Genomic DNA, 72,089 nt, shown 5'->3' on the forward strand with positions numbered 1-72,089 from the left:
ACATTTAGTACAACAGCACTGCAGTCACAGTTTAATATTAAGGACACAGAAGACTGTTGAAAATATCCTCAGAATTAGAGTGTTTTATATAAGAGATTAGAAAGCAGGGTCTGTGTGGTTTCTTCGGAACGATGAGTCAGAACATCCATTACTTCAGTAAACACTTTTGTCTTTTCTGCATCTCTCCATCTCTTATTTTCTCATTGAACGCTGAAGATGCGGTACCTGCTATAAAATGCGATGTGTGGGTGGTTCGGTTTCTACAGTTCAGGATTTAGACAATTTTGCAGAATGGGATTTTTGTTAATACCCATGTAAAGTGCAGGCTGTTCCCTTAATTGACTATGACATGATTTAAAAAATGAAAACAATACGGACGGCATGGCAACAGCTCATCATGAAAGACACAAGGGCTTTAATAAAAAGCTACTCATGTTGTTTATCCAATAATAAATTGATTCAGGTTACTTTTGCATTATTTGGATATGAACTGGATACTGCTGCTGATAAAAAATATTGAAAATATAAAAAAATATAAAAAATTTAATGGACTTTATGTTACACAAAATCTACTGAACACTATCTGTTTTAAAAGCAGGTTTAAATTGCTTTAAATTAAATTCAAATTGTTTGTTGCTTTGGAGAAAAGCATCTACTAAAATGACTAAATGTAAATGTAAACATAAATAATTATCAGACTACTTTGATTGCTATGGGAAAGTGTGTGTCACTGAGAAACCATAATAACGTTATACAAAGATGAGAAAGATTGATGGTTTGGATAGTGACTCTAATGTCACATTTTCAAAAGCCATCTCCAATTTAAGGTAGCAATAACTCGACAAATAGAGACAAGAAATCAAATGCAGCAAAAGTGTGACAGGCTGTTTTGATAATGCTACTCAATTCAGCCCCAAAGCCATTTTACATTTTAATGTGTTTAGATTGAAATGAGGGAGAGCGAGCCAGCATAGATAAACACAGATGTGGGGAATGAATCTCTAATTTAAGGAGCGGATTTAAGGAGGCAGCATTCAATAATACATTATAAAAGCAATACAAAAACACAGCTGTCCGCATACCACCTAGCTTCATCGTCATCATCACTGCGATCATCCTAATCATTATTGTGTGCTTGCTGTTGGTCAAAAAGTGAAGTATTTAGGCGGTGTTTAGTGTTTGTGAGGTTCTTGTGTGGGCGACAACGCTGATTGAGGCTGAATGCTCCTTCACTGCTGTTTGTAACAGTGCGGTGGGAGGCGAAATGTCTCAAAATGTCAACTTCAAAATTCCCAGGGAATCTGACACCCACTGCGGTCTGTAATCCAGGTTATTACCAGCCTTCACTCCCTCATATGTGAATCATTTTCTCTTTTGGCGTCAGTACAAACAGGTGGATTTGAATACAAAGCTAAATAAAATATTGCAGTGCAGAAGGCCAGAGAGGACGGTCAAATCGTAAATATGACGCATCACCACTGTGTGCATTGTAAATTCTGCTGTAATAAGCTCATTTACCTGTAGCATTTCAGATCAAGTTGGTTTTAAAACTGCAGGTAAGTTTTCAGTGTTAAATGATATAGTCGTGATGACATGTATTAATGGTGATTTCAAAATAACATCTGCCTACTTAACACTTGATGTATTTTGTTTGCATACACATGCAAGATTAGATAAAATGGATTTTCTTTCTTGTCACATCAAGGCACAAAAGGCAGTGTGACTGATTTACCAGTCAGTGCTTCACTTTTTTTTTCCCCCTTGGATAAAGCTTCACCCACTTTACTACCTGTTCTCGGGTTGCATCAAATAAATGAAAAACTTTTCTTCTGTAGCTGCACAGGGACCCACGGACACCCACTGTTTGTTTCCTGACTGTATGATGCAAACAAATCTGGCAAGCCATACCCAAAGATCAGCAGCTTCAATCAAATTGGCTGGAAATTGGAGAGTACCCGTCTGGAAGGGAAGTTATGTTTACAAAGCACTGAACTGATGCAATAAGCTCTTTTGAGAGAAAACTAATCACTGAATAATAAAGCATGCCAAGCATGTTATATATCGCAAATATTTCAGCCCCTGGTGGCAGATGCTAGAAGCACATCATTTGAAACCAAACAGCATCTTTCTCTATTGATGGCCGTTCAAAATAATTTGAATTCTGACTTCACATTTTTACCGAATTAACATTTGATGGTCTCACCGTGTTTGAGATTTGTGTGTTGAGTTACATCTCATTGCGACTCAAAAATGTTTGCCTCCAATCTTAAAAGGGGATTATGCCATGTAATAAAGTGGGCACATAGTGATGAAAGAAAAAGTTTTGTAGCTCCTTGCATTGCTAAAAATTATTAATAAAAAAATAATAAAAATAAAGCGTTTTTTCGGAATTTTCACCCAGAATTTGCATGTAAATTTCACAGACAATTACAAAGGAACAAAGTAGCGTGTGTGGATATACAGTTTACCTAATGAACATTTTTCCCTATAGTTTTTATAGACCTGAATAAGCTAAATTAACTATTAATACAGTGTGCTCTGATTTGGAATATATCTTAAACAACTAAAACAGTAGCAGATTTTACACCCAGTCCTGGATTTGGTGGCTTAGATGGTTTGACTAGCATCCATCAATTAACCTGTTAACGGAAACCAGAAGCACATCAACACCACAACGCTCTCGGGGGTAAACATATCGGCCACACTTTCTGAAATCACGCTTGTTCAGGAAAACGCATGCAGAGTCGCATCAGACAGCTTCAAGGACAAATCGAGGTGAAGCCGAACAAACGGAGGCTTAATCTTTCAATCATAACGTGCGGTAACATTAAAAGCATTGCATCGCATATACATAATCTTCCATGCATATCCCATTTGTATGCGACAAGTCATTTGCATCAAGGCAAGGTGCTTTAAATAAGCTCATCCCCCAGCGTTGGCATTAAAGAAGCATATAACCGGAATATGTAGCAGGACACCTGCCCACGACAGCCACAGTCATTAAAAATTGATTGCTCAGAACATGGGACGCTTCAGATGGGAGCTTTCCATGTGATTCAGTGAGTGCCTTTATCAGCGGCAGCTGCAGTTCCCCTCACAGACACTCACACTGCCTCTCTGAGCACGAGAAACAAGGACGTCCTTCTTTTGCCTGGAAACCAGAGATGTTAGTAACGAGCAGTTAAAGCCTCGCTGTATCAGTACTGCTCAACTTTCATTTCTGAGGAGTTAATCAGCTTCTAGAGACATTTGAAATCGCCGTGCAGGTAATTATAACCTGTATGTGTGTGTGTGTGTGTGTGTGTGTGGAATGCGAGCGTTTGGCTTTTGCTCTATGTGGGATGGAGCGGGAGCTGTCCGCCAGCAATGGTGCTGAAATCAGCCCCATGGAACGAGGAAGTGATTTTGTCTTCGACACGCATCGGAAATACAAAGCGGGTCGTTTTAACGCATTTATAAGCGTAAGAAGACACTAGGAGTACAGTAGAGTACGAGATTCACCCGGACTCATTCATCAGCCAACGTGTCGGTGAATTCGGACTATAAGCTTGAGGGTTTGATTCGGATGAGGGAAAGTTTACGCACAGATTAAGGGATCCAGTCTTGCGTTGTATTGTAGTATAATTAATTCTAAGATTTACATTCTGAAACTCTTTCACAATAATCATAATAAGTATTGTTCTCAAATGTTATTTGATATTTAGGTTGCAATGTAATGTTGCCATTCCCCAAGAGAAGAACGAACGCTCCCTGCAGATTTACTTCAAATGTACACGATGCATGCTTATCCCAGAGCTTGTTATTAGCGCTATTTTTTCCTTGTGAAGGTTAAGTTACATGCAGGCACCGATAAGTCACTAACGGGAGCCCGTCTTAATTTTACAACTCTGCACTTTGTGTGAACTGTATGCGAGGTATATTGACCTCTACTGTCCTTCACATGTCGCATCTTGTGAAATGATCGGCTGGATAGTATTGTGTATGCCATACAGTCATTATTGTTAGCCTATAGTCTTTAGTAATGTTTTATCATATTACCTAAAATGCCTTCGTCTGTGACACAGTAAATGGTTTTGATCCAGTCAAACACATGATTTAATATGACAAAATCACACACATACTCAAATGAAAATTTTAAGTGTCAATTAAGTTAGAAATAGCCCCTTAGAAAAAAAAAACTGCCCACATCCACATTTTTTTTTTTTTAAGGTGAATAGCTGTTTATACAAAGTAAGCTTTTGCTATTAAGTAATTGTCTGTTTCACATTGTAGATCTGGCGACAAGGGACTACTTGAAAAGCTCAACCTGAATGTAATATTTGGTTGAAGAAGGCAGGAATAAAAAGCCATCATCATGAATTTTGTTATGAAGCAAGCTCTGGGAGGTAAGTTTCAGATTGTCCCGTTTCTCCAAACATGACATAAACACAGAATAATCTCAGAGCAGAAACTATACAGTCATGCAGTAAGCTTGCACAGAAACACCATCATGCTCAATCTGCTTATATATTACTGTTCTCTTGGCTTGTAAGTCATTTACTGCCCTTTATTTGCATGCACATGAAAAATGAACCAAGTGTTGCTTTTTTTGTCTTTGGAGTAGTGTTTTTTTTCTGTTTTAGTCCTGCATAGCTTATCTTTTAAGTCAAACAATGAGGTTTAAGATAATATTGTGATGGATTAGAAAGCACTTGATCTGTTGGACTGGTAGATAGAGGTCGAGAGTCTTTGCGCATTTCAAAATCTGCCGCAGTTCCCTGTTGCTTTCATGACATAAGTGTTTGTTTTCTAGCTGGAAGACAATTCAGATGTGTTTCTCTATTGTATTTACTATAACTTTTAAAGGACCTTTTTGTTCATTATTATTTTTTCAATTTTAATTATTTTTGCAAGGCACATTTTATATCTAGACACACCAGAATGACTGACTACTGATAATGTGCTCTGCCGAGTTTAATCAAAATAATAATAATTCCATAAATATTGGCATAAATAAATATGTCCAAACAGAACTGCATCTTAATGTGGTTCATTAATCTCCTTTGCATTTGTAATGATGATTTTATCCGTCTCACTCTGTGCAAACCTCTGCTCGTCAGAGCACTTAGCCCCATCAAGACTGAGATTGACAGTCCAGTCCCGAGGGATGTCACAGGAGCAGGACTGTGGTGGTTGATTAGCGGGGATGTGCTATAAAAAGGTGGCGAACGACCTGTTTCATTAACCAGCTGCCGGGTAAAGCAGCCCATGAGGGTCCTGCCCTAGTCCACTTGCTCCATCGATAAAGAAAATGAGTGAAATCCACTGAGCTGTACAGAAAAGGATTTCACCCTTGAGAAGAGAGAGTGGTCCCCAGCTTCATCTTTACTCCTAAGTTTTCTCTCTCATGTCCTTTTCTAAAAGTAGCAGCGCATATCTAAGATAAATTGAGCTTGGCTTCAGATGTTTTTGGGTTATTATGTTTTAAAGATTTCAAGTCGCCTATAACTAGATTTGCATTTCCTGCATGAATTACCAGTGCTTGCAAGGCAGCATGAGAATAAGTTTTAGGTAAGCTTAGTTTCAGGCTTCGGTTCTGTGCAAATGATGATGACTCTCATGGTGTGTCTTGTTTTCAGTTAGCTGCACACAAGAATCAGCTATAAATGGTTAAAGTGTCCATATTATGCAAGTTTATAAATTTACTTTTGGGGTCTGCTAGAATACATTTACATGATTTGAAAGTTCAAAAACACATTGTTTTTCTCATACCTTACACCCTCTGTCTGCCCGAAAAATACCTTTAAAACCCATCTTTCTAAAAAGCCCAGTCTGTTGTGATCGGTCAGACACTTAGAGTGTATGTCGGAAATGTAACGCCCCTTACCATATTTGGGTATCAGCTCCCGAGGCTTCATGAGCAGCTGTAAATGATTTATTTCATAATTTATGAATTTTGCAATATTGAATCAACTGTTAACCGACTTGAGCTGAATAATGATATAACTGTTTATAGCTGAATTTAGCTTGTTTCATTAACTAATTTCATACAGTTATTGAACTGAACTGAATCAACACTGAACTGAGCTGAGCTGAATATTGACACTGTACTCTCTTCAGGGCATCATTTGAATTTCTCTTATATTTCATGAGGTCTGTTTAATTTACTCTGTTATTTAACTGCTTTGAAACAGTCTGTATTGTATAAAACTTATATAAATAAAGGTGAATTGACTTGGCTTAAATATTATATCTTTGGTAACTTTGGTGTCAATATTAGAATATATATATATATATATATATATATATATATATATATATATATATATATATATATATATATATATATATAAATGTTTAGCCCACCCTGAGAAAAAGTTAAACAAGTGTTTCCTCAGTATGGCAAAATCACTGCTTTTAAGGGCGGGGCTTAAGCAGCCAGTGGGCAGGCATTATGCAAATATATAACACTGTGTAAGCTAAGTCACAGAAAAATAGCAAGAATACAAATGATGAGTGTTCTGTGTTGGAGAGATGAACTCGATTTAATGTGAACTTTTGTGATTTGTAACTCGGCAGATGCTAAATTACACATTCATGGAAGAAAAGTTCAAGCAAATAAGCATTTAAAATTATGCAACGAAGACCAGGCCAATTATAATTCTGTATGCATATTCCATATGCAAAAAAGAAAACCAATCACGTGATACCAAATAAATGGAAGAGGTTGTATGTATTTCCTCTAAAGCTTTTACTGCATCTTTCAGATGCAACCATAAATGCTTTACTATATCGGCCCATTTCAAACTGCTGCTCTGGGCTTTTTTTCTTTTTCTTTTTGGTATGCTTGCAGTCTCCACCGTTGATTGATCCTGTAAATCATGGAACAGGCAATCTCCATTTGCCAGCAGCCGTTTTGACAGGCCCCCACACATGGTTCTGACCGACTTTAGATAATAAAGCTCAGGCTGAAGTGAAATAATGGGCCTGTCTGGCTCAGTAAGAGATTTAGAGGCAGCAGGTCAGCATGTGGCGAGAGAGTTCGGCACTAAAGCTCACGGATGTAAGACTAATCATGGTTATGTGAGAGAAATCTCTTGGGCATCCCTGCAGCATCAGCCAGAGTGCAATCAGAATGGGAGGCCACCCCTATGCACACATGCACTCTCACACTTACTCATCTCACTTTCTTGCTGAATTACACACACGTTTGCTCTGTTTTCTTATCTTTTGCCCAGTACTGCGTTTTAGCGTGCTTAGTTGGGATTTAAAAGAAACTAATTAGTAATTAATATCAATTGACTGCACTGACACTGTTGGTTGAGAACAAAACTTGAAATTGAATTGAGATGAACAATGATACTGTTGTCTTCAGTAGAGGTTCTTTCTTCTACCTGAACTGAACTTGTTACATAATTTATGAACTTTTATAAAAGACAGTTGTTGAACTGAATTGAACCAACACTGAATTTAATAATGACACAACTGTCTTTTTTAGAGCTACAGAGCTGCTTTGTCTCATATATTTGGTGAAGTTTGTGAGATGTTTTAATATACATATTTTTATGCATATTTGGAATATTTCATTGAAATTATTATTTTAATAAAATGCACATAAAAAAACATATGCTCTCCAACTGAGGCAGATAAGTTTTTGATCTGTTATTGATTGTGTTGGTTTCTTCTTCATTACTATTGAGCTGTTTTGAAACAAACTGTATTGTATACAGTGCTATATAAATAAACGTGACTTGACTTGACATACACATACATTTTTGCAGTATTTCTTTCCAAATATAACCATGACTTTCTTGACCACTTTCTTTTAAACTTCCTTTTACCCCTCTCCATGCGTCTCTCTGGATAAAGCAACTCAATAGAGTGGAAAGAGAGTTTTGCATAAAGTTGGTCGGCGTTGTTAATAAGCTCGACATGCCTGAGTGTGTTTTCATTTTTTTTTAAAGATTGTTAATGTGCTCTCAGGCCCCACTGTATATAATTTTCATTTTTAATTGGGATGCTCACATTTGTGGTAAATTAACACCTGTTGTCATTAATAAGCAGAGGGTGCTCAGATGAATCCAATTTTAATCCAACTGCACTTAGGTTTTCGGATCTGAATCAGATCACGTTCACATTAGTGTCAATGCTCTCGCAGTTCCTGCGGGGTTCTGGCAGGCCACTCTGACAAAGGGTCATACATTAGCGTGGGTCATGGAAATGCATAAGCTAATCAAACGCCCCTAATCAGAAGCACAACGCAACCTCATGTCAATTGAAATTAACTTAACTGAGTTCTATTGAAGTGATGGCTGTGCAAAACTGTGCTGTAATACCACATCCCGGCTGTCACAGGGGTTAATTTGAGTTACTTTAATGACGGAAAAAAATTCAATCATGCGAAAACAAGCTATTACTTGTCACGTTTTCTCATTTTAAGATTCTACCCTATGTTGGCTGGGCATATCTAAAAGTTTGCCCCTTATTCTTATTCTTAAATTCCCAATAATCTCAGTTGTTGGTTGCAGGGGGGGGGGGGGGGGGGTCCATGACTCTTTCTGCGGGTTACCTTGTTTCAGCAGTAGGTGGTGATGTTATTATGAGTGAGACTTTGACTTATTTATTCTATCCAACCATTCAAAACACTAAATCATTCAGGAATGAAACATACCAATGTTTTTATGAGTGAGTCTTTAAATCATTCAAAAAAATCCAAATCCAAATAAAAAAGTCTTTATGAGTGAACCATGGAATCATTCAGTATACTGAATCATTCAAAAACATAGAATCATTCAGGAAAGAAATTAGTGTTAATGCAGATGTCATTGAATCATACATTCATACAATAAATTCTTTCAGAAACGCTGATTCATTTACTGACAATACAAGTCAAAGAAAGTATTTATGAGAGTCATTTTAGTCAATTGACTGGATGACTCTGGACTGTACACTGTGTGTTTCAACAGTTCTAAATCTGCAGAGAGTGATTCTACACACAAGAGGTTCTTTGGAACAATTGGTTTCCTTACACTTTTATATTTATATAAAATAAAATACAAATTAAAAATATTTTTTTTTTGTCATTGATCACTTACCCCCATGTCGTTCCAAACCTGTATAAGCTTTTTTCATCTTCGAAACACAATTTAAGATATTTTGGATCAAAACCAGGAGGCTTGAGACTGTACCATAGACTACCAAGTTGGTTACACTGTCAAGGTCCAGAAAAGTATGACAGACGTTGTCAGAATAGTCCATCTGCCATCAGCGGTTCAACCATAATGTTATGAAGCAACAAGAATGCTCACACTAGACAATATTAACAGTGCCAGAGCACATCTGACCTCCAAAGCCTAGTTCGTTTGACTTGTGTGATCATTTCGTTTAGCAGTCCCTGAGTTAGTTGAAAAAGGTGAGCAAAAGTGTGAGCGCTAACCGCACTGGAGAGCAGATCATTTGATACATGCTGCATAATTGTGTGAATATTTATGAGTGGCCAAAGCGATGGATGTGTACAGCAATATATTGTGAGAAGGCCATGTGTTACCGCGTCCTATACGACTCAAAATAATAAACCACAAAGTTAACAAAACAATGGACTCCACTGTGCTGAGCATACATTTCTCTGCTGTCTTCACATATAGATGGCGTAAAAGCAAACAGATCTTTAGATTACTACAGTAACAACAATATACATCAGTATATCATGTGTAACTTACAAGGGGAAATCAAAGCCTGTGACGTCAGGAAGCCCAGCTCTGTGCAGGCCTATTGATTTATGTGTTGACCTATAAACGACTGATTACTTACTTTCAGCCTGCATGATTTTTAACCATGTAATGAGAAGAACGGTAAATGCAATGTGCTGAAATCAATACAACAGCTGAGATAGGGCAAGGTGCCGATCCCTCCGCTGCAGGGTAGGAGGTTAAATGCTAGATCCGGCATTTCGGCTGGAATCAGACGGACATTAAATTGATTATAGGGCTTTTAGGAGCTCTTAGAGCCAAACTAATCTGACAGTCATCAAGTTTTAATTGTAATGTGAGCCTCTAAGGTGAGTGAAGGGAGCGAAATCAGGCTGAGAAGTGGTAATAAAGTATAGAATGACCAATAAACTCTATTACGTAGCGTCCTTAAAGGGATGTTGTGCTATATTTATCTAACTTCTGAGGATGATTTTGTCCTCAAAGTTGCATGGGTTATCAGACGGGTCATCGGAAAATTGGAGATGAAAAATGTTTACTGAACAATTTACTGAATTCTACATTACATAATATCTAAATGACATTTATATAGTGTTTTATTCTGTAAAAAAAAGCATGAAGATTAATTATTATCTATTTACAGTCATATAATTGACAGTCATCTGACAGAAAGCACTGTGCATGTAAAGTTAAAAATAAAATCAGCGAAAAATATAAAAATTTATTTATTAACATTTTTAATAAATAAAATTTTATACATCAAATAAATAATATATTTTAATATTTAAAATATTTAATATGGACAATTTATATACACATTATAATATATACAGTGCAAGGGTATTATCATATCTGGGGGTCATTAGATTACAATTTTTTGAAAACCACTGGTCTATATAGTTTAGTAAACCTACACACACTTTCCTTTCTTCATGCACACCTTGACACCTGTTTAAATTGCTCTCCAGGACAGGATGCAATATGTTTTCCTGTCCATCCTGTAGATAGTGTCGTGCCTGACCTTAAACCTGTGAGCGGAACACAACGCTCTCTCTGTTTCTTTCTCTCTCACTATCTCAATCCATCTCTCTTTCGGGCCAGCAGATGACCACATGGTAGGACACATGGGCAGGTTCTTCGGCTGTAGGTTTCTGGCTCTGAGCTGCAGGGACTACAAGTGTGCAATCGCCCTTTCAGTTCCACACAGAGAAAACACCTGTCATCATGACACACACACACATATACATACCCACAATGCACTAATGCATGTATCAAATTGACAATGTGATCCATTCTTGTGCAAATGATGCCTTGTGGATATCTTGTCAACACATCAATTCACGATCAATGCCCTTTAATTGCCAAGTCACATGCCGTGACACATTTGCACACACACTCGTATAAACACATACACATACAGACACAGCACAGATGGGCTATGTCCCCAGAATGACCGCGGGTTAGATATCTGGTCAAGCTACAGCCATTCATGTGTGTTATAAATGGATGAGTCATGACTTTGGACCGGCCGATGGTCCTACACGGTGCCATGGGGCTCCATAAGGTCTTTGCCAGTTTGACACAGCAAGCACACTTTACAGGAGAAAAAAAGGAAGTGAAATGATCTTCATTAGCAAGCAATTTAAAGCACAGAATCATTCACGAACGAAACGAACGTCATTAAATCATTCATTCAGTCGATTCTTTAAGAAATGCTGATTCATTTAATAACAAAACAGGTAACAGTCCTTATGAGTGAGTCACTGAATCATTTCAGTCAAATGATTTAACATTTAAAATCATTTGAGAGTATCTGATACTGACCAAAAGGGCACTATAGGGTCATGCAGAGAAGACAAATCATTGATTAAAGTTGTTATTTTTGTTTTCTTGGCACATAAAAAAAGCATTCTTCTAGCTTCATAAAATTTCTTAGTTAAACCACTGATGTCACACAAATTATTTTAACGATGTCCTTGCAATATTACTGAGCCTTGATTGTGTAAGCATCCTTGCTGTCTATGGGAGGGTTAGAGAGCTCTCGGCATGCATCAACAATTCTTAATTTGTGTTCTGAAGATGAACAAAGGTCTTACAGGATCGGAATGACATAAGGCTGAGTAATTAATTACAGAACTATCATTTTTGGGTCCCTTTAAGCTATAGGTGCGTTTTTAACATTTGAGTTTGAGATTTTACTTATAAGATATTACAGAGCATTTTGCCGCCAAATCTATGCCTGTGTTTAAAAAAGATCTTGGCTGGTTAGTATTAGCATTAACATTTCAAATGGTACATTCTGCAACGACAACATACATTAAGAAAAAAAAGTATACATATATATATATATATATATATATAATAGCAGCATGTAGTTAAAATGAAAACTAAATGCAACATTTTAATTATAAATTTTTATATACAATGACTCATCATCCAACTCCTGCTGGTGAATGTTGTAACTACACAATTCACTGGGCAAAAAGTATCTTGCAACATATAAATTATGTAAGGGAAACAGGTCAATTTAGCTCAAAGGGAATCATTTAAGATTTTAAAGGGAATTTGAACAGAATCACTGTTTCACGGCTGTTCACGGAGACGCGCCTGCGGTTCAGTGAACGAGCCGTTTAACATCAAATCTGCGCTGGATACTAATATCCAAACTATAGTGAAAACACTATCAATTAGCACAGTAACAAGATCGGCAGTTTAAGACATTAACTTGTAAGCACAAAACACAAGATACTTCTCTTTTCAACATGAATAAGGCTTTATTAGATAAATCTAAGACATATAAACTAATCTAACACATAAACACACGCACACACACATTCACACAAGTTGCAGGAAGATCGAAAGTTAGGGAAAGATGAGTTTAAGAGAATGGAAATATGGAATCCCAAGTTTACAGCAATACGTTAAATTGCATAGACATGAACAACCATCAATCACTTAATTAGCGCTCGCATTGAGTTCCTCAATGGGGTTAAAATTATATTAGATACACCAGCACAACAAATATCTGGGAATACGTTGCCTTCGTTTGCTGTGAAAGGGACTCCCGTTGAAAGGGGTATCCCGGTGTCGCTGATTGGCTGGAAGTTCAGTTGGCTGAAGTGACGTCTTGGGGAGCCCGTGCTTGGGCGTTGGCTGAAGCTGGAGTTGTGTGGCTGGTCGGAGTTCAAACGCGCAGACGAGGTCGACGTTACAAAACTTAACTCAGAACACGAAAATCTCAAACGGAAAAGAAAAGAAATAAAGTTTGACGAGACTAGGTTGTGTTCCTTCTCATTGTGGCATAAGTAGCAGCAGGCAGGCACGCTGGAACCGCGCTCAAAGAACCATGATGACTAACCACATGGCTAGATGCTACAAGCTAAAGCTAGGTAGCAAAGCTACAAGCTAAGAGCAGGCATGACTGATAGCACGAGCAAGGCTGGAGCTAAAAGCAGACTAAAAGCCGACATGGCTAATAGCAGCAGGCAGACTAGAACTAAAAGCAAAAATTTAATCGTATCCAAAGTATTTAAACTTTCCTGTTGGCCACCCCTCAAATGTTGCCTTGACCAATCAGATATGTTCTTGGGGTGGGTATCATAAATCATTTGTTTATCTTACCAAGCATGTGGTTCTTGCCTCACAGGGTCTAATTTTGGACATGATTCCTATAACATGATTATGATATATTTTATAAATAAATGATTGTCAGGACAATATCAAGCAAGAAAATGCGATTATTTCAATACTAGACATGACTAGGTATCCTATAGTTATCAAAAGACATACACAATAAGTGATTATACTTGATAGTCAAATGTGTGGGTTACACGTAAATGAATATGGATTTAACCAATGGAATGATTCATTCATAAGACTTTTTTGAGTTCATTCTGGTCCATATATAATGTATAAAAAGGGTTTCTTTGCCATTCTCTGGCAAAGGACTTTTCTGTGAAGACAAAGGTTTAAAGCACTTCCCCCTTAGGAATTTCAGTCTGGTTTCACTGGCTGGGGGGGGGAAGTCAATGCAAGTATTTAACTTGATCTCCTGGGTTTACATGTGATGTCCAGCGTTGCATTCCAATCACGAACAATAAATTTGACAATCTCTTCTTCGAATTAAAATTGTCAATAATTGTTCTATTGGTGTTAATGTTGAAAGCTGTTGTGTGAACAAGTTGGTTGGTTGGTTATCTTGCTTGGTTCTTGTGGCACTAGAACTGATTTATGACTTCCTGAGGAATTCAGCTCATGTTTCAATGCACACAGCTCTGATAGACTCTTTGATTTGTCTGATTTGACTCATTTCTGCTACAATTACATATAAATTCAAATAACGATTTCATTATATATAGTAGATGTTTTACCAGTAACTGTTAACAGTTAGTAACTGTAAAAATTAAAGATTTGATTTTTCTTTTTTAATGACATAATTTTCTGTAAAGTTGCTTTGTAATGATTTGTTTTGTAAAAAGCGCTATACAAATAAACTTGAATTGAATTGAATTGAATTGAATGAAAGATCAAAAAGATAAAGAAAGCAGATTAATTTTCATAGTCGTCTTTGATCATATTTATCAAGGTTATCAACAGTTTTGGCCACGACCAGTTAGTAATACCCTTCATCTTAAAATGTAAGACAATTCTACATGCAGTGCTCATCAGTGTGATCACTCCCACTTTGTACTCTGCAGTTATTGATTCAGGCAGGTGTCAGTAGATCATTAGAAAGGTCTTTTTAATCAGTAATCATTATCACCATCATAACCTACTATCATCCTTCACCTCATCATCACCATTGGCATGGCATTGTTATCAAACATTTCCCCATCTCAACTTTTAAACTGAAATTTCACTAAATGAATATTTTATAAGAACCCATGTAAAAAAAAAACTTGGTAATGCTCTCTTCCCGATGCACACACAGTCATTACTGCCCCCCTGAAAAAAAAAAAAAGTTAAAATACAGAAAAAAGTGATTTAGTACCTACTAGACGTTGTCCAAATGGCCCCATTAAAACCTGTTTGACATTTCATTTCTTTGATTCATTACAGGCAACTCTCAAAGCTCTCTCTTCAACTGCAGTGGGCCTAATATTAATCCAGTGTCGTGAAACCATTGTGAGGTTAATCTTAACCATAAAACAACTTGGCCCAGGGAACAATTATCATACTCCGTATCCCAGAGGTCCTCAGTGAAGATCATTATATGTCTGCCGGCATGACAAAAACTTTAAAACGTCCTTGTTTTAAGACTTTTTCAGCCACAAGACGTCTGACCTAAATGAGGAATATTCAAGTGTAGAAATAGATCCAGACGCAATAAACTCAGGATGTCTCTTGAGGATTGAACACACTCTAAATAAAATCTCAAACTAATGAGTGAAAGTCAACACCCATAATGTTCTCATGCAAATTACATAAAGGAACCTCGGCAAGCAAAAAATAGGTTGCCGACGTCAGCTGTTAGATAACCTTGACATGCCACTCTCTGACTGTTGGGTCTCCGAGGTGCTATCCGGTATCCCTGCGAGAGAACTCCATCACTCGCTGGCACAGGGCAGAGGTCTTTTGGCCGATACGCTGCTTGCCCTTGACTGCTGTCCAAAATGACGGTCGCGACCCAGCATGAAACTCTGGCAACCTTTCTGTCCCTAGCAGAGGTAATCTTACAGCAGGCCTGGAAAGGTTGCGAGCTGTTCCCTTTTCGTGACTGCAGTCGCAGACGCTACTTTCTGTCTACTTTTTCTCCAGCGTTCATCAGCTATGACCCACAGGTTGGTGTGAAGGTCTATTAAGGAGTCTGGTGCTTTTGTGATGAACTACTAGACCATTTGTCAGTGTATGTGTGCGTGTGTGTGTTTGATATTAAGTGTACATGTGATCGTTGGTGGACGTTTGGCCTGTGCCAACAATAACACCAGGTTATGCGATCACACTCTTTAATGGAATGACTATTTCAGCCTCATTACCAAATAGATGGAGTCAGTCCTTTTATCAACAATACAGAAACATGCTACAAGAGTGAATGCTCATTAATGTGAATTTTTTGCTTGAGTCTTCTGTATTCTGTAACTCTGAACATTTCTAAATCTTGCTCTATCTGGTTTAGTTGCTTTTGGTTCTTTTTGGGTTCTCTTTGTTCAAGCTGATACAACAGCAATACAGTGCACATATTGTTATAAATACAGTGGTATATTTGCTTATACTACTATCAGTCAGGTCAGATTGAAGGAGTCATATCCCCCTCTTGTGAAGGTTGTAATACATTTTCTAGGCTTTAAGTGGCTAATGGAAAAAGGGCTGAACAGAACAAGGTTGAGTGTTTACAGTATGTTTTGAACATTGCTATTTAGTTTTGGCTTCATGTTTGATGACAGAAGGAGACCAAACTAAACATTGTCCCTGAAATATCAAAGCAACAGTAATCCCAAAGACTATACATTGCCAAAAAAAAAAAAAACCCTGCATTTATATATATATATTAATGTATGAATATTTGCATGTCACGTCTTCAACATACAACTCGTTTTTTAAATGCTTTCCAACTATGGACCCTTACAGGTGACTTATATGTTTTTTGTGACACAAGCCAAACTTAAATGGTAAGGTAATGATTGTCTTCAAACAGGTTTCCCAAATACTCTTACATTCTCTTGGCTGAGCCAGAAGCTGAGATGTCAGAAACCCATGTTTTGACAGCACCACAGGGTTGAAGTGTTTGCACACTTCAGGAAGTCAACCTACAAAAAGGTTTACTTATAGTTGTCACTGCACATTAATCTAAGAAAAAGGCGCTTTCACATCAGAATAATCACACACTTCACCTTTACGGTCAACTAGAGTATATAAAACGTCACCAGCACATCAAGAAACAAGTGTGTGATTCTGTCAGTGGTTTCAGACAGAACCGGATCCCAGCATTACCCCAGCTTCCGCTGATGCAGGCAGCAGGATATGCCATTCACCATCTGTCACAGGGAAATTCCTTCACCCTCTTGTGAAAGTTGTAATAAATTTTCAGTGCCTTAAGTGGCTAAAAGGAGAAGGGCAGAACAGAACAAAGGCGAGTGTCTACAGTACGTTTTGATCACTGCAAGCTATTTTTGGCTTCACATTTGCTGGCAGATGTTCAAACGACTTCAATAACATTCTTGTCCATGAAGCACTAAAGCAGTTGAAAATCAAAAGATGATTCATTGTTTACATTGCAAAAAAAAAAAAAAAAAAATAAGAAAAAAAAAAGAAAAAAGAAAATCCATAATTTGCTTCAGCAAACCTGCAGAAAAATTAAAGACTTTTTAAACCATATACCTTTAATTATTGTATTGTTCTTACCTCATTGACATTTCTTTAATATCAAACTTAATATTATAGTATTATACACCTTTAAATGAGTCTCAACAGTTTATGTAATTTGCTTCTGAAGTTAATTTATCTTAAGAATGTTCAAATATTTCATAACTGGAAAAGTCAAATGCTAAATTACGTTAACAATTTTTTTTCTCTTCTTTTTTTTTTTTTACATTCATGGTTCAAAGCCTTGAATTCCAAAGTGCAAAGAGAAATACAAATGTTCTATTCAGCATCTCTCACCACTTCCTCACCTGGTGCTACACACCCACTAAAATCTATTCCAGGAGAGAGAAAGAGAGCGGCCTTGCTTTTAACAAATGGTGTATATGAAATTATGCAGCATACTCAGTCACTGTGGTCCCTGTGACACTGGTGGAGAGTTATGGCCTACAGTGACGCCATTGCAAAACCATTCATCAAGTTGAGCTTTGCACTGTGTGCAGCCTTTGGAATATAAAAAGGGAGTCCATGGCCTCCAAACGGTGTTGTGTTCACACGGGGTTGTAATACCACGGCTCCAATACGTTGCACGCTTCTTAAATCATGTGCTTTTAACATATTTTAAAACTTTCATAAACAAATGCAGATACACATCAAACATTTCTATTCGGTGATAGGTCAAAAAATTATTAAAACCAGAATTATATGATCTTTAAAATGTACTTTAACAGAAAAAGCATCTTTTGTAAAGGAAGTTTCTTTCTCTATTTTTGAGTTGAAGGTCTCAGAACGAATCTTGTGTTTCGGTATGCCTTCAGAGCGGTACCCAAATGGTGAAGGTAGGCGTCAGAGAGTAGTGGGCGTCTGGAGAGGCCTCTGCTGACCCACCAACACTTTACAGAGTCCCAGCAGAGCTCCGCTAGAAAGCACCACCTCCATCTAAACAAATACTTCCAGCCAGTACTGAAAGCCAGGAAGAGCAAAAGATGCCAAACACACTTCTTTACTTACAGTTGACTTTTGCTTAATACCTGTCTTCTGAAAGCTGCAATGATTTATAGCCTTATTTGTAATTTTTATGTGCAACCCCAGATTTGATAAAAATATAGAAAAAACACACATACATTTATGGCATTAAGTCTTGTTGCGTGTGATGTTCATTTACAAATAAACTATGGGAAATTAAAAGCAGAGAGCTACTACAGCTTTGAAAGTGTTCAATATGAAACTGTAACTGTAAAATTCAAATTCACAAGGGTTGAGCTGTGAAGGTTTAGCACTGCGCCCTTGTGCCTGTAATAAGTGTACTGTATATTGCTCTGGATAAAATGACAAATAGGTAACTAAGATAGGAAACACACTCAAGAATCTCCAGTTGTGGGTACAGCTGGTGTTTTGATGAGGCTGCAGGTTTGCTCAGATTCATGGACTTGTCAGTTCTGTGTTGTTCTAATATGTCAAGGTCAAGGTCGACTTCATTTTCCTCCAGAGGGCAATTTGTTTCACAGCCGGCAGTAAAACATAAAAAAATCAACAACACCACAACACACAGGCAAAAAAAACCCCCAAAACAAAACAAAAAAACAATGACTTCCATTAATAATATACATTAAAAAAAGAATAATATAAAAAAAATTATGGCAGCTCGTATAAAATAATTTTTTAATCCTACATAAAGGCAAATAATATATACGAGTAGAAGTAAGCAACTTAAAAACATTCTGCAGGGGATGGCTGAGATCATTCGTAATTAATTCAGCTTTCTTCAGAGTCCTAAACTTATACAAGTCTTTCAAATCATTTAAAGTGGTGTCAACAATCTTACCACACACTTTAACAATTCCCTGCACTCTATTTCTGCTTTTTACATTAAGTGACCCATACCAACACACAAATGAGAAAATAATGACAGATTCAATACAAGAGTTAAACATCTTCATGAAAATACTGTCCACATTAAAACTACAAAGCTTCCGCCAATAAGACATACGCTGGTGGGCTTTCTTACACATACTGTAGCATTCACATGAGCCTCAAAGGTCAACTTTTCGTCTATTACAGTATCAAGGTAATTAAACTGACATACAACTTCAACAACATGATCATTAATAACCACAGGAGAGATGACTGTAGGATTCTTCCTAAAATCTATAATCATCTGTTTAGTTTTAAATACATAAATGTCGAGAAAGGACAAATTACACAAATCAATACAATCTACCGGTACAGGAACATGACCAAGATCCTCACTATTTAAAACGGAAACAATCAATGAATCATCTGCAAACTTAATGATATGACGCCTCTGTAGTTGCTTTTGACACTCATTAGCATACAGCACAAATAAAAGAGGTGCAAGAATGCATCCTTGTGGTGACCCAGTCGAAGAAAAATGTATATCAGATAAAACCCTGTTTACTTTCAGACAGTGAGACCTATCAGTTAAATAATCCATCAGCCAACATATCAGCCCAGAATTAATGTTTTATAAACCCTATTTATCCATTCTGCTAAGATATGAAGCTGGATACAGTTAAATGCAGATGAAAAATCACACAAAAGTCTTAAAATCGGATATCACTAAACTGCAGTGAACGCGCTCACAACAGACTCGGAGGAGAAGACAATGCTGAATAAAGTAGTAGTTTTTGCTATTTTTGGACCAAAATGTATTTTCGATGCTTCAAAAAAAAATCTAACTGACCCTCTGATGTCACATGGACTACTTTGATGATGTTTTTCTTACCTTTCTGGACATGGACAGTATACTGTACACACAGCTTCAATGGATGGACTTAGAGACTGAGAGAATGACATAATTTTGATTTTTGGGTGAACTAACCCATTAACTGCTTGTTTGATACCTTTGAAGTGGTATTTATTCATCATTCATCCTCTATATCAAGTAACTTTATTTTATTGAATATAATTAAATGGATAACAGTTCAGTTTTTATCTTTTTGTTGTCATTCAGGTTTTGAACAACATGAGAGGTAGAAAAAGATGATAGAATTAAAATTTTTGGATGAACTATTCTATTACATGGACTCATCTGAGAGAGAAATAAAAAAAATCCAGAGCATGGTGAATCACTTTAAAGTGATTGTATTCTTTGACAAGCTGAATTAAAGACAGCACATTTCACTATTGATAAGAGATGCCTCAAAAATGTCAGCCCACTTAGCATGACAAACAGACAGCCCTGCTTCTAGGAAAAAGAAAAAGAGGGTTCAGAGGGCAAACGAAAGAGAGAATCAGTCTTGTGTCTACTCTTCCTTCAATGCTCATGCCATTTTAACACATAATAAGATCATCTCGAAGAGGGGTCAACACAGCATATGCAGTCTTGCTTAGATCAACATGATTTCAGGACTGTAGTGTTTGTTTTGGAGAAGAATGCCTTTTTTTTTTTTTTTGGAAATGCTGAGCTCATCTGGATGGCTGGCAGACAGACATGTGGACAACTGAGACTGTGGGTGTACAGACATCAAAGGACGGAATTGTCCTTGAAACAACAGCTAGTCATATCAGTCTCATCCATACACTCCAACACACAAATACATCTGACTACAGGCCAAACGCACTGGACCAGACTGACCCGTCCTGGGAAAAGAAGATAACATGGGATCCAAAAGACACAGTCCACATACAACATCTAATTTAAACCTGTAAACAAAGGAAGTTTTGAAAACACTTAAGTTTATTTGATGCACCTGGATTATCTTGCCAGGAAGACAGAAGGGGCGGACGGAGACAGACAGATAATGTGACTCCCATAAAATAATAAATGGAAGCAAAATCAATTGCTATCAACCAATGCTTCAGTTGAACAATTCCAGAGTCATGCATGGCTGCACATGGAAAGGTCAGAGACATGAATGGAATTGCACAAGCCACATCTCAGAAAGAGCACAACTGAGTACTCTATGGAAGAAAACATCAGAGGAGGGCTGTGCACCAGTGTCATTTGCTGTTATTGTAAGTCAGAGCAGACAGTGGATGAGCAAAGCTATAATGTAGGAATGTAATTAGCGACCCATTTGTGGCTAATGCACAGAGATAGCAGTGTAATAGCTCAAAATGGGGGCCAGCATAGAGACCATCAGTTCCATAATAACAGACAATTCAAATGGGGAGGTTGAAAGTGCCTCTCTTCCTTTACATTAACAGGTCAGAGGGCACTGGGCTTGATTTTTCTCTGATGATCTACTTAGAAAATAATGCAATTTTTTCCATACTTGAATTTTGAACAATTTGAACACTACAGTTGCATCTCAATAAATTAAAATGCAATGGAAAATGTCATTTATTTCAGTAATTCAAGTAATTCAACTCAAATGTGTTGAGATTGAATTGGTGGGTTTTTGGTAAATGTGAGCCAAAATCATCACAATTAAAAGAACCAAAGACTTAAACTATTTCAGTGTGCACTGAATTAATTTAATACACAAGTTTCACAATTTGAGTTGAATTACTGAAATGAACTTTTCCCACAACATTCTAATTTATTGACACCTTTTAATGCACCTGTATATTTTAGATTGAAACAATGTTTGACAACATTGCTGTTATTTTTGATCAAGTACATGCACACTTGGTTAGAAAGAAGAAGGTAAACATTTAAAATGGTAGTGTTTACATTGAAATAAAAGTTGTTCTAAGACATTGCAAATATAGTCATTGTGGATGGTTCAGCCTAAATTATTCCCTTAATACTATTCAACATAATCTAGATATAAATTTTGATTTGACTAAATATACCAGTATTTTCTGGAGAATCTGTGATGGCACTGTAAGATTTCTGAAGAATGACAATTTTTCTTGTTTTCCTCTGTGAGCTGTCATCATGTTTGTGCCGCATTCGTAATGATTTATGTCACTATTACACCTCTGCCAGGCATGATTAATTATTTAAACATTTTGGCTCATTTTTAACATGAAGAAAAATCACTAACTTGGATCAACATGTCAGAATCTATGAGCGACGAGACACAGAGGTAGTTCTGGAAGTGCATTCATAAAAGCAAACAGCCCAGTGTTCATACTACAGAGGCTGTTCCAGCACAGGACATGATGTCACCATGGGCCATGTTCTGAGTTGAGTTGGTTTCATGGTGAGCTTTGTTAATGAGGGGGAAACCAAAATGATATGCTAGGCTTCAGGGGTGAGAGAGACAGGGACAATGGTGGTATATGCTTAAAGCGGTTAATTACTGATGATTTCGATTAGGGAAGAAGGATGCTGGAATGCAATGAGGGTGAAGCTGATTAATTAGAATCTGCTCATTACACGATAAGATCTTAAAAAAGGGTATTTAACCAGGAATGGGGGTGTAAACCCAAAATCAAAGCCACTTGCTTGTAGTTTCCACAGTGCTAAAGTCTCTCGTAATTCAAAAATTCCCATTTTAGCTCTTCTTCACGCTGCAAAAATTACTTAATGAGGAAGTCGTGGCCTAATGGTTAGAGGGTTGGACTCCCAATCGAAGGGTTGTGAGTTCTAGTCTCGGGCCGGATGGAATTGTGGGTGGGGGGAGTGCATGAACAGCTCTCTCTCCACCTTCAATACCACGACTTAGGTGCCCTTGAGCAAGGCATCGAACCCCCAACTGCTCCCCGGGCGCCGCAGCATAAATGGCTGCCCACTGCTCCGGGTGTGTGCTCACAGTGTGTGTGTTTGTGTTCACTGCTCTGTGTGTGTGCATTTCGGATGGGTTAAATGCAGAGCACAAATTCTGAGTATGGGTCACCATACTTGGCTGAATGTCACTTCACTTCACTTTAATTGACTGTTTTTCCAGTAAATATATCTAAAAATAAATCCAAGTAGACACATTTACTGCTTAAGCCACATTGCTTAACATATTAACACTTGTTTCTCATGAGTATAATGTGTACTGACAGATTTTTGGACTTGTTCACACTTCAAACAAGGGGGAAAAAATTAGTCAGTGCAGTAAGACAATGAACATTTCTATTAAAGATTCTGTCGTGCCACCAGTTTCCTTTAATGCATTGTTGCTGGGAGGTCTGAACAGGTTTGGGTCCATTTTGTGAAACTGGTTTGGGGTTTTGAGGGTATGTTCTTAGTAATCGTTCAGAATTGTGTGTGGTTACAATTGTTGGACTATAGCACCAGATGTGCCATTGGGTTGCCAGAGATACAGTATACATTAGTGGATCTTCTTGGTACAGTATTGCTCTTGCTATGTGGAGCTCCCGGATACAAATCTTGATGAAAGAGTTCAAAGATGTGAAAAAGCTATGGCATGATTGCTCACGCAAATTTGCTGTTGTTGCATGTTTGCTTTTACAATATTGGTAAGATTTAAGGTTGGCGGAATATATATTTAAACACAACAGAGCATTAACATTTTAGCACCAATCACCTGAGATTTCATTTTTGAACAGTGCAACGAATACACAACAACCAACATTATAGAATAGTGTCAGATTCACAATAAACTGTTTCAGATAAAACTGAACACACTTTAAATTACACACGTTGGAACTTCCACTTTTAAATGGTCGCAAACATGCAAGAAGTAACATAATAAATCTTTGAAGAAATGTTTTTCAACAAACTCAGGTTGATCTTTTGTATATTGCTTAATGGTGGCACCAGTATATATATAAAAAAACACATTAGTAATTATTGCTACAACATGGTGTCTGATTATACATTTTAATATGTTATGTAGTGATGTTTCTAAAGCCAATACATCTTATTGTAATTTTAAAATACTAAAAAAGGGCCTTTTTAACCTTTTTACAGTTAAAATATTGATATAAATATTGATTCTACATGTCTAAATTCTTATGAAATGAATAAAAATTAAATGCAAAAAAGGATTTGAATCACTGTTGGACATTTCAGTTCAACCACTGAAACTAAGCACAACACATGAACATCTTGGTGACTAAAAAGTGCATAAATATTTAATGACACAAGCACTGAGGCATTTCATAATTGGTTGTCTTTTGCTAAACAACACGCTTTGACATTCTAGCACTGCATTGTTTCTGAATTCTCTTGGCACAGCAATTTGTGGTTGGTGCTGTGACCAAAAAAATAATTAAATAAAAAAAAATTACATTTTCTGAAAAGCTTTCTTGACAGATATATTCGGACAAATAACAGATGTACAATATGCTAGTTTCATCACCAGTTGTCCTGCTGGTGCTCTAGCTGTTGTGGGCCATTGTTTGCGTTGCTTTGAGCCTACTTGTCATTGTATCGTTTGGCCTTAGGATTTTAAACACAAGTGTGTGAACAATCCAAGTGGTTCTGACATCAAATAAATCAATGTTCATGTTCATTCTTTTTTTTTTTTTGCATCTTGCACAGAAAGCCTACCATGCCCACTCCATTTGCCAGTCTCCCCTCAAGGATAAAAAGGTTAATCTTCCAAGTGAGCAGGTCCTGTCAGGTGCATTACAGTAATGACGAATGTAATAGATCCAGACAATGGCATTGTGTACACCAACTGCATCTCTGCAACAACTGTGTGAGTCTTTGAGCAACGGCCAGAGGGTCAACACACTCACCGTATGGCTCACTGAGTGTTAAGCCAGATAACTCGAGAAGAGACTGAGCTTTCTGGGTTTATCATGATACAAATGCCATGTATAAGGCTTCCAACACTTAATGTGCCTGCAAGACTGAATGAAAAGTGAGGATCTGTGGTTAAACGAATCGCAAGAGGTTCATCTATGATCCTACCATAGGAAATGTCATCTTTTATCCATATATTAATTCTTCAATACTATCTTAAGTACATTTCCTGGAAGACAGTGTCAGGCGGGTAATTCCTCAACTCTTGCTTCAGAAACAGACTTTAACATCCACGGAAGCTTTATACTGCACAAAAGGTTATTTAAGAACTGTTTCATTACTGAAAAAAAATAATAATAAAAAACAAAAAAAATAAATATATATATTTTTAACATGTTAAACCCCAGCACTGCTCTTCAAACCCTGACAGCCTTGAGAACAAAGTTAAAGTCTGGATACAAAAGGGGAGAGCTGTTAAAATAAGACCTCCCTCTTGTGCCTTTTGGGTATTCATGTACCATTGCTTCTGTCCTTGTCTAAAACATTTTCTGTGAAAGATGAGCCAAACGAGGCAATAGCAAACGGAAGCTTGGAACACTGGGAGTAATAAACAGCCTGGTTCTGCAAGATATAGCTATTGATATTCCTGGGCAAGCCAGAAGAAGGTCCTCATGGTGAATGAGTCAGCATAAATCAAAACCTACAACATATTGCTTGGCTCTCTTTGTTTCAATGTCCTTGTCCAGTCATTAACATTGGGGAATTCTTGATATTTAAAAAACTGATGCCTTAGAGGCTTGGCAAGCAGTTATAGAATCTTCCCTTTCAGTAATAAGACATTTGAAATAACTCTGAATATTTGTCAGGTCACCAACTGTCCTTGAAACATTTGAACATTTTGTACACTGTACATCTTGCAGCACAGCTTGACACACAGAGAACTGAGATAACACTAGTGCATGATGTGGAGAGAGTTCCTTATATCATCTGTTATATATTCCACTGCAATATTTTATTGTTCTGCCCCAATTTCTAATTGTAAATTTCAACTTCTGTGTGTGATATTCATTGGGTTTTGAAGACAGGGTTGCACATTTGGAACTTTGAAGTTGATAGAAAACAGGCCTTAGAGACAGAGAGTGATCCCTATTTAATATATGTTCACTTTCATACATACACATTTATGAAACATGATAAAATGTGAAATTAATAATAGATAAACTTGTGCATAACCTGTGTTCTCAATTAAGAAGTGTGTGTATGTTTGTGTATGAAGTTGAAAAAGAAAATAAATTACACATGCAAAAAAAAAAAACTATGTTTTTAGTAAAAACAAAGTTAGAGTATTTAATTTGACACCAAATAGATGCTGGCAAACAAAAGTTGTATTGGCTAGATGGAGTAACCAAATTGTAACGGAGCTGATGAGATGTGAGATGTGCAGAGCTTTATTCATAAACATTGTCAAAACAGGCAAGTGTCAAACAATGGCACACAGGTATATCTCGGGGAAGACAAGAGTAATCCAAAGCGGCATGGTCAATCGATGGCTAACAAAATCGAGAGGGCTTGGCAAAAGGGGTAATCCGAAAACACAAGCAATAGTCCAGGGGTGCGCTTCTCAAAACCATAGTTGCTAACCTGTTAGCAACTTGGTTGGCAATGGGAAATTACATTGCAACCAACAAAGTTGCTAACTAAGTTAGCAACTATGGTTTTGGGAAATGCACCCCAGGCTGGGGCAAACAGTATCCAAAACAGGGCTAAGAACACGGGATATTCAAAACACACAGGCAAGAATCAAAAACACGAAACAAGGCAAAACTATGACTTTGACTAGACTAGAGAGTAGGCTACTTGAACACATTCTGTTCAAATCACTATGTGAAAGTACACTGACAAAAACAAACTGTCATACTTCATTATACCTTTATTTATCACAAAAACACTTGAGTTTAGACAAAAAGTCATCAAGATGTATTTTCATCATGTTAACTGTGCTTGGTAAAAGCCCAATCAACACATCAACAATAAACTCTATAAATGTGCTTCACCATTGTGTAATTTCCACTAAGATTCATACTATTGATTTAATGCAGAGTCAATACACTCACTTGTTCTTTTCAGTGGCTTTCTTAATTTGACAAGGTGCTAAAAAGAACTCATCATCAATAAAACATTAGAAATTCAGTACTGTCTTGAAAGTACACTCTATCCTTCTCACCACTGTAATGGAGAACATGGGGATTTTTGGATCAAATGCTTGTGAGTTGTTTGTGCACTGCTGTGGTTTCAGTGGCCTCAATGGTTTAGAGGACAAACCCTAAACACTATAACTGCCATATTAACACTGGATTTATGGACTCAGAGGAGAACGGCTGCAGAATCACACCCTCATTGAGACTCTGCATAACTCTGAATCAGATTGTAAGCTAATAATCAGGTCAAGGTCCGGTCCCTCTGCAATTAGCAAACACCTCAGATTGATGAATACCTGGATGCCTTGAACAGAATAGATAAATGCTATTCTTCTGGATCAGATAAGAAACACAGAAAAGGGCCTCTATTCAGACTGTCAAAGGATTCTGGATTGATAATTTGGTCCCACTGGATATTAGGTGGCCTTAACTACTATGTACTGTATATTCGGGAAAACAGCACTCTTGTTCATATGATATTACTAAACTATATGATATAAATATAAGACAAAAACCCATATGGGGCATTTTAATAAAATAAATTATTTAGTTAAATCAACAGCCCTAATATAGCTACATATTAAGTTAAATTAAGCATAAATATAAATACTTTTTGTGCTGGACTAGCTGGTTGACCAACAAACCATGCAATCCAACTGGTAATACTTCACATTCATTTCTGGTTAAACTAGATAAGAAGCCTTGAGGTGACCAGCTACCCTGTTCTTTTCAGCAGGCCAAACAGCACAGCTTCACCTTAATGGTGTCGGCAAGATAAAGTGAGTCTAATCCTGTGAATCGACAAATTACGTGACCTGCATGGAGCGCAATTGTCCTTGACCTTGGCTTATTGGCTCAATGCATGCTTCAATATGTCTCGCCAAATGGCTTTTTTTTCAAAGCTGTTGGGAGAAAAAGATGAAAGAGGAGGGCAAATACCAAGCTGCTTAACCAACACTGTGCATTTGAATAATGTATTCTGATGAGACTCACTCGAGGGCTTTTCGAGTGTCGCTTTGACCCATCCATAGCGTTCTCATGAGCGTCATGCTGGGAATGGGATTGTCCTCGAATGAGTTTTCATAGATCTCATGATTAACTGAATGCAAACAAATTCCGTCACACACAGGCAGAGGCTGGGAGGGACGTAGGCGAGCCCAAATTTGAATAATGGTGTTAGTTATCTTGGGAATCAGAACAGAACTGCGAGATCGATGGCTGATTTCTGGGAGTCACAGTGGAGGATATGTTTGCACACAATAAGAAAAGGCGGTCACACTTTATTTTAAGGTCCAATTGTCTCTATTAACTAACCATTAATTATGACTTTTGGCTCAATTAACTCCTAATTTAATGCTTATTATTAATTGATAAGGTAGTTGTTAAGTTTAGGGTATTGGGTAGGATTATGGATTTCATGCATTATATGTACTTTATAAGCACTAATAAACAGCCAATATCTTAATAATAGACATGCTAAAAAGAAACTAGTTATCAGTGAGAATTGGACCCTATACTAAAGTGATACCGAAAAGGCAAATTTAGATGGCTAATACTTTACAATACCAAGTCAAGTGACAGAGAACAACAGAGGAGAATTTGAGGGGTTTCGATTTTTCTCATTTATAGCTCATGAAACATACCTATTACTCGGTCCAAGTATCAAGAACTGTTTCCAGTGCTTCTCCTGAAACCTCTTACAGGAAATTAAAAAGAATTGTTGGCATACAAAAGAAGAAAAGAGCTTTAAAAACAATGGGAAAAACTAAGCTCAGGTTATTTGGTCTTTGATAGATATAATGGGAGCATATTGTGAGACTTTATTAAGACCTTCTTCCTACCTATTAGCAAATCAGGACTACTTGGTGAACATTGTCACCTAATTAATATTCATGAGCCATACTGATAAAGTTTATAATGCTTTGTTTCCCAAACCCCAAAGATTACTTATTTTTGACTTGATTTACAATGCAAAAATATAAAGACTTTTGTTCAGACAGATTCAATTACTCAAGGTATTTAGTCTTGTTTTCTGGAAAAATGATCAGAATTGAGAGTGTTTATACTTAAAACAAGGGGGGAAAAAGTCTGCTATAGGAATAATTAACTCAATTTAAAGGAAAAATGTTTTTGACCTCATTGTTAGCGATTTCATTTGCTCCATATGTAATACCATTGCTGAAAAATGTAATGTTTTTATGTGTTTGTGTTTCTTCTTGGATTCACAGAGAGTAGAAGCAAGAAACTAGTCTTTTTCCTTTAATATTAGCACCCTGCTGTTGGTTTCTTGAGTGCTCAAATAATTCTGTCCTAATGGCAAATCATTGATTCTGACCTTTCTCTGTGACCTTTATCTGTGTCAGTCAGTGGACCTTAAGCCTGACCTTATTTAACCTATTTTGACATTTACCAGGCCCAGTAATGAGCTATCAGTCACTCTTACATAATGCTGACATGTTATAAGCAGAGCTAGTGTAGTTAACCTAACCGAAACTCCTACTATGATAAAAAAGCTATTCCACCTCTACAAATTTTCATTATTTAAAAACCACAGGTTAACAATACATACTATTATGAGCTACAGTAAAAAATAAAAAGAAACTTCAAAAACCAGAAATGAGAAAGGAAAGAGCTCAGCAGTGAAACCAACAGCATGGCCTCCAGTCATGAAAATAATATGATCTTAGCAACACCAATCAGATGCAGAGAATAGTAATGGCACTACTGCTGCTACAGCATACAAACCTGCATAAAGTTACACTTAAAAGTAAACATTTAAACCCATCAAAAGATCATAAAAGAGACCTCTTTGATTTCTGAGATAAATAATAGCTGTTTCCCAATTCAGAGTCTGCATCCTTTGAGAGCTGCATTCAAAGATTAAATGTGCCACAGCTGCATGATGAAGGCTGTTCCATTTTGAAAGCTCCTTCAAATGTGGCCTCAAAAGTCATCCTTTGTTTCCCAGGCCATGAAGGATACAATAAATGGATCCTTAGACTATCTGAATATTCACTGCTCATCAGTGAAAGCGGTGGATTTCAAGGAATTTTTTAACTAAGAAACAACAACAACAAATGTTTTACTTATCTTACTAAGATGCTATTTTATAGATAATTTTTATGATGTACATAAATGGACCATAAATGGTAAACTAAGCTGTAAACTTTGAAGTCTGTATTCTTGATGCAGCAGCTGAATTGAGACACAGCTAATATCCCAAATACTGTATTAGCACTGAAATAAACATATTTTTTCTCAAACTGTTCTAAGATCATATTATCGGCGTTACTATTCCGTTTCATTTAGAGTATATTATAAAATTTTATGCAGCAAAAGTATAATTTTATACTTTTTATTTACTGCTTTAATTTCTTCAATTTGGTTCCCTTAAAAATAACTAAGAGCTCAAGCAATTCTAATAAGCTGTGAAAAGGCAGCGCAAATAAAACTATCCTTTTGATGGCATTATGATATACATGCTATTTTGTTTTTACTTAAATGTATTGAATTCATGAGAAATGAACACACCATTTGTTTTATTTGAACATAGTTGAAGTACAGATTGAAATAAAACGTGTTGCTGTGCTTTTAACACCATCCTGTAGGTTGCCCCTGTTGCCTTTTAGTAAAAAACAACCTAATTAAAAGCTACTCTAAAATATAATGGAGGTGTATTTTACAGCGTATATGTGCAAGCACAAAAGATGTACTGCAGATGAAGTGCAGGCACATAGTGCATTGCACAGGTATGTGTTAATTTGCACATCTGAATCTATTCTCACAGTGTGTTAGCGCACCACACTAGAAGACAAATCACACATGAACACTCTACCCTATTAACACTTTACCAGCAGCGGAAATAAGAAGCATGAAAAGAAAGTTAAAAAAACTATTTAAACATTCCTGACTTAAAAGTCTTAATACCAATTAGCCGCCCAAAGAAAAGTCCTAACGGTCTTGGACAAAGACAATTAAGAGAGCACAATGCAAACATGCAACATATAATTTGTAAGTGAGTCCGGACCAGTTGCTGGTTAGTTGAATGCTAATGTGTAAATGTGTTAGAGTAGGTGTTAACAACCAGCTCCATCTCTGTGACCCTGCCAGAGAAGCATTTTTAATTGGCTGCCGAATCCACAATTAGGGGTATGTGTAGCTGCACCTGATATGCAAATGAAATGAGACTTATCTAATTATAGTTCATTTGCATTGGTTTCTTTAAATTATAGAGTAAATAGGTGAGTTAGATACCTTAATTATACAGAGTAGGCTGGCTTATTATATGTTTTTTTTTCCTTAAAATTCTTGTTCTGTTCACAGGTGTGGAGAAACATCAAAATGCTCTCAGAAGATGCTTTGAAACGTGTTACTTGCTACAAAATTATCAAAGCTCTTTTAATCATATATATATATACTTTAATTTCATCTTATGCTTTTGCAATTTTCTTCAGATAAACTCTTAAAGCAGTGCTTTGTTTGACTGCCATATACATTTTCATACAAGAGCACAGATTGCCTGAAAAAAAAATAGTCTCATGAAAATGTTCAAGGTCACAAATGACAGAAACATGAAAGAAAACAGCATAATTAAACAGCTCCACAAGCATTTGGTGAATCCAAGGCAACATATTGACATCCTACGTGCTTTAGTAAATAAGAATGTGGGTGCCATATCATAATTTAATTTTTTTTTTTTTTTAATCTTTTCCTTTGGCATTTGCAAAGTCGGCCAAGATGCTTTTAGGTGACAAATTACTTTAGTTCTTAAACATCAACATGTAGGATCCATTCTTACAACCTCCTTGTGAAGGAAGTAATTTTTCTCCCCATTAATCTTGTTCTGCACTCTTTTCAGGGCTTATATCCTCCATCATTTATCTGAGCAGACCAGCAAAAAAGTATTGAATTTAAAAATAATCACCTATGAAATATTCCCTCTTGCCTTTATACACCAGAACAGAGGACACTAGGCAGGAGGTGTCATTTAGATCCTTGGTAATTGGTATGCAAGGTAACCACACTAGATTCGATTATACAAGTTCGTCATAGACCCTTAAAAGAATTTTCAAAGTTACAAGAACATAAGCTCTTCTGATCAGGCTTCCATTACAGAGACAAAGTAGCGTTCCTGAATCCTTCAGCTGAAGATTAAATATCCCATGGACTCCAGTCCCCAAAAGCAATCATCTTTCCACTTTCTTCCTTTTCATTTCCCTGTGCTGAGCCTTTACATATGACACGGCATCTGTGGTGAAGGGCAATCAATGGGCTACGTTGGCAGCACTTTGAATTTCATTCGAATAATTCTTTCGCCCCAGGTTAAGATTTTGCGGATTGGGTTCTGTCTGTTTCTCAGTACTGAGGGACGAGGTGCTCTTGCCTTCCTGCCATAACGCTGTACCCAGCGAGATGAAAGTAATAGAGTGTGAGAGAGGCAGCTGCAGTCGTACACGATTTCTGGCAGCCCACCAAGATCAGCATGCTGAGCTGCCCGGGACTGCAGTACTTCCAGCACGCACGACTAAAGGTGGAGGATCTACACGAGAAAAGAGAGGCTGCAAATATGATTTTGAAGAAGAGAAAGGGAGTGATACCTTGAAGTGAATTCAGATGGTATAAGAGAACAATAGATAGATAGATAGATTAACAGCCACAATTGCTGCTTCTGCAGACAGACAGTGACCTGTAAAATGTCCCAGACCAGTGATGGATCAGTCCATCCCTGCACAATCAGTCCTATTTCCTGGGACTTCACACGCTGGTTAGGGAAGATAATGGCAGAGAATGGGTGATAAAAGCCTTTCGTGATAGTACTCCTGACACCTTTGCCTATCTATTCTTGGGAGATTTAGGAGATAGACCTCACTTCCTTTAACCTTGTCCCAAAGAAGAAAAAAAATCCACCTCTCATTAGAGCATGGAATACTGGCACCATCCTTCCATTTTGGCTCCAGGCTTTTGCACAGTTCTTAGTTTACTTGACCTCTCTCGAAAGACACATATATCACACCGCTGAAGCTGATTGCTCTCTGCTCTTCTCTTTTTGGTTTCCTCAACACTTGGAATTGGGAGGATATATATAGTAAGTAAAAAAATCAAATAAAATAAGGGAAGAGAAACTGTCCAGAATCTTTTAGAATTCAGGAGCACATGAAACTTTTTATGATCGAAGCCATCATTATTTTGGAGTTACGGATACAATTGAGGAGAGGATGCTAAGTTAAAAAAAAATATCTGTTTTCAAAGCCTCATAAAGTTAATTGGATTTTTTTCAAGGTTGAAGCACCTTCACCATAAATCATCATTTAATTGGGATGGATTGAATACGTCACAGAAGACACATGATTGCCGGTAACATATGGAGAGTAGTGGAGAGGTCGCGCTCTTTCTGCTGTGTGGCATTGTGGAAGAGACAGTGTTTGTGGGTGTCCTGTGTGGTATCTGATCTGTCGGTGGACATTAATGTCTTCAAAGGGAGCAGGGTGTGCCGCTGGGCTCTCGCTGTTTAGCAGGTGCAAGATAAAGACAGATGGAGCAAGAAAGGAACACAGAGTCCTTGAGTTTGCGCTCTCTCCATGTGCCCGGGCTCCATGGGGGACTTGATCACCCCACTCACAGTCCTTCAGTGTGAGGATGACCTTCACACACCCAGGCACAGATACTCACATGCACAGAGAGTGTAGTGGGATACATTTATGCACAACATTTACAATATTAAAATATTAAAATATCATTTGGTCAGTATAAAAGTAATAGAAGTCTATGGAAAGTCCCCACAAATCACAGAAACAAACGTGTGTATGTGTGTGAGTGTCTGTGTGTGCCTGAGTACATAAGATAATAAGATAGATGGATGGATGAATGGATGGATAGGTTGGTTCGTTGGTTGATGGATGGAGGGAGGAATGGATCAGTAGACTGATTGGAACACAGAAAAACCAGTAAGCTAGAAAGATGTATAAAGTGATGGATAGAATAACAAATATAAGCACACATTCCAGTTGTCATCTGCCACTTGAGATATCTATTTTTTAAGTTAACTGCGACATTTTCTCACAATTTTCAAATTTTCAAAATTGTGAAATGTAAACTCAGAATTGCATGAAAAAAAAATGAATTCTGTCTTTATATCTCTTAATTTGGAGAGAGAAAAAAACATGTCAGAATCATGAGACATACACTCAGGATAGATAGATAGATAGTGGCCATAAAAAGACTGGTATAAATGGTTTAGCATATTCTCCATCAGCTGACACATTTCAACTATCACACGACACATACCGCACGGCCCTACGGCTAGGTTTTCCTTTTCTGCACAGGCACTCCGGTAAAGAGTGCACATTTTGTTCTCATCTACCTACACTTCCTCTCACAGTAAGGACACAAAGACACACACTGACAACCACACAAAGGTATGAGGATATGCCACCTGTCAAGTATGCCATCTCCATCACTTTTTCCGCTACAACAGACACATACTTATGCAAACACACTCTTTTTATGTAACACAGTCCATTTCCAACCCATGTGACTGTTCCATTTTTCAAATTCAAGCATCACTTAGGCATCTTTCAATGCCTCCCGGCCGACAGATGTACAATGACACATAGAGGAGACCCTTGAACAATGTAGCTTTAGCGTGGTTAGCAGCTTGTTATGAAGAGATTTACTTAAGGGACTCTGATCTGGTCTGCATGAGCGCCTGAGCAGTAGATAGCGCTATGTTGCACAGAGACTCCGTAAAGAGTTTGTGTGTCACGCGGCGACTTTGTCACGATCAGATGAGCTAATTAGCCTCAGGAGCGCAGATTAACAGTGTAGAGACAAGAGCCAGTGCCAAGCCAGTGAAAACAGCACTAATTAAAAACAGATAATGGAAAACACTTAAGTTACAGGAGAACAGAGCGACAGCTTTCACCTGTGATGATCTTCAAAAACTTTGGGGAAAATGGTTAATATTAATTGGACTGGAAGTTGAGTGGATGTTGTCATGTATCTTTGAAACAAGTTTTTCCTTTAAAATTATTTAGTTAGAGCATATAGTCCAACCAAGGTTAATATTTGTTTTGAGTTTATTATGAGTATTTTACATTTTCATTTAGATTCAGTTCAGTCTTCCCAATAGATATAATCAAGTCTTAAAGGCCCATCTCACCAAAACTGATGACTATAAAGATAATCATATCAATAACTACTGTATATTAGCGTCCACTCCAACATCCGAGGATGGATTCTGTGGAAGGCCATGTCTGCCATGGGAATGAATGAATTAATGTACGTAACGGCAACATTTAATCTCACATTTTGCACTTTTTTTCTTGAAAATCTGAGGAAAAGGTGAGATATAAACTAACAATTCGGAGAAAAAAGGTCAGAAAGAAAAAAAATCTGTATAGATTTACATCTAAAGATATTTACATCTCAAAGGTCTGAGTTTGAAAATGTTCTAACTTTTTTAATAGAATTCTGACATTGCATTTCTGTGTGTAACTTGTTTTTTCACCATGGAATTAGGAATTAATAAGGTAATTGATTTAAAAATGTCTTCTTAGAATTGTAAAAAAAAAGTCTGAATTGTGAGCTAAAATGTCGCAATTACCTTTTTATCCCATGGTGGAGACAAGCTTCCATAAAGTTCTGAATTGGTGTTAATGATTTATTGTTCATTAGCTGAAAGAAAATCTTTGTGAGATTGACCCACCAATATCGTATCTGTTTCATTAGTTTTATTGTATAGTCATGATGTGGACTTAACTATTATCACAGAATGCAAATGATTATACAAACTTTATAGTTATTTTTATCCATGTTGTGAATGGGCTATTACTCTTGAGTTTTACCTGTTGAAAATCCTCTTGTACTTAGAAGTCTTTCACATTATACAAAAGTAAAGTACATAAAACGGGTTACACATGCTGATTTAAATGCCAAACTCTCTTAAAAAGATAAAATATTTATAACATAAACACAGAATTGATAAAAATTACTTTGGTTTGACCCATTTAAGTGAGTGCCCTGCAAAATTCAAGCCACACATACCATGTGTTACTCTGTTCTCTCCTACACTGAAATGATACCAATACAGAGCATTCTGAGCAATTCAAAAGAGCAATCTGGAAGCAAAATATACTTTGCAGTGAAGCACTATTTGTACTTTCAAGACATTCACCTACTGCAGCCAAAAATATTCTCTGTGAATACATACCAGCTATTCTCATTTCAAAACTCGCGTTTGCTAAAGCTGTTTCACACAGGGATATACTCTGCACTTGACTGGTAATTCAGGGTGACAGCTCTCTACAGAATCTCTCATTTCAGCAAGTTTTCAGTTATGTCAGCTTATCCTTTCCATGGATGCACTGGTGGGTAGTTTCAGTTCAGTCACCACCGTCTCAGTTTTCATAGGTTGCTCCAACCCTAAAATTAAAACCCCAAATCAACTGTTCTGAAATCAATGGATTTAAAAAAGAGGGAGACAAATGTTTCCCCTCATTTTTCCCGTTTTGCACAAACTCATTCAGTCTTCTCAGAAGTCAATTTGAGAGCAGTAGTAAGCCTAAAGTCCTTATGGGCATGCTTTGTTCAAGTTTATAAAGTTGTACAATTCTGCCTCTTACTAACCTATTGATTGTGCTGAAGCAGAATGGCTGGCTCCAGTGTGATATGAGTGTGGATAATTGTTTCATTTCGTTGGAATTACAGAAAGACTGAAGTGAGTCATACAGAAATGTCAATCAGTTTGTGATAGAAATTTGTGCTCTGACCTCACATCATGCAGCTAAATGTAAAATCAACCAATGTAATTTACAGTACATTTTACTTTCAAAAACAGGATTATTCTCAGAACAAAACATAGGGCTGAACTTTGATTTATCCAAAATTAATTGAATCAAAAAAGTGGAGCTTACTATAATAGATGGAATCAGATGAAAATGACTTTGCAAGTTGATTGTGGAGTCTTTTGAACGAAAAAAACATTACAAAAAGGTTTAGCATGTGCTATTAGCCTGTTTTGGCCTTGGTAAAAAGAAATAAAATATATGAATAAATAAATACAAACAACAAATTAATTGGTTACCAGCAAGTTCCCTTACTATACAAAGTATAGTTCTTATAATTTACAGAGAAAAACCATAAACTGACATTCCCACAATTTTACATTTGATGGTATTCGGTTTAAATAATTATGTTTCTCGATAGTTTTTGTTTTGAATTATGTGCATTTACTTTTTTTATGTTACACGTCTTGCTGTTAAATTAATGCTTACTGCATAACTAATCATGTGTCTCTTTTATTATGTACTGTATTATTTTATCAGTACATCATTATATATATATAGATATAGATAGAATATAAAAAAATACACCTTATATTGTAAATTGTAAACTGTAGCTATACAGTATTTTTACGTACATTTTATGGGTTTATTTTTATTTTTTACATTAAAACATCAAAAACAAATTATTATGAATTATAGAATATCAATGTTTTTGTGACTTAAATTGTATTACTATCTAGTTATCAGCAACTTTCGCTATGACTCTTGCGTACACTAACCGTAAACTGGGTCTCTCATGAACACCTGACAAAAAGCAGATGACTATGCTCAGCAACCCAGAGTACCAGAGTAAATATAAGCTTGCTCCTCCAAACTCTCAAGTATATTTGAAGTTAAGGAACAGCCAGGGTTGATGAAAGAGAAGGCTGAAGTCTTTACACATCTTTGCTGTCAGAGAGACCAAGCACTCATTAAAATCAATTGCTAGAGAGCAGTAAATGCGAGACCATGTGTCACGCAGGTTGAATGCAGACCTCATGGACCAGTGGAATGGCAGTGTGCCGCCCTCAACTGCTGATCGAGGGAGAACAAAACTCCTGGACTGAAAACAGAACCCTTCATGCATTTACATGCCGTTCTGTCTCAGCACAAACTGACATGACATAAATACATATTGCATGAACTTGGATAACTTCTGTTCTGCTATGTCAGCCTACAGTAACTCGTCACGAAGCTGGCAGTGGGACAAAAACTATAGCTTTGAATGTGGCTATTTGTACTATTATTTGAGTATTATTGACAAGATAATAAAAATAATATTAATCGGATAACTAAAGTGTGTTTAAAGCCTTGTCCAACTGCATTTTTCTCTATGCTACTTCAATAGAATGTTAACTACAGTATATATATATATATATATATATATATATATATATATATATATATATATATATATATATATATACTGTAGTTAACACACACACACATATATATATATATATACATATATTAGTACCTTTTCTGTTTCTTCTATGGATTTTTTTTCTTACACTGTAGAGGATGGCATTAGCAATGACACAGTAATGGAATTTCAGTTGCTTCAGATAAATGTAGTGGTAAAACCTGTTTTACAGTCAAACCTCTTACAGTGTCATCAGATCTTATTACATTTGCCAGACACTTTTTATCCAGTTTGAATCCGATGAATTCATTTTGGAAGTGATGACTAGTGTATTTATTTTTAGTCCAGTGCCTGTATATAAGTATTGATTATGATATAATATAATTAGTATTGACCAAGTTCAGAGGCTATCATATGTGGATCAATTTACTATGTTGTGTATTTTCAAAGTTCCAATATGAAAAATAACTTTCATACTGATTCGATGGATGTATTGAATTTTGAGAAATAAACAGTATCTTGAATTTATTGCATTTTGGGGAAAAAATATACAATTTTATAATAAATCTTTGAAAATCAAAACCTGGATTTTGATTTTTAATGTTATTATAAACTAAAGATGCTATGTGAAAGTTTGAAACAGAAAATAGTGGTTTTCATCTTGATAAAGAAAACAAAATTTTACTCAAATTAATCAAAATGAATTTATTGTGTTTTGGAACCAAACTCTTCATATATTTACTTTGTATCTCAAGTATCTTGTATCTTGATGTAAGTATAATGTATCTTGACTCTTGACTTACTAAAAATACAGAGTAAGATGCTTTTTGAATTTTTTTTTTTTTTTTTTGCAGTGTATGCCACACTTGATGCCATGAATTGTAGACTTTCTACCCTGAATTAATATGATTGTATCATGTCACAAATATTATTTAGATCTGAAAGCTCATTGTTACTGAATTGCCATATTTCTCCTTTACTTTTTTATGAATTCATCAAATTAATTAACGATAACAAAAGCAATTCAGTCAAAAAAGACAGTAACATGGATCTTTTTGCACTTGTTTAAATCCTGTTTGTGCACTAATTCTATAAATATTTTACATTATACTTTACATTTATTAGTTTTTTAGGGGAAAAAAACATTTGGTAAATGAATATGTACAGAAAGCGGCGCAATGCAAAGTTATTAATTAACACTGAAACATATTACAATTCATGTAAATGCAGATTCGTTTTTCTGAGCTTACAATATCATGATAATGAATGTTCATCTTATGCTAAATCAATGCATTGTTTCCACTATTTGCCCTGATTTAAGGTTTTATTTAGTGTCAGTGTCTGTATTTTAGGACTGTGTTAGCTGGCTGCTCTTGAAGGGATACTGTACGTGTGATTTTAAAAATTAAATTAAAATTAAATTTATGCATTTAGCAGACGCTTTTATCCAAAGCGACTTACAGTGCATTCAGGCTATCAATTTTTACATATCATGTATTTTAAGCACTTGTCTTTTGCTAACTTCTAATTACTCACTTATAACAAAAGTAATTGTGTCGCAATGATAAGGTTTGACCAACCAGTGGAGAGATACACAAGGTCTCACATAGTCACACTGTAGATCTGATAACTGATGAATGTGAGTTGCGGACGCAATCAGAACTTATTATCTGCTTTTTCAAATTCCTGTATTCTCCTGGTCCTAATGGAGTCCTTTTGTTATAACGATCTGACCCATTGTCCTTTTCTTGGCGGCTGCCCTACTTGCATGTCTTAACGACAAAGAGAACAATCGTCATTGAGAGTATTTATAAAAGAAACTGGATGACAGTGAGAACTAATTTATCAGCTTTTCAGTTCACCTTGTATTAGAGGTTATCCTCCAATTGTCTTTGGAAGTCCCTTTTAGTGACCTGAATGCAGTCCGGGATTTTCTGTTCCTTATTCTCTCCTTCTTTTGTTCTCAAAGGGGCGACCAAAGACATGGGGAAAATGCTGGGGGGCGAGGAGGAGAAGGACCCTGATGCCGAGAGAAAGGAGGAAGAAAGACAGGAAGCCCTGAGGCAACAGGAAGAGGAGAGGAAGGCAAAGTATGCAAAAATGGAAGCGGAGAGGGAATCACTTCGACAGGGCATCAGGGATAAGGTAAATGTACCGTGAAATAATTGTCCACTGTTATGAGTTGTCAAAATGTTTATATGATCATAAGGTAATTATCATAAACATTCACTTAAATAACATAAAAAGAAAACTGAAACTTATTTTAATTCAGCTATATAGTGGCCTAGCAGCCTTTCTCATTTTTATTTAGTTTAAGTTACCCAATAATTAAAACTAAAAAGTTGTGGTTGAATGACATTATAGAATTATACATTACATAAGTACATGAAGTGAAAGTTATTTATGGGGGTTTCTTTGTTAGTTTCACTCTTGAGGAGGCTGAATGCTGCTTTGTAGCACTTGAGTGGTACGCTGTGTATGGGGATGGACGGGCCCTGAGGCGCACGCTGTGAACCAGAGGGACTGGAAAAATAACAGTCTAGCTCTGGCAAGCATTCCATTACTATAGAGGCTGTGGAGATTGACTAAGCTTCAGTCCCTGTGCTCATACCACCATATGGCTGCTTTTCTGTGTGACAATGTGAAGAAGAAGAAGAAAAAAAAGAAGAGGTGTCATGGAAGGAAAGACCCAGGGATTATGAAAATAGAAATATTATTCTAATAATAGATTGTTGTATTTAAAATCTTAATTACATTATGTGCATTACAATAAACATTATTACAATATGAAATGCTATATAAGTTGATGTTTATTAATATAGAATATAGATTAATTAATTTCCACTTATAATCAAATAGAAATGTTAATTTATTGGTTATCTGTTTTTAATTATTTTTAATAAAATAATCATAATTTTATAAATATAGATGTTATATATGTTTATTTTTGATATAATTAACATATTTGTTTGTTAATAATTTTTATAACAGTTATTGCCAGAAATTGGCCTAATGTTTTAATGTATTAACATATAATAATAATATTTATTAATAAGTAAACAGACACATAATATCAGAATCAGAATCAGAATGAGCTTTATTGCCAGGTATGTTTACACATACGAGGAATTTGTTTTCGTGACAGAAGCTCCGCAGTACAACACAATGACAGCAACAGAACATAAAACACATAATAAAAGAAAAAAAAAATAAATACAAATAAGTAGATAATATCTAGTATTTATAACAATGAAAACAAATATATAACTTAAAATATTATATATATATATATATATATATATATAATATATGTGGGCATGTTTTAGTGACATATCAGGACACAAGTCTGTATAATGACATGGGTATGACACAGGTATTACAAGGAGAGGGTGACTTATGAGGACATAACCCATGTCCCCATTTTTCAAAACACTTATAAATCATACAGAATTAGTTTTTTTTTGAGAAAGTAAAAATGCACAAAGTTTCCTGTGAGGGTTAGGGTTAGGGGTAGGGTTGGTGAAGGGCGATAGAATATACAGTTTCTACATTATAAAAACCATTACGCCTATGGGATGTTCACAAAAACAAAAGCATGTGTGTGTGTGTGTGTGTGTTTAATGTTAATGTTTAAAGAAGTCTCTTCTGCTGCACCAAGCCTGCACTTATTTGATCCAAATTACAACAAAAACAATATTATTGTAAAGTATTTTTACAATTATTATTTTTTTGTTATTATTATTATTATTATTATTATTATTAATACTACTACTACTACTAATACTACTACTACTACTACTACTACTAATAATAATAAAATAACAATAAATGTTAGATAGATAGATAGAAAAATTTGTGATTGTTTAAATGGCATCAAGGACATTTGCTTCATCTAATGTATTAAAGTCAGAGCCACAAATTATTATTAATAGACTTGCCACTTATGAATTTGTCATGATAATTTACCTTGGGCCGCTGAGTCTCAGAGATTGTATGCATGGGTGCACAAAATGGAGGATGATCTCCTCTTGTGAGCAAACAGAGCCGGAATGAGACAGATACATTTTTATGCAAAGCCATGTTGAGAGGATGGGAGGCCAAAAAGCCTGACTTTTTTCCACTAAGCCATCACCCCATGGGTCTAATTTACCACAAGGATTAAGGCAACATCTCCACATTCTGTACAAAACGTGACTGCAATACTGAGGGTAGTCCTTATGTCTTATCCACGATGACTGAACTTCAGGGTATGCCAAGCACTCTCTTCAAGTAACCCATAAGTATTTCTCAGATTAAGCTGCATTAATAAGATTTCATGCGCACATAAGTGATGAAATTATTGCAAGTAGACGGTTTGAGAAAAGCACAAAAAAAAAAAAAAAACATTGTTTAGAAGGTCAGCTGCTGATTGCATGAGCTAGCTTGTGAGCTCAGTAGACAGCGCCAGAAATCATCCATTGTTTAATCAATTTATTGACAAAACGTCACAATTATATATGTCTTAGAGCAGCAGAGAGTCCTAAAAGGGATATATGCCTTGCCCTAAACATCATGCCTTCATATAAATCTCCTTCCAACCCATTACTACACATCCGCATTCCTCAGGATATTAGAATGATTTCTGAAAAAGCATGTGACACTAAAGACTGGAGTAATAATGCAGAAAATTTAGCTTTGCCAACACAGGGACAAATTACATTTGAAAATATTTTAAATTGTAATAATAATGCATAACTGTTGTTTTACTGTATTTTTTAAGCAGCTAAATAAAGCCTTCATGAGCAAAAGAAACCGGTTTCAAAAACATAACAAAAATGCAAAAAACTTATAAAGCAAAAAAATATATATAAAGCATAAACACAATATAAAATTACTTAACAAATTTGTGGTCTTTCTAATGTAGCCAAAATGATAAAACTGAATAGGCAAGAATTAATGAGCCTCAGAAGTAAAAAAAAAAAAAAAAAATGGACCATTTGTTATCTAAGCGCTCTAATGAAGTGGATTTCCTTGCCAATATTTGGCTCACCATTTAAAATTAGGACATTAGTTTATAAATGAGAAAGTGTCTCAGATCTAAATGAAGCTTCTGTGAATTACTCAGTTTACTGTCTGGTCCAAATTATTACACTGACTTGCCATTTGGCAGCACGCCAAAGTTTTATGGACATAGTCAACACCATTCCAATTTAAATGTCTCTAAATTAACATCCAGGTCATGAGGCAATCTAGAAATGAGTGTAGCCAAAAGTCTCCAATGCTCAAACATTTGTATGCTAATTATGAGAAAATAGTCCTGCAAGTCATTCATTTAGCAAATTGCCTGTCCTTTCCAGACACCAAAGTGCTCATATATTTTCAGTTTTATGACATTATGACACATTGGGTCTACGCTGTAAAAAAATAAATAAAATAATAATAATAATAAAAATTATATAAAAAACATTTTCTGCTAGCAAAATTCACAAACAATTGCAAGGAAACAGCAAGTAACATCATATTAAGCAATGCCATAATAATCTCTTATTTCGACTACATTATCCTATACCCTAAAATGCAGACAATTTTTATTTTTAAATGTTTTATCTATATATAAAAAAGAAAAAAATATATATATATTTATTTATTTGTGTTTGTTTGTTTGTTTGAACAAGTTCACATGCAAGCAGACTTATTAAAATATCATGGATATAGTTTTATAAGTTTTATGAATTATTATCTGTTTTCATTGTAATTTTATTTAAAATGTTAGTCATTTTGCTGTGTTCTTCTTTTATTTATTATTTATTTAGTTAATTTCATTTAACAAAAAAACTATTCTAAGGATTTTGTTTTAGTAAACTGCATGCAAATCTTTGTAGAGTAAAAAAACAACAATGGATATTGGCTCCAAAGGTCACATGTGGAAACACCTAACACACTGTTGTGTATTTTTCAGTATGGTATAAAGAAGAAGGAAGAGAAGGAGGCAGAAGCCCAGGCAGCCATGGAGCAGGCATCAGAAGGCAGTCTGACCCGTCCCAAGAAAGCAATCCCTGCCGGCTGCGGCAATGAAGAAGAGGAGGAGGAAAGCATCGTGGACACCGTCATGAAATTCCTCCCAGGCCCATTTCAAGATATGTTCAATAAAAAGTAACAACGTTCCACAACATGTTGTAATAAAACAGGAATCATTAATGTCATGAAATCCACCTTCTCTTTCCCCTTCCCCTCTCTCGCATATGTTCAAAGATCTCTGGACTCAAAATTTGTGCCACATCATGTCTTTAACAAAAAAAATAGACATTTTCTGATTAAAACAATGAGGAAAATACAATGTGTGCACTAGAAATGTTACATTGCATACATCAGACTCTGTTTAAAGACAAATTAAATGCCCCATGAGTCTGGATCTTAGAGCAAGAATATTCCCTGTGTTCATTAATTCTGTTTGTACATAGCAAATGAAAAAAAAAATGTATATGACCACAGATATACACACATACAGTATATATATATATATATATATATATATATATATATATATATATATATATATATATATATATATATATATATATATATATATATATATATATATATATATATATATATATATATAACAATGACTATGAGTAAAAGCCATAAATTGATCGTGGAGAGATTTCTCCAATCATATCATATTTTTGATTGTTGCTCTGTTATAGATATTACAGATGAATCCATGTGGTATACTTATAGATAAATACTGTATGGATATTCATTTATTATCCAAACCAGTATACAGTTCCTGCTGCCATCATGAATTGTCATATCATATCTGATTAATAAGACTGAAAACTTTAATATGGAAGGGAACGTACGATATCACATATGATTTGGTTGTTTTGCTGTCTGTTTTCCTCTAAGCATGCTAACAATTTTTCTTTGTTTATCAGTATGCCGTATCCCATTTCATTTTAAATTTTTAGCTGAATTACACTGGTTTTGGGTTTTGTTGTCCGACAGACACCAGTGTTAAATAGCTTGTTGTTCACATCTGTGGTTTAGGTAACTAAACTTTAAAACAAGTCCCTCATTACATTGTGCCACACATTCACATTACACTCTAGTAAACTGGATTTGATCTATTAAAAAGGAATCACATGTGTTTGCAAGCCGCCGTGATTGAAACCTTAGCGCTTATCTTAGCGCTCATCTTGAATTGACTTCTTTGTGCTTTTTACAGTACTTCAGAATGTGAGGGGTGACATCGATCACATACAACTACAATTGGATCAATAGGGCTATATAAATACAAATATATATTCTCTTCATCTTCACTACTGTACAGTAGAATCTAGTTCTTTGTGTCTACATTTATTTACGTTAGCTCTCACAACGTGGTTGTGAGCACACATTACGTAAACAGACAGTGACAATGGTGCAATATTTGTTTCTGAATGAAGATGTCCTGTGTCCGTTGGTTGTTTATGGGAGTCTGATCCCAGATCAGCAATAACAGACAATCTTCATGGCTATTTATTCAGCTTATTTGCTAGAAAATGTTTGTGTGCAAATGCCGTGTCGTCTTCCTAGTATCAGTCAAACGAGCTTAGCAAATAACTCTAAAGAAGAAAGTTGTGAGATTCCTATTTTTAGGGTCTCTAAACGAAGCCTGGCTCTTATTTTATGAGCTACGAAAGAATCTGGCTTGTGTTTTTATGCTCGCTTGTTGCTTGTTTATGTATGACGTTATTTCTCATTGCTGTAACTGCACTGAAAAGAGGGAAAACAGCGGGACTGAATTACTCAATAATGAGAAAATCAGATTTGAAAAACTTGGAGTCAGATTGTATTATCCATCCTCTCTTATTTTTATTAAGAAAAAATAAGCTACAGTATGCCGTGGTTTGATAGAGCATACTTGTATTCTCATTATATTATGTCCGCAATTATTGTAAATAACGCGTTCAGGAAAACCTGTTAGTCGCAGATCATTGTGTATGTCTAAACACAGGCAAATTTTCAGATTCAGAAAAATACTAGGATTCAGGCAGCCATTCCGTTGTTTTGAACATTCCGAATATTCCAGACATTCCATCCAATCCACATTGGCTTGTGTGCATATTAATAAAAAAAAATATTCAGTGTCTCTATAAAGCATATAAGCCATGGCTTTAAAAATAAAACTTAGTTTAGTTAATAAAACAGTTTTGATTTATAGCACACGTTCACAGTGATGTCATAGCGTTCTGTCCTGCCATAACACAAGAACATGGAGTTGATTAAATATATATATATATATATATATATACAGTATATATATATATATTAATGCTTATGATATGAATGTGCTTGCTGATTAGGACAGTGTCCTTCAACAGCTAAACAAACTAGCCAGTTGCTAAGATGCTAAATTTCATATTAGTGGTGAATCATCCTGAATATTGTCTGATTTTACTGCCATTGTGTTTAAGGCCTTTACTCACCAGAAGTGACGATTAGCTGTAATACTTTCCGAGATATGAGATTCAGCTAAAAACATTCAATTGTTAGTGAAATACATGCCAACTTCGACGCAAATGACTTAAGATCTCAAGTTTCCGCCACTTAGTGTACTTTACAATCAACAGAGGCCATATCTGAGCACAAATTCTGCCATTTTGGTGATTTTTCTACATGACTATCAACTGCCCTTGATTCTGCCGCTCTCATAGTGTGATCTGTGTGACGTGATGAGTTTCCATCAGCTGCACTGATGAATAAATACTGCCCGAAACCCATAACCCATCCTATCATCACCTGTTTTATTAAACCAAAGAGTGTTCCTGTTTGTGAGAATGTCTACCATTATTTCTTATTTTTAATATTGTTCTTTTACATTATTGTTTAAGGTAGTGTGATATGCGATTACTGTACCATCTCAGCTCTCTTGGCTTTGGGTTTTGTGATTGTCCATAACAGATTCCTAAAATGAACAAAGAAATTATCACACAATTAAATTTAAAATCTGAAAACAATCAACTACAAAATGTTCACCCATTCCCTCAAAATATTTTGTATTCAGTAAAGGAAAAAATATTGCATAGTCATCATCTCGTTCTCTAAATGTAAATCATACATTCATTCACTCGAAGTCATTCCGTGTCTCTCAGATGCTAATGAATATACTGCCTAACACAGTTACATTATGAAATATTCCATTGTTGTTAACTGAATGTACGTGTCTACTGTTCTACTGCATCGTCCTGCGCAGTTTCCTCTATGTTAAAAACGATAAATTATCTCGGTGTGATTTTCCGTCTATAATCTGTTAAAGTTCCTGTCTCTTGATGGTTGTATTTTGGAAGAATTATGTTTCTTATTTGGTGCATTTTTTGAGTCATTGTAGATTCTTCTCCCTCTATCTTTGTTGATGAATTGTATGCATGCATCTGATGTGCACTGTAGGTGAGGTTGTAAATGATATTTCTGTGTGTCCTCTGTGTTTTCTGAGCGCTCCACCTGTAGGCCTCACTGCATGCCCGTTATAGACAGATTTTAGACTGTAACATTCCTGCCAAATGGAATCACCAACACACAAATAATAAAGTGATTTCATATAATTATTTTGTGTTCCTGCTTTCTGGTGGGCTGCTTACTGAGGTTGAAAGAAAACAGAAACAGAAATGGTAATATGTGCAAGACAAAAAGATATCTTACAAATATGATTCCTATAGATTACAGTGTGTTCTGCAAAAGTCTTTTTAATGAGTATGTTGTATTATTTTTCAGTTAATATATCTAGTATCTTTAAAAGCAACTCTTGATACTAAGACTTGTTTTCAGAGTATATATCATTAATATGACTTTTTTAGATTTTAGATTTCTTTTTCACCTGTTTTAGTATAAACTATTTTAAAACATCTACCAGTGCAAAAAGACTAAATATATTTGAGACACAATCTATGAAAACCAGGCTTAAGATCTTATGCTGTCTTGCTTCTCAAGCAATTATATCTTGGCTTATCTTTTAGATGTTTTACTGGAAAACATTGAATTCTTTATATATAAAAAACCTTAATCAGTTATTTTTATTTATATTTTTTAATACACAGTATCTTAATTTTATTTATGTATATATATATATATATATATATATATATATATATATATATATATATATATACATATATACATATACATATATACATATACATATACATATACATATACATATACATATACATATACATATATATATACATATATATATATATATATATATATATACATATATATATACATATATATATATATATATATATATATATATATATATATATATATATATATATATATATATATACATAAATAAAATTAAGATACTGTGTATTAAAAAATATAAATAAAAATAACTGATTAAGGTTTTTTTGGGGGCATGTGACAATTTGTTTTATTTTTATTTTTTTATTTTTTTATTTTTTTATTGACAGTTCATACAGATTTTCTGACATATTTAAAATCAGTTTTTAAAAATAATTAAACGGCTTTAAACAGAATAATCGGTTTAATTTATATGATTATTGGAACCTCTTTTCCAAAATATAAAACAGAAAAATCTCACTGAATCAATCAATTAATCAATCAATCAATCAATCAATCTCATTAATTAATTAATAACATTAGGGCTGCTGAATGAATCAATTCATATACTTAATTTTAGTTCATAATAATCAGTTATTTCAAGCATATTTACATGCAGGAATGAGTCTGAAATTGTCCTGTTTTTAAAACAACTTACATCAGCAGCACATATCCTGGAAAGAAAACCTTGAACATCACCTAAAAAAGTCACTGTAGGCACTCAAAAAAAAAAAAAAAAAAAAAAAAAAAAAAGAAGAAGGAAATAAACAAGAAGAAGTAAGTAATTCACTTTGGGTGTTCTGATAAAGAGCCAGCTGGCTTGAAAGGTCACCATTGTGGGAATGTCTTAATAAATTAGGGAAATATTTTTTGCAGTTGTAGTGTGCTGACTTGTGCCATGATTTAATTTATATCCTTACTAAAAGTCAAAGAATGCATGCAACCATAGTGAAAGTAAAGTAAACATTAAGGGTGATGACTTCCATCAGAACGAGATGTCACAATTATTATTTTATGAAAGATTCACGCTAAATTGCAATGTGCAAATATTAATCTTAACCCACCTTTTTGAACTCCACTGTGCATTAGTGTTTGACTCTATAGTGGAAAGACAGCGAATGCATGTAAAACATTACCATAGTGTTACCATAGTTACTAGAACCCAACACAAGTGTTTGGACAGAAAAGAAACTTTGATACTGTAGCATCATACTCTACCAGCTACAAGCTATCAGAACATAGGGAACAAAATACCTTTATCAGTACCCTGAATTTTACGTGGATGAGAATGAGGCTGTAAAATTTGAGAACATTTTAAAAACTGCTTTTTCTTTCTATTGAAAGACATTTGGAAAGTTTTTGACAGTTGAACAACTCATTGAAAGCCCTGTAATAATTGAAAACAAGTCTTGACAAAGGTCTATTAGAACTTTTTAAAAGATGCAATCAAAAATTCCTTACTATAATGCAAAGTCACATAATTTATGCCATCGATTGCAAGTTAAGAAAACCTATTAGACATGAATATTAAGATGGCAGTCCCTACCCATTCAAGAGCTCAGTAATTTATCTTAATGAAAGAGTTCAGAATGACAGTTCTGGAAGAGCCAGAAGCCAAAGACGACAGAGAACTGGTATAAACAGGTACTTACTACACTTCTTCAACATCTGCCATCTATCTCAACACAACTCTAGTAGTTCTAGTAGCCTGTAGTTCCATAATTATTCAGAATCAGTCTCAAAGTCCCTCTGTTGGAGTTCAAATCTTATTCATTTTAATAGAATGCAAGATTTTAAGATGCAATATGAAAACACCTAAATGCTAGATATTCTCACTTATTTGTTTCCAAAATTCCCATTGGTCTAAAAGCTAATGAAAGTAAACTGCTTTAGACACCTTGTGGCTCCTATGTTGCTTTTAACGGTGCAAGTGGGAAATCAAGAAACTAGAGCTCTAATTGCATATAGTGTAGCATATTCCTGCATATCCATTTACTACCATGCCTGTGCTTTTGCACCAATAAACACACTTCACTTCCTGTTGCACAAAAACATGAGGCTGCTGGAGAAAAAAATCAATTCCATTATCATTTATGCTCAAGGGTAGCCTTTTCATACTCAGCTGCTTTCTTCATCTCAGAACAGCACTCAGCTGGTAGGAGAGCCAGGCTTCAATTGGCATCCTGCGGTCATGAAAAGTCTATGTCAATTAAATGGTCTCCATTGGGTCCTACATAAGGCTAGTGAGGAGAGCCCCATCACATCTTACACAAGAAACATTTCCGAGGTAATCTCTTGATGTGGATCTCTTTGCAACCTGAATTCAGAGTCGCATGTTATCTAAAACAATAGCAGCAGTATGGGATGAAGACTGTTAAATACACTATTCAAACTTTTTTTTAAAAAGAGAGAAAGAAAGAAAGAACAAAAAAGAAAGTTTTATTCAGCAAGGGTGTATTAAATTGGTCAAAAGTGACAGTAAAGATTTTAATTACAAATAAATGCTGTTATTCCCATTCATCAAATAACCCAAATAAATAAATAAATCACAGTTTCCATATATATATATATATATTAAAAAAAAAAAAAAAAATTGTTAAGCAGAACAACTGATGTTTATATATATCTGATTGCTATGGTTCTAAAATTCAATAATACTGATTAAATGATCTGATTGCCACAGTTTACAGCTCACTGGACTGTAATGGTCCAGAAATGTGGTCACATAGACTAGTCACATGGTCACATGGACTATTTGATGCTATTTTTAGTATATCTTTTGTATCCCTTTTGAAGCTTGAACACTCCATTCCCTATCATAATCATAATCATAATTGCACTGAAAATATCAATCATCAATCAAAATATATCTTCTGTTTTCCACAAAAGAAAGTAAGACATACAGGTTTTGAACAGCAGGAGAGTTAGTATGATAACAAAATTGTTTTGTAAAACCAAGATCACCTGCATCATAATGTTTTTAAAAGGAATAGTTGACTTTATTCATATCAGTTCACATTATTTACTCACTCATGACATTCCAAATCTGTGCTTTTCATTCCGCTGTGATGAACAATATAAGATATTTTAAAGGACGTTGGGAACTAAAAAGCACTGGAGACCATGGCTTTCTATTATAAGGCCCACATGAAGGTGAAAGTTCATTTTTGGGCAAACTTACCCTTTAAAGAAGACACAAATTAAAAGAAATGGCTATCGGGAGGCCCTGGGTCCTCAGACTGCTAGGGGCCTCAAATCCCTTAAGCATCATTAAACCTAAGCTAACAATTTAGAGCAAACTGACCACTAGGGCCTCCTGTCAGATCAGACATTTTCAGCTTTCATCATTTGTATTAAAAATGTTCCTGGCATACCAAACAAATACAAGTCTAAGAGATCCGGCCTCTTTCCATTACTTTGCATTTGCATTTTTTGAAGCCCTAAATCACAAATGTTGCTTTCAAAAGTCCATAAGTTCCATTATTTAAAAACAATTACATTTAAAATAATGAATACTGAATTGTATGATGCACTTGCCTTTTGATATTGCTATATTCGTTAATCATGTACTATTAGACCAGAAATACACCCCAAAAACACTTAGCACAATGACTGTATGTTTTTCACACAAGTATGAATGGCTTCATGAATCACAATTTCTGCAACATTTTGCATTAGCAATACATTATCTTGACTAAATGCACTGTAAATTGTAGTTCATGCAAATCATGACGAATGACTACCAAGAAATCTCTGAATTCTGCTTATGTCTAATGTGTAATGCAAATGAATATATCACTCCAAGAATATAAGCATTCAATCACCCATCCAGCCTATCTCCCATTAATCTGCATGTCTGTCAGTCAGGAGATATCTATTTGCATTCAGCAGATTCTGAGATTAGATGTGTAAATGAGGCTGAAGAGGAAAGATTGGAAGGAGAGTTGTATCATAAAATCTCCATCGGATCAGCATCACATTGAGAGACAGATTTTTTGGCCCTGGAATTGAGATTCATCTTCTGAAATATGATAGATATATTTTTTATGGCCAAGGGACACCTTGATTGACATCTCCATTGACATGCAAATGGAAAAAGAGGCTGTGCTCTGGGATGGAAGAGCAATGAAGGCATCTCTTCTGGGACCTGCAGCTTTTATAGGGACAGGTGAGGAGATGGCCATACACTCAAACATATACAGTGCAAGCCCCGCCTATAATGATAGGCACTGGCCACATATCAGTAGAATTATGGGCCTTTTAATTTCAAAGGTTACCCCTGGAGGACTTCTCCATTTCAACATGTTATAAAGAGCAAGATTGAAGGCTATGGAGATAAGCACCGCTGGAGAGACCCTGTGACCTCAATTAGTGAGTCTGTGTCCTTAGCCATTTTACCGATACTGAGAAGCTGGGACAAAACACTCTCAGTTGGAAGCCAAATGTCGGAAGATTCAAAATCGATGCGACAAAAACAGTGAAAAAGGCATCAAGACACATATAAGCAGTAAACAGCATGAGGTAAAGTCGGTTACCTTCAGCTAAACTGGCACTGCAATGCACAGTTTATGGGCTATAAAGAAATAATAGCTCTGTTTCAATGCCTGGTGAGCTGCCTCCATAGACAGCATTTTAAAGCATTGTGGGAATGCTACTGACATAAAGTCTGTTACAATAGGTCAAATTATAAAGCAGCATTGCATGCATCCTACATGAAGAAGGCAATCCTACAGTGGCATGTGGTGAAGACCCTTCAAAATTTATGAAATACATATAATGAAAAAAAATGCATTTCAGAAAGAAATAAAAAAGGAATATATAACTTAAAATCCCATTTGATTGTCTCAAATGTCTCGAAATGTATAATAATGTAACGGACCATCATACCTGTAGATGTACTGTACCTTGTTAATGCACTGCATGCCACTTCTGTCCCAGAATGCACTGTGACTAGGTGTTGCCAAACTTTTGTCAGATGAACCTCTTAAAAATGTAAATAATTTAACAACACGTTCATAGTTCTGGTGTTGGTTAATGGTTATATGACACACTTTTTTATTTTTTATTTCTAGAAGGTGTATTATTTTGATAGTTTTTATTTAAAAATTATTTTGATGTATAGGACTGCATGTTATGGTCTTAAATTAAATTGTGTTCGATAGAATGATTGATTTTTGGGGCATATAATGCGACTGCATTATAGTAAGGAATTTTTGATTGAAACATTAAACTTTCATTTCATATGAAAATGTCTTATAATGCTGAGACAAATGGAACAAAGAACAAAGTTACTTTGCCACAGCCTTTGTTTTGATAATCGCAGTTTGATAAGACACATTACTATTTCCATTTTATTTTGAATAATTGTGACACACCATTTAATTTAATGTTGCATTTGATTTTGAAACCCCATTTGGGAAACCCCATCTAAAATCATCCAATATGGATAATGAGTGAAGAAAAAAATGTTAGTTATAAATACATATTCTGAAAAGTTGTTTGAACCAATTAAAATAAAAAAATCTACCATATTTGTGTGTGCTAAGTATTAATATTAGATTACTGTTTTCACAGCTTAGCAACATGCTATTATCAAGTTCTATTCGAATCTCCTTTGCAGAACTGTGGCTGCATATGTAGAAAGTTCAATACATGTTTAATTTCCTTTCAAATCATGTTCCATTTAGTTATCAATATGGTTACAGTACATACAGTAACAATTACTTATCAATGCGTAGTAACAAATGTATGTTACTGTTAGCAGTCACAAAAATCTGACACCCTCTCCATGTAATTTGTTTACAAGTGGTCACAGAATATGTCTTGAAAGATGCATTTTACTACCAGGGTTTTGTCTTACTTGTGTTCGGATCACCTGAGATTGTTGTTAATGCCAGGTGTAAACAGGACCATATGACCATGTTTTCGTCACACAGCAGGTCTTGTTGTACATAAACAGGCCTTACATCAATCTGTGCACTCGATTGCCTTGGTTTACGTAATGCCTTGTTTTCTGGTGTGTTTGCAGCCCCAAAATAACATTAAGATACAGAAGGAGCTTAGCTGTGCTTCATGCAGTTTAAAGTATCCAGGCAGCAGATAGTGCAGCCCCAGTGTGCACTGAAAACATATTTACACAAGCTCTGCTGCCATTGAATATGGTGGTGCTAAATATCACAGCCCATTTTCCCCAAGCAAATCCGCTCTCTTACTTCATGCACTGAATTTCTTTGGATTAAGCTCTGCTGGGCTGCAAAATTGAACTGCCAGCCACCTATAGAAATTAGATAACTGAGCCTAACAAACTGAACCCAAATGTCTCTCTCTTTCCATGGCCTTCGAGAAGAGCAGCGTTAAGTAAATCAGCTTTTCATGCATACATGAAGAATAAAAAGAAAAATTCAAGAGTTGGTGGAGCATCACCACCGTCCCAGAGGGGCCCTTTGATATCTTATTATCTTACTGATTGATGAAACATCTGGGCCACTTAAGTTCAACTCTCTATGGCCAAGGCAGCCTCCCACGTGTAGTCCACCAGGCGCCTATCAGAATACCAATTACTTATTGTGAAAGCCCTAATTGGTTCAGATTGAAGTTAAGATGTTCAGTCCACTCAATATCAAGAGTCTAGACGAGATTCATGCAAAGGAGACAAGGTAAATGAATGAATTCCTTTGAAATTGTAATTCTCTGGTGTTTCAGAAGTTGTTGGTTAGGCTGATGGATCCGTGGCAAAGACTAATCTTTCATTCTTATTAGGAACTGTGAGCCAAGTCTTTATCAGTGAGGTCTGTTTACCACAGAAATATAACACCGCACTATCAGTGTTAGGGAAACCTGACTTGGTGAGATAAACTACTCTTAATTAAAAGAAGTTAAAAAAACAACAGCTTTTCAGGAAAGAAGTTAACTTAAAAACTCAGAAAATGGAATAAACGTTTTAGGTGTTTTACAGCCACTAGTTCCTTAGAGCTGGAAATCACAGGGAATTGTACTGTACTGCCCTTCTGTAATTAACCATTGGTTTATTATACCAAAAGTGTAATAATCATGTTTTTCGGGTGTATTAATTTCCATTTGTATAACCACAGTTTTACTACAAATGCCAAGGATAAACAATGGTTAGTGTAGCAAAACTATGGTTAATTGTGGTTACCATAGTTCATTCATAAGGGACATTTGGAGCAAAAATGTAGATACACATTTTCCCAATAAGTCCATGATGAATGCTCGTTGTTTAAATAAATCTACAACTAACTTGAAGAGATACATTTACTCTAAAGAGACTTGAATCATCAACAGTTTCTTTTTGAAAGACTTCATGTAAATATAAATGAACCAAATCACAAAAAATGTTAAATTCCCCAATGCTATATAATATGAATGATATAATATTTTAGAGCATGTTTAATCATAACTTTATTTAAAGCTGCATGCACAATACACTGTCACATAAAAACCAGTTAGCTATATCACACTACTCTGTGAACTGTCATCACTCAAACACAATAGCATGCCAACACTTCCATATTATTAATTATCTTGATTAGAGTAAAAGCACTGAGCTTGTCAGGCTGTGGTTCTAGAAGACACAAGAAATAGACAAGCTACAGATCACAGAATGGAGAGCATACCAGACAGGGACAAGAGATGAAGTCAGTTATTAGCATGAGGGAAGACGTGTGCTGCAGTAAAATTAACCATTTCATAACATCAAAGGACACTATTAATCCCGGGAGTGATTTTATTCAAATTCAGTTGCATAGCTTGAAAGGGGCTATTTTCATATAGAATTCCAAGATAAAAAAAAAAGTCAAACTCATTTAATTCAGAATCTAAAAGAAATATCTTGGGAGCCTCTTTGTTAATCTAAACTATAGTGCTGTGAAATAATGCAGTATTTGTTATAACCTATTATGTCCATTATAATCTAAAATATTTTCACAAGGACTCTAACAACAATTGAGTACACTTGAAGGGCAAACTTTTTTTGTTATCATGCCATAGACTTTCGGTACCACTGGTTGAGAATGTATGTATGTATTAATTTATTTATTTGGGGGAAACAGCCTTTAACTTTCTTGACTCTGTACATCAAACTGAAACAGAAGAATGTATTTTAACTAAACAAACATTAACCACATCAGTGTTTAACCTAATGACAGTCTATATGAGATAGATACCACTCTTGACTGTATACAGTTTCAAATCTATACAACATAAATTATTTCCATTAAGACCAGCCTTTCATAATGGAATTGCTAGTCCGTTGTTGCCATGGCTCTTGACCAGTAATAGAGGAGAGTGGAGCCACACTGGCAGCTCATGGCCACAGCTTTTGGCATCAGTTACGCATCATAAATCACTCGGCCCTCACTGTTCATGCAGACCCTTTGCAAGGCCAGATTACAGTTCTCAGAGACCCCACGGCACCAGCCTCTTTACAGGCCAAAATGCTCCAGTTATGAGATATGGTGAATAAAAAAAATTTGAAATGGTAGCATAAATGTAACAAATAACATGAACATGCAACTGAATTAATGTTACATAATGTACATGCTAATAGTATACATCTATTTACTGCATTTATCCTTCCTTTTATTCTTTTATCTAGACACAAAACTCATCTGTTTAGCTTTGCATTTATTGAACTGACTCCACTATATTTTCATAGTTTTTTTTATGTAAAATCATTTTCTAACTGTTTTTAAATTCATTTTAATTAAGTACATTTTTTAATCATTTTAAAAGTTTTAAAATTGCTTGTTTTATTTTTGTTATTATTTTTCTTCATGGTTATTTTACTTTCTTTTATGTAAAGCACTTTGAATTACCATTGTGTACGAAATGTGCTATATAAATAAACTTGCCTATCCATCTATCATTCATTTAGTCTGTATTTCATCATTGCAAAGACAAACGACCCTAAATTATTAATCAGAATAACAACAAAAACATCAGTAGTGCATCCATCCATCCATCTATCCATTGTATCCATCTGTCTATTTACTGTATCCATACATCCATCTACTGTATTTCATCAAACCTTCAATTATATCTATTTATTTATTGTATCCATCAATCCATTGATTCATTCACCCATCCACATATCATTTTAGATAAAATAACATTATTTAAATGACATTGCCTATTAAGAGTCACCTGTCTAAAATCCACATGCACACCTATCTATCCGTGCATTTATATATATATATATATATATATATATATATATATATATATATATATATATATATATATATATATATATATATATATATATATATATATATATATGCACTTTTTGCATCCATCTATCTACTGTATCCATCCATCCATCCATCCATCAGCCTGTAATCCATCATTGCAAAGACAAATGACCCTAAAATAACAATCAGAACAAGAAAAACACCAATAGTGCATTTATCCACCCATCCATGGTATCCATCTGTCTATTTACTGTATCCATTCATCCATTCATTGTTTGTTTAGTCTGTAATTCATCACTGCAAAGAAAAATCATCACTTTCAGATAAAAGGTCCACACATGCTGTATCTTCTTTATGAATTGTAATTTATTTTTTATTCGGCAACAGAGCAATGGACAATCAAGATAAAAAAAAAAATCCCAAAAAAAACAGAAGTGTATCCATCCATGTTTAGTCTGTAATTCATCACTGCAAAGACATGGCCCTAAAATAAGGCAAACAATCAGAACAACAACAAAAACACCAATAGGGTCTAAGACATAAATTCAATATTAATGAAATGCATATCATCCACTGTCACTCAAATCAATAGTGCAAATAACAAATTGTGTCATTTTTTAAGTCTGAAATTACTGACAAACACTCGCTCTGGTTTTACTTTACACAACTTTGCACAAGACCTGTGTGAATAATGGCTTTCCTCCCCTTGGGTTATTTTAGGATCCAGTGAGCATGTCTCATGTCACATGCAAAGAAAAGGTATATCACGACTCATTGAAAACTAGCAGATGGGATAAGCTCCTGGAAGCTCATTTTGCTTTGCCAATCACCACTTTTTGTGTTCACTTTGAACCCATGCACAAAAAATACACATCAAACTTCAAAAGCAGCAGTCCAGGCTTGTTATTTATTTATTTATTTATATTTATAATTGTTTTAATTAATTCATTAATTTCTTTTTCTAACGTCTCCTGGCAATGCAGTGAGCAAATAACACTTTGTACGAAAAAGAGCTGCAGACAAAGGGAACCCTGCTGGTGTTTGCCTCTTTATCTCCCTCGTTTAATTGGATTTCTTTGAAAGTTCAGATGAACCTCATGGGGCTCTCCTTGCATTCTGCACTTTCCCTCTCATTTTCTCCCTGTCTCTCACTAAATCACGAAGCCTTGGTTTAGGGGCCAATTCATGTGTATCATGTCAGAGATGCTTTGATTGATTGTTATTTTCACAAAAACAGAACTAGGGCCTTTAACTGAGATCCAATAATGTACATAATGATTTCTACTTCATTGCAATATATTTCCATCTTGTTTGAAACATCAGTAAATATTATCTGATAAAGTAAGTATATGCATTTTTCTTTTTCTTACAGTGTTGTAAGTCTCAGCCGAATATATGTAGCTTCATATTTATATTTCCAAATGGCTTAAGCCAAAAGTAATAATATAGTGTAAACTTATGTAAATATAAACTAATTCAAACAGGAAACTAAACCAGAGGCATATTATGTTATCCTCATATGCATCTCTAAAAGTGGCACAGTACATTACGTTTGTAAGACAAAGTTCTCATGGCTTTTAAATATTTAACATCTGTAATCATCTTGATCATAATTAAGTGTTGCATACTCATTTTTAATTTAATCCTGTTGGGAATGAGATTCGTCATCTTTTTTGTCTTTTTTCTCTGTCTCTCTCTCTTTTGTAACAACTGCATAACTCTCTGAAGCTATTAATCTTCGTTGATTAGACATAAGTGTCTCTCAGAGCCATCTGTACAAAACAAGCAAGCTCCTGAGAAAAGTTATTCTCTACATTTTACACGACGATCAAAGTCAGTGGTGAAATTGAGATATGGGAGGTAGAATCTAATAAACTGCAAGCCAATACTATATAAACTAAAAAACACACAAATTAATTACAATCATTATCTTAATACTGGTCACACTTATCAACAATACTTTCTATATGGCACTTTGTGGTTATAGTAAAAGAGCAAAGCAAATGAAAGAAAAGAAAAAGAAACAATTAGAAGAAAAAACATAAATCAGGTCTTCAACAGTGGGTCTCCAGCAGTACCGCAGGAGGTCTGCCCATTATAGTTTAAACTCAAAATAATTTTTTGTGAACCAATCAAACATTACATCAATACCAAATTAACTACAACCAAAGCTCAAATTAAGAAGCTAAAGTTCACCTAAATGTATTAAATAAAATGTAAATCACAACTATATGACTCTGTATGTCAATAACAATTATAATAATAGCTTTTTAAAGTAAAAATCATAATAAAGTAGCATCATAAAATCTGGGGTCAGTCCAATTTTTTAAAGAAATTAATACTTCTATTCAGCAAGAATGCATTATATTGATCAAAAGTCACATAAAAGGCTTTTATAATGTTACAAAAAATATTTTAAATAAATAACCAAAATAACATAATAGAATTATTTCTGAATGATCATATATGACACTGAAAACACAGGGAATAAATTACATGAGAAAACTGTTATTTTAAATTGTAATAATATTTCACAATACTACTGTTATCACTGCATTTTTCATGAAAAGAATAATGCAAAATAAAAATTCAAATAAATTTCCAGCATGTGCTGGAAAATAGTAGTCTGTCTCTTTAAGGCTAAATCTAACTCATCAACTTATGATTGTTTACACCACTGAAATGAGTTATTTTCCAATAACACTCTACTCTAATTTTCCCACATCCCATCTGTCACTGACATCAAGCCCTCCATCGACAAATCTGAGCTCCATGCTACCACTGCCACCAATATCTTCACCTCCACTGAAGGACACAATGTCATTGCCTCCAGCTATATAAAAAAACCTTGCAGATGTCCAAGATGACATACTGTCCTTGACAGAGTATCAATCAGCCAGGTATATGTTCAGTATCGACATAAAGTCTGGTTCAAATGCCAGCTTATTTTAGCCAGCTGACTGACATTTAAAGTGGCCACTTTGTGGCTTGTTTACATTGTGTTGTTCTAATTTCATTGTGTTATGACTTGTTTCTATTGTGTTGCAAGTTGTTTCTGTTGTGTTGTGCTGATTTTGTTGTGTTGTGGCTTGTTTTCTATTGTACTGTACACTACTGGGCTACTGTATTGTATTGTATTGGCTGTATGATCAGCACAGCAATGAACACGCATACACCGTGAACACACACCCGGGGAGCAGTTGGGGGTTCGGTGCCTTGCTCAAGGGCACCTCAGCCGTGGTATTGAAGGTGGGGAGAGCGCTGTACATTCACTCCCCCCTACTGACAATTCCTGCCAGCCCAAGACTCAAACTCGCAACTTTTCGATTACGAATCAGAATCTCTAACTATAAGGCCATGACTTTCCACTATGTGTCATACTAATCAGCAAAACAGGCACTATTTTTTGAATAAGTATTAAAAAATTTGTAAGAAACAAGAAATGGATTTCATTCAGAAAATATGATCCACAGCAATATAAGATCAGATAGAAAAACTGCAAATACTGAAAATAGTCTTTGTGAATGGTTGTACAGAAAACATTGAAAGGTGAAATATGTGATATTGTAGCATATTTGGAAAATAGAAAATGTATTTGGTACAAAGCTTCAAACATGAATGCACAGCTTTATCTGCATCTTCTTAATTAACTACCCAAAATCTAGTTTAACTGCAGCATATACCATAGCACCTACTATATATAGCATAATTTGCTTCAAACAGTCAATTGTTAAACTGCTCAGGGTTTGGAACCAGGAAATGTCAAACTGGCAATATTTAATCTAACACAGATTCTGGGAAAACTATTGCTTTTTTAATGGGTCTGTTTTGAGAATGCATGGGAGAGCAGAGATTATGGCAGACATGAAGGTCACTCAGGAGGCAATATTTTGTTTGAAAGCATTTCCTCACATAGCATTCATAGAAAGCTTGCAGAAGGTGATTGCACCATCGCAAATGTGACAGCTCTCCTGTTGCTCTGCTTTTAGAAGCCTCTATGGTGGCCCATCAGAGTCAGAACATGGCAAGATTGGCTCTCTAGGGGACTGGCTGAGAGACACAGGAAATCCTCAAACATTAATGTGAAACAAGCTTATGATGGCCTCGTGGTAACCTACTCTCTGAGAAACACTTTATGAGCCAGCTAAGGAAAGTGAGTCTCTTTAGCCCAGAAAGCACATCTCTCCTGCACCCTTTGTCTTCATTTATGTCCCTGGCCTTCTTACATAATCAACTAACGGGAACAATTTGGTGAAATGCAATTTCATTATCGATTTAAAGCATGAAAAAACAATATAGAAATTAAAACATTAGACCTTGTACATAAGGAGGTACGAATCAATAGTAATTTGCAATGCATACACTCGGCACTGTGTCATATTAAGTAAGCCATAAAAGCATCTAATTGTTGTTTCTCAAGCCATTTTCAAGCAAAAAAGTTTTTAAAGAGACCAACTTCTCACATCATCTCACATCTTAATGTTGTTCAACAAGGGATTTTCTAACTATATATTCTGCTGATATGGAACGCAGACATACAATTTTAATGTGTTGCTGTATCTCATTAATTTTGGAGCATCACGCTCTGGTGGGCTCCCATAATTCATTTTGTTCTCCATGCTGGAAAACGACAGCTGCCAAGATCTTAAAAATCACAGGGTGGAGGAAATCCCAGCACATTGCACTTTCATTCAAGAAAAGATCAAGGGAGAGAGAGAGAGAGAGAAAGAGAGAGAGAGAAAATAGTGGAAGCGGGTGAATGGGGGTAGGGGACACATAACCCAGCGCTTTTCTTGTGAGCTCTAGAGCAAGAAGATGGAACTGGAATTGGGAACAAACAATGGAAAGGTTATGAGAATAAATGCAACTTTCTCTGACTTTGTCTTTGGAACAACTGTGGTAGGATGAGAAAACATAGTCTCCTCTTTCGAGAAATACTGGAATAAGGTTTTTGGCGACATTTTGAAAAGCAGGTGGTTTTATACTCATCAAATGTATACATTAACTTAAAATAGTGATTTTTGGCCTGTCACAACTCTTGCCCTTCTTGACCAAACAATTAAAATCAATTAGTCTTAGTTTTGACAATCTTGCTGATTTAAAAGTATTAACTATTATTAATTTGCAAATAAATTTATAATTAGGTTCCACATTTTAACCACGTTACCCCTTCATTACATAGATATAATTTGGAAGAGAAATAATTATAAATTATCTCTTTTAATAATTTTACAAATATAAAATTTTATAAATATTTAAAATATTTCGTTTTGATTCAGCTAACTTAAAGGTAAAATTTGTAAGGTATTTGTAGTAAAATATCCAAAAACCACTAGGCTAGTGCTATATATTATGTCCAGCTGATTACTTACAATATATCTAATGTTTTCAACTACTTGTAAATCATGAGAAAATTCCCATTCTAAACAGTGACACGAGGCAGTGCAGTGGCCTGTCAATGACGTTAACTACCCATTGTTACCGCCTTTACTGATGTAGAAACCACATGACAACAGTGTTGTGGACAAATGCGGAAGTAGCTTCACAACAAACTAGAAAGAGATGCCGATCTCACTTCTGTTTTACTCGATAGGTGCGTTGTTTTGATTCGCATCTTTACAGAAAATGTATGCTTTTATAATGACCAACAAGATTAGTATTATAGGGCATACAAGCCAAATGCGGGGCATCGTGTCTGATCATGTATTTGCATTGACTTTGTATGCAATCTACTTAAATCCATGATTTATCTTTCCATCTGATTTATGGCCATCAGCAGTTGGGTAGAAGACAACAAATCCCATCATTCCACACTCTTTCTTGGCATCAAACCACGCGATTGTTTTTGTTTTGATAGTGCGCCCTCTAGTGGCAGGTCCTACAACCTGTACCTTTAATTGTTCAACCATATTACTCAAGTTAAGTAAGAAATAAAACAGTTAAACGTTTTTTTTTTTTTTTTTCTTAAAACACTATTAAGTATAAACCAAAGGAAACCAATTTGAGTGAAAAGGCTGAGTGACATCTTAGAAGTCTGGAAAAGATTCTGCCAATGTAATGGTTTAAAATATTGGTGCATTTACTGCATTATGTTTAATTAATTTGCCAAAACTCTTATTTAAATGCTCTTAATTAGAGGACTTTATGCAAATAAATCATTAACACTGTAGGCATTGCAAACACATCAGAATTTGATGGGATTTAATGAGACTAGGTGGTTCATTACTCTTAAATAAGGCTAGAACCACAAACAGATCCAAGATATGCTATTCAGGATGCTTGATTTAAAGTATGAAATGTATGTGAAACATGCACAGAACTCCAGTTTCAACAGTATAAATAAAAAGCATATTTGAGCAACTAAAGGAACTAATCACTTGCCATGAATGAATCTCTTGAAAATCAATCGTATGTTTTGTATAAAAGTCATTTACATGTATCAAACGGGCTGTTTATCTATTTCGGTCAAGTGCTCTTGTCTAGATAGCATGAAACACTCGACATGAGATGGAATGAGATGCATGCATTAAAAAATAGTCTATAAAATATGTGCAGCATTAACATCTGATGCTAATAAAAGATCTACCAGTCTTAGCTGTTTATAAATCACTCAAATGCATCAATAATTTATCTTTAGATATTTAAAAATAGCCACAGCTTTTGTTTTTCAGACCTAATCTTTAGGACAGAATGTCCGCGCTGTCATTGTGCAAGTAATCAAATTTGATCCATTTGTTCAGACACTGTCCCCAAGGTTGAGAACCTCTGAACTAAACAGATTGTGGACAGATACGGAACTATCTGATTTTTGCTGCCTGTCTGAACAAAGCCTAAGTGACAGATCGAAGGGGTCTAACTTAGTTTATTCTCGGCTCCCTGATTCCTGCCTCTCACACTCTTTCCACATCCTGCTGTGAAAAAACTAACTAAATTCTTTGCCACCAAGGTCAAAGCATTGACCTTGAACAGGAGCCTCCATTTTACAGTTTCTCTTTCAACTCAGCCTGCTTGTGCTGTATTTCAGCAGAATGTCATAAGTGCTTCAAAATAAGAGGGCTTCTTTGAAACATCTATGAGTGCTTCATATTTCTTTTTATCAGAAACTTCACCGGTTTGACAAAAATGTTCTTAGCTAGAACAGCCCAAAGAACTAGAACAACATGTGAAAGAGATTCTTAGGAATCAAATTAAGTTTGATTTGAAGACAGAATTACAGTAATTCCCTAAAATATAAGGGAACAAGAATGACCATAGATTAAATATTTAATTTGAACATTGTCACTTGACATAACGGCTGAAGCCAGTGTACATAAAGGAAAAGTTCACCCGAAAATGACATTTAGGTGATCGTTTACTCACCTTCATGCTCGTTCCTAACCTGTATGATTTATTTCGTATGTGGAACATAAAAAGAAATATTTTTGAAGAATGTTAAATCTATTTGACATATTAGAAAGTCAGTGGTGTCCAAATTGCCAAGTAAAGGACATATGTTTTTGAGTGAATTATTCTTCAGATTGTGTTTGTATGTTTTTGACTCTACTAAAGCATAAAAATACCATAATATTTAATAAACAACCTAGGCTAACATACTAAAACATTGCTACAGTCCCTTAAAAATGTGCATTCAGGGATGGAATGTCGGTCTCTGATTTGGTTTGTGAAACCCACCCACTGCCAGTTTACCCAACTGTATTAGGGTTGCCAGTTGGCAGAAAATACAGTGGATTTAATTTCATTCATTGTCAAGTGCGCTCGTTCCTGTTGGTGTCATCAATCTGGCAACCTAAATGCGTCTGAGGAGGAGGGGCAGGGCGGAAAAAACCCTCTCCAATATTTTGAATTTGGATTGCAATACCTAGTTCAACCGCTCTGTGTCAATCTTACATCCAGCACCACTGAACCTCCAGAAAGATACAGATACACTTGATCTGATGCCCCAAAGAGCCTTTACAAAGTCATAGCACTCAAGACAATGTTGAAATGACTATTGGAAAATAAATTATTCATTTAGATCACAACAGATTAATTAAAACAGTGAAAATTTATGATAGGACTTGCCTTTGGGTGGTGTATTATTTACTTCATTTGCATAATTCAAATGTCTCCTGATGGAGAACTACTCAAACCTGCTGGTGGGAGGTGAGAAACAAGACTGAGAGTAACTCAACGACACCGTCAGATATGCAAAAGTGCAGTTGGTGTCTCTCTTGGTGAGCTGAGCTGACATTTAGCGATGCAAGTAGCCTGAAAATATCATGTGGATTTTTAAAAGTCACAAGAAAATTAGGGCACTATACACACATACAATATTCAAACTCTCAAGCAAAGACCTCGTAAAAAGTGAACTGACTAAATGATGAATAGAATAATACTGAATAGAATGAATCTGATGTCGCACAACGCAGTAATAGGCTATTTGCTGCTATTCAGTGATTTGATTTATTTTTATATATATAATTTATACAGATTTTACTATGGTGAAGGAAAGCTGTATGACATTTTTTTTTAAATGATGCAACAGCAAAAAATAAAAATAAAAATCTTAAAATGGTTAAAAACTATCACAATTGTGGCAGTTAAGAAACCTTAAACAATGATGAACCATAAATAAGGAAAATAAACAATTATTATCATTAATAATGAATAATTAACAATATTTTTTTATCATTAACCAGAATTGTATATATATATATATATATATATATATATATATATATATATATATATACATACACCAAACGGATTAGGAACACCTGTTCAATTTCTCATTAACGCAAATATCTAATCAACCAATCACATGGCAGTATCTTCAATGCATTTAGGGGTGTGGTCCTGGTCAAGACAATCTCCTGAACTCCAATCTGAATGTGATTTAAGTAATTTTGAGCGTGGCATGGTTGTTGTTGCCAGATGGGCCGGTCTGAGTATTTCACAATCTGCTCAGTTACTGGGATTTTCACACACAACCATTTCTAGGGTTTACAAAGAATGGTGTGAAAAGGGAAAAACATCCAGTATGCGGGTGAAAATGCCTTGTTGATGCTAGAGGTCATATGAGAATGGGCTGATTGATTCAAGTTGACAGAAGAGCAACTTTGACTGAAATAACCACTCGTTACAACCGAGATGCAGCAAAGCATTTGTGAAGCCACAACACGCACAACCTTGAGGCGGATGGGCTACAATGGCAGAAAACCCCACCGGGTACCACTCATCTCCACTACAAATAGGAAAAAGAGGCTACAATTTGCACAAGCTCAGCAAAATTGGACAGTTGAAGACTGGAAAAAATGTTGCCTGGTCTGATGAGTCTCGATTTCTGTTGAGACATTCAGATGGTAGAGTCAGAATTTGGCGTAAACAGAATGAGAACATGGATCCATCATGCCTTGTTACCACTGTGTAGACTGGTGGTGGTAGTGTGACGGTGTGGGGGATGTTTTATTGGCACACTTTAGGCCCCTTAGTGCAAATTGGGCATCGTTTAAATGCCACGGCCTACCTAAGCATTGTTTCTGACCATGTCCATCCCTTTATGACCACCTTGTACCCATCCTCTGATGGCTACTTTCAGCAGGATAATGCACCATGTCACAAGGCTCGACTCATTTCAAATTGGTTTCTTGAACATGACAATGAGTTAACTGTCCTAAAATGGCCCCCACAGTCACCAAATCTCAACCCAATAGAGCATCTTTGGGATGTGGTGGAACGGGAGCTTCGTGCCCTGGATGTGCATCCCACAAATCTCCATCAGCTGCAAGATGATATCCTATCAATATGGGCCAACATTTCTAAAGAATGCTTTCAGCACCTTGTCGAATCAATGCCACATATAATTATGGCAGTTCTGATGTAAAAGGGGGTCAAACACAGTATTAGTATGGTAGTAAAAAATAATCCTGTAGGATATATATATATATAAATTATTAAAAATTAAACACTAACATGTATGTGGATTTTAGACTGACGACACTTAATAGGCAATGTGCAATGTCATTTAAATAATGTTATTTTATCTGGATGGATGGATGGATGGATGGATTTCTGAAAATAGCCAACATCTGAGTGAGCAACAGTAACCAGGGAGGTGGAGCACAGCAAAACATCAATTGGATAAATGGAAACACTACTTCTGATTGTAATCTGAAAGTGTTGTGAGAACAGAGCGCTGTAAGATAAAGCAAGGTCAATAGTACACTTGACTGCAGTCTGCTATTATCAGTATTGAAAGATGCCACTATGAAAGTACTGAACATCTCATCCATCATGCAGACCAGTTTCACTGGGATGTTTCCATTAGACGCAAGGGTAGACTGTGCTGTTAGAGAATTATTTTTGTTTCAGCAGTCAGTCTCCCAGGAGCATCTCTCTCCTCCTGCTGCCACTCAGGTGTGAGTCCGATGAGCAGTATTACCAGCGAGGCGTGGAGGGCAGTGGATCATGAAGGACAGGAAGGCATTACTTTCACTTCTTTCTCTCCATCGCAAATCATTGCGTGCCCTTCTCTTACTCATTTCCTTCATTTCTTCAGGTGTGTCTGGAAAGTAAAGGCTTGAGGGGAAATGGGAAATTCCTGCTTGATATTTTCCAGCCATCTAGTGTTGGTTCATAGGATGCTAAGATATAAACTCTGTTTGTGTGTGTGTGTGTGTTTTAAAAAAAAGTTAAAAATAAAAAAATACAATGAAGTTGTAGGTCATCTTCTTGTGACCTTCAGCTTTTCCTTCTATTCTCAACAGAGCTCCTCGACAACAGCATTAGTCCCAGTGGACACTTTTGATTTAAAAAGCTTAAACTACTACAACAGAGAGGTCAAACTTGAATGAGAAGTTCAAACTGGTAATTTGTTTAACTAATAAAGGTTAATGGCAAGGTCATGGACGCAATAGTCCAAGAATAATTTTAGCTTGTCTGTGTGATTGTTTATGACACAACTGCAGCCTATTCACCCAGTATATATTTACAATCTTTATGCGTTAATGGGAAGTTGACAAGACAAGAACTCAGGTTTTATTGTGAGGAACAAATAGCAAAACTTAAAAACCCACATCCTGATTTGAGTTAGAAGTGTAATGAGATAATAGAAAATAATATTTCAGAATTAAGGATTATGGGTTCATTATGATTAAATTATAATAATGATAATAATGGTTGCACATTATTTTAAGGTCCAGTTCTCACTAATAACAAACCATATGACTTGTCTCAATAAACTTGTAAGTTGCTGCTTATTAATAGATGGTTGTTATATTCAGGTATTAGGTAGGATTAGGGATTTAGAATATGATTGTGTAGAATATGTGAAGTACTAATAAATAGCCAATATGTTGATAATAGACATGCTAATAAGATATGATAGTGAGAACTGGTGCTTATACTTATACTTATTACTACCATAATAATACAAAACGAAAACAGTGAAGTAACCCACCAAAATATTTTATATATAAATATTAAAATAATCCTATTTTATTAAAAAATTGAAAAAGTGTGTGTGAGTGTATGGATCTAGGGAATTTAAAATATAATTCTTGGTAAAAGTACACAATAAGGTCCCTTTGTTAATAACGGTTAATACATTAACTAACATGAATGAACAATAAGCAGTATTTTTGTTACAGTATTGTTTATAATCTTTGTTAATGTTAGTAAATAAAAATACAACAGTTCATATAGTTCATGTTCACGCCAGGTCCATAACATGGAAATAAAAACTTTTGATTTAAGTAATGGATTAGTAAATGTTGAAATTAATATAAAGTAAGTTTAATAATGCTATTGCTAACTAATAGTTAACTAATGGAACATTGTAAAGTGTTACGTCATTAACTCACTATAAAACAACAAAAGTCAAAGCAAAATACCCACAAAAAATAAAAAAATAAAATTAATTTTCAATAAAAAAAAAAAAATAATAATTAGTTATCAAGTTATTATTATTATTATTATTATTATTATTATTATTATTATTATTATTATTATTAAAGAAACACATTTTTCCAAGATGTGAGCTAAATTTGACAAAACCTCCCTGTGGAGTCATCCAAGGATGTTTAATACAAAATTCATTTAATTCATGAAATGCACCTATGTTTGACTGTACTTGGGCAAAATCATTTTAAAAAAGGCCACATAAACGTAAGCATGTCTCAAACTGACTTGTGAGGACATTTTAACTAGTCCCTTTTATTTAAAACTCAACCAAACCCTGTCTAATAATGTTAAGAGTTTCATGTATGTGTGCAGCAAATCATAAATCATTATCTTAGTATGAAAAACATCGCATCTATAAGAGATCCTTGCTAATATAGCTTCAGAAGCGAGTGTGTATGTGGTTGGGTAGGTGAGTTTGATATTATAGATGGTTCAGATCAACCCTGTTCCTCATTCTTCAATTTTATGCACCAGCGCCTCCCTGAAATTGGATATGCAGACAGAATATGATGTCATTCCTTGTGATCGATGCCAGTTAGGGTTTGCTGCCAGTTAAACCTCAGTGGTGCTGGTGAAATCTGGAAAAATACCCGTATCAAAACCTGAAGTGATTCAGCAACTGTATTACGTCACACTCTGACTCAAGCTTTGATAATCACTTCTTCCAAAGTAAGTATACAGTGCATCTAAACCAAAACAGATGCTGTAAAAAGTTCAACCATAAATAAAATCTACCATCACTTACTCAGTCCTTGTTTAAAGATGTCTCACAACACAATTTTAGAATACAGTGACATCAAATGGGAAAAGATGCTGTCAAGCTGCAAAAATAGCAAAGACATTGAAAGAATCATAAAGCAGCAGTCCATATGACTTGTGTATTTCAAGCCTGCAACCAAATGCCTCTTTTGTAATGGGTTTTGTTGGTTTTGTTTCATCGTGCGGGGAAACCAGTATCACAGTATGTTAAGGGGCGTAACATTCAGGTTTCAGCCAATCACAATGCACTGGATAGCTGGCCAATCAGAACACACCTCACTTTTCAGAACGATGAGCTTTGTAAAAATCAACACATTTCAGAAAGGTGGGGCATAGAGGAGCAACAATAATGTACAGTATGTGGAAAATAATGTGTTTTTTGACCTTAATCCGCATAAACATATTGCATTACACCAAATACACAATATAATGTTCTTTTTTGCAACGTCATATGACCGCTTTAAAACCCAGGTGTATTTTCTCCAGCTCAAGAAAATGAACGAAAACAAAAAAGCACAAGATTCCTTCTTTCCTCAAAAGTGAGCTGTTAAAATGGCTACAGTATCAATAGACAAACAACAATCAACAGTAGCCAAACAATTAGCTAAAAAACTGACTCCAAGTCACAACCTGTGAGAATTCAGGGCACCTCTGAACTGATGTTTCTGCCACTCATCTGACCTTCCGGCATCACATTTTGACTAGCAAGAGACCTATCAGTTAAACTACAGGAATGACCATGTTTTACACCTCTCCTGCTCCCCTCTGCCCCTTCTGTTCCTGTCAGCAAAAGATCCAGGTTCACAGGAAGTAAGGTGACAGGCCCTGTCACATGCCCTCTCCAGCGTGTGTGTGCTGCCGTTCCTGTCTGAATATGTGTGTGTGCATAATCATGCGTGCCGGGTTTGTGGTTGATGTCAGAGCCCAGCATATTGTGCAACAAGCCACTATTTTGCCAAAGACAGGAGAGGAGATGACACAAGGTGGGGGGTCTTTTCTCGGCACAGGGGTCTGTTCTCAGGCCTGGGGCTTCAAGAGTATACAAACAGAGAGCTGACAGTGAAGTGAGTCAGACTCTGCCATGCAGCCAGCGTTAACAAGCGGTCTGGAGGTCCTCCTTAGCACCAAGACAAACATAGGAAACTCTCATTTAACTCCTGATTAAACCCCCCTGATTCCCAACAATGTCATGCTGGGAGCCTTCAGATAATTGTGGGCCAATCCCAGCACAGGACATCTAAAAATAAAGCTTTGATGTGTGTCGTGAAGCAGTTCGGCCACGGTGCCAGGTGGCACAATAAGGATCCAGGAGGCGTTGAGAGAGCCGTGGAGAAAATGGGGGTTGATTTCTTCTCACCTGCAGACTGGGAACGTTGTCCATCTGTCTCTCAAAGAGACAGAAAAAGCATGGCACAGAGCTACAGAAAGACCATGATCCTATGAGATAATGAGTGCAGATGTATAGGTACTGTTAAAAGGAAAGACAGGATTTGCTCTCGGGTTTGATATATAGGGACTAGATGTCACTCTTCTTTTCTGTATAGGCACATATTTTAAAGGTATTTCCACTATAAGTGCTGGAAAAGGGGGGACAAATTAATCTAACATACAGTATTTTGACCCTTTGTGATAACAGCCAATTGTATTTTTTCAAATAAATTCATATATTCAAAACCATTATACTGCACAAAAAACTAAATTGCAAACATTTCAAAGTGGACATATAAAATATTCATATTTAAAAAAACTAAAATCTTAAGCAGCACAATTTTTTAAACACTGTAATGACCAAAGCACAAACGTAAAAATTTCTAGAATGATTTCAGAAGTATCATGTAATATTAAATACTTCTTTTTAACTTTTTATTTATCAAACAATCAAAGAAAAAGAAAAATCACAGGTTAAAAAATAAATAAATAATAATAAATAAGTACACAACAGTTTCAACACTTATAATAAATCAACATATTAGAATGATTTCTGAAAGATCATGTGACACTGAAGACTGGAGTAATGATGCAGAAAATTCAGTGCTGCTTCACAGAAATAAATATATTAAAAAGTATGTTGAAATAGGAAGCCGATATCATTATATTATAAAACGCAATAATATTTCACAATATTTTTTTCTGTATTTTTGATTAAATAAATACAGACTTGATGAGAATAAAA

At 35.5% G+C, this 72,089-nt stretch overlaps 1 protein-coding gene across 1 annotated transcript; it reads left to right on the top strand.

Annotated features, from left to right (window-relative positions):
* The first annotated feature begins 3,017 nt into the window (after positions 1 to 3,017).
* On the top strand, positions 3,018 to 44,451 carry LOC127971968 (complexin-1-like). The gene is made up of 4 exons (XM_052575320.1): positions 3,018 to 3,266; positions 4,273 to 4,385; positions 39,892 to 40,067; positions 43,861 to 44,451. The coding sequence occupies exons 2-4, from the start codon at positions 4,355 to 4,357 to the stop codon at positions 44,056 to 44,058; spliced, it is 405 nt and encodes a 134-aa protein (XP_052431280.1). The 5' UTR covers positions 3,018 to 3,266; positions 4,273 to 4,354; the 3' UTR covers positions 44,059 to 44,451.
* The last annotated feature ends 27,638 nt before the right edge of the window (positions 44,452 to 72,089 follow it).

The sequence above is a fragment of the Carassius gibelio genome, chromosome B14 (assembly GCF_023724105.1).
Source record: "Carassius gibelio isolate Cgi1373 ecotype wild population from Czech Republic chromosome B14, carGib1.2-hapl.c, whole genome shotgun sequence".
NCBI lineage: Eukaryota > Metazoa > Chordata > Actinopteri > Cypriniformes > Cyprinidae > Carassius > Carassius gibelio.

What these genes read in the sequence shown, in the direction of transcription:
- LOC127971968 (XM_052575320.1), top strand. Translation starts at nt 4,355, where the DNA reads ATGAATTTTGTTATGAAGCAAGCTCTGGGAG. An exon ending in TATGAAGCAAGCTCTGGGAG is followed by an intron (nt 4,386 to 39,891) that starts GTAAGTTTCAGA and finishes TTGTTCTCAAAG; the next exon opens with GGGCGACCAAAGACATGGGG. An exon ending in GACAGGGCATCAGGGATAAG is followed by an intron (nt 40,068 to 43,860) that starts GTAAATGTACCG and finishes TGTATTTTTCAG; the next exon opens with TATGGTATAAAGAAGAAGGA.